Here is a 72,089-nt window from a genome sequence, read left to right on the forward strand (position 1 = left end):
CTTTACTTTATTACTGTCAAAATTTGATATTCCCCTCAGCATGTTTCCCTTTTCCGTCTTTATCTGTTCAATTTTGTTATTAGTGTTCCTCGTATATGATTTAACTACACAGGTTTATATGGTTGTCGTGTCCTAGCCTCGTCACTACTTCATCGAGGTTAGGCTCGGCACTTACCAGTACATGGGGTCGGTTGTATTGATACTGTCCTCTACATTTTCTGTGCAGATTTCGGTGACGGGCCTCGTGAGTAGATCTTGGGTTGCTACCTTCAGTCCACAGGAGACCCGAGGTAGATATGCCGGTGTTCGCAGACTTCGGAGTCCCCTTCCTTGTGTTTTAGATATACTGTCTCGTTTCATGTCGAGAACAATTGAATTTTTCTTTCTAAACCAGTATTTGTAGAAATTCGTAGATGTTCCACTACTACAAAAAAAGACCTTTAACGGCAATTATTTAGCGGCAATAATGAAATTATTGCTAATAAATTCTTCAAGCTGAAAAATTAGAGGCACATGAATATTTGCCAGTAAAAGATATCTTTTTACTGGCAATAAAAACAAAATTGCCACTAAAAATTACTAATTGAATTAATTTTTTATTGCTTTAATCTATTACCTCCGCACAAATAAGAGAATATATTTCCCTCCAAAATTTTGGACGAGAATCATCGTTCCCTCCAATTAGAAAAGGTTTAGGAAAACATATTTCCCTAAATCGAAAGATACCGTCGAACTTCTGCCATAAAAAAGCCCTAAACACTGTTGCATCAAACTTCTGCCTAGTCTCCGTCGATTCTTTTCCAGGTAAGTTCTCTCGTCCCTATTAACTTCTCTTCTTCCCCTGTTAAAGCTGTTGCTTGCAATCGTTTTGCAATAGATTTTGAATCGTTTTGCAATGGATTGATTTACAGTGGATTGACGTGATGCTGCTCGATTGATTATATGAATTGTTTTACAGTGAATTAATGCTGCTTGATTGTTTATATGAATTAATTTACAATGGATTGTTGCTGCTTGATTGTTTATATTGATATATTACAATGGATTGATGCTCCTCAGTTGTTTATTTTGTTGCACCTTTCTTGTTAAAAGTCAGAAGCTTTTCTTTATGAACCAGTGATTAATACTCAATCTAAAATAAATTTTTTGCCCTTTAATTTGCCTCATGAGTTCACATATGATTTTTGGCATAGAATCTAAATGTGTAGAAATACACAGTAGTAACAAATAGCTCGATGTATGCAATGGAAACATCGATTATTAGCATTGTCTAGTACAGCAACTTGGGCAGACTTCCTTGCTTTATTACTGTTACAGCAGTATCCAGAATTTTAGTGGTGAATCCTTCCTGTTGGATTTAGTTAGTAGACACGCATAGGAGCAGTTCCATCAATTTGCAGTAATTGTTTGCCTCCTTCTACGTGTAGTATTTGTCATCTAGTTCACACGAGATACACGATCATGCAGTGTATTATGTGATGCCTTGTTGATTTGTTGTAACTGATCTTGAAGTTCCATTGCATCATTTTATGTGTTCTGTTAACTCCCCATGTTTGATAGTCCTTCAAGTGTGAATCCAGCAATCCCATAGCATTTGGTATTTCTACATACCTGCCTCATTCTTTGTGTGCATTGGACAATCATTTTTATCACTTATACCATCATATAGCACTGCTCTACTCTCCTAACCAAAGAACAGAGCATGGTCACAGTATATTTCCCTTCCTCTTGTATCCCCTTTGATGCGTGCGATTGGAAACTCCTCCCAGCTCTCTTCCATGATGCCACCATTATGTCCAAAAATCAAACAAAACTTCACTGGGTAGTGGCAGTTTTGAGAAGTATTTCCTTTTCTTTGTTCTTTTCCTATCTATTTCGACAGTTGTAGGAAGGTGCTACTTGTTCCTTTTGGACAGTGCTGCCCAGATAGCCATAGTCTGCACGATAAAATTTCTGCCTAAACATCTGACCATCATTCTCATCTCCAAATTTGTTATGATCAGAACTGTGCAGTATGCATGAAAACCATTGCTCGTTATGTTGTGATTCTATTCCTTAACCTGATGTAACTAGGTAGCTTGGTAGTTATAGTCAAAATGTCCAGCCTTAAAAGTTTGTATATTTATAAGTTTAATAATTCCATTTTTAAAGAGTTTATGAACCAATATGGTGAAAATTGGAAAGTTGTCTTTGTCTAGATTTCTTTATCATTTACATGTTTGTTCTATGATGACAATGATCTGTTTATAAATAGCAAAATATTCCATATCGATTCAGCCCCCATGTAGTAGGCCCATGTCACTGCAATCATCATTTTATTGTTAAAAAAACTCCACATCATTTTAGGCTTTGCATAATCTGTTGAATTTTTCAAGTTTATTTACTATGTCTCTATCTCCTTCTTGTCTTGTTTGATTTAGGTAGTTTTAACTGAAACTTTAGATGGATGATTTCATCGTTGTTATATTAGCTTTTTTAAATTATAATTTATATATATAAAAAAAACTTACTACTCTTATTTACTACTCTTATTTACTAATTTGGCTTTTTACTCTTTTGTTCATTGAATGTCAGTTTAAATGTAAGTTTTGAAAATTTTAAAATATATGATATATGGTTCTTCTATAAAATATAAGTTTAATAATTCTATTCTTAAAAAATTTATGAACCAATATATGAAAACCATAGAAGAAGTGTAATTTATAAGTTTAATAATTCTATTCTAAAAAAATTGAACCAATATGTGAAAATTATAAAAGAAATTAAAGATAGTTTAACTGTTTAATTGTTAAAATGAGAGTTTTAATATATTTATGTTTGATAGTTTCAATTGTTAAAATGATATCTTTGAACTATGAAATTACCTACTAATAGGATGGGTTTTTTATTTTGAACTACCTTTTTTTATTAATTTCTCCTTTTTACTAACAAATTTGTAGCTCTTGCAGTAATTATGGAAAAGAAAGGAATATCTTGAGCGTCATGGACAATCCTAGAAATAAAAGATACATGTATTGTGATAGAGTTAGTAAAAAATATTTGGAGGGAGTAGAGGATTTTTTAAATCATGTCTTTTCTGAAAAACAACGGGGAGAAAAAATTGCATGTCCTTGTACGGAGTGTGTGCTGATCCATCAAGTAAATCGGGCTATAGCATATGATCATCTTGTAGTTAATGGTATTATACCATCATATGATACTTGGTTTTTTCATGGGGAGTCTCTAAAGGGATCAAACAATGCTGGAGAAAATAACCAAAGCAGTTCAACTCTAAGGGGCGATGATATGCGAGGAATGATACATGATGCATTTGTAGATGTTACACAGTTCATGGATACTGACATTAGTGAAAGTGGTGGTATGGATCAAAACGTACAAGAGAATACTGCTTATCCATCTGGAAATCAACCTCATCCAAACGTGGATAAGTTTGAACGGCTCATGAAGGAGGCAAATGAAGAACTATATCCTGGATGTAAGAAGTTTAGCAAACTGTCCTTTTGCTGCATATGTGTCGCATAAAATGCACGGTGAAATGGTCAAATGAATCTTTTAATTCTTTGCTTGTACTATTAAAATATGCGCTTCCTGAAGGAGAAAAATTGCCTCCTTCTTTCTATGAGACCAAAAAGATAGTTGAAGGCTTGGGCTTAAAGTATGAAAAAATCCATGCTTGTCCCAACGATTGGATTCTTTTTAGGAAAGAGTTTGCTAATAAGAATGTTAATGAATGCAAAGTTTGTGGGGCTTCTAGATGGAAAAATGATGCTAGAAAAACTCCAGCCAAGGTTCTAAGGTATTTTCCTTTAAAACCAAGGCTACAGAGATTGTTTATGTTTTCAGAAACTTCTAAAGCAATGTGATGGCATCATGAAGAGCGCAACAAAGATGGAGTTCTACGGCATCCTGTAGATTATGAAGCTTGAAAAATTTTTGATAGTAAATATCCCGAGTTTGCTGGAGATTCTCGCAATGTGTGCCTTGGATTAGCTTCCGATGGGTTTAATCCATTTGGCACAATGCGAACTGTACACAGTACATGGCCAGTGATTTTAATGCCATATAATCCTCCACCATGGATGTGCATGAAACAAGAGTTCTTCATTTTGTCCTTACTTATTCCTGGACCAAAAGCTCCTAGCAATAATATTGATGTCTTTTTATAACCTTTAATAGAAGAGTTAAATGAATTATGGGATGTTGGGATAGAAACATACGATGCCTCTGCTAAGGAGATATTTCAAATGCGAGCAGCTCTCATGTGGACTATTAATGATTTTCCAGCATATGTTACTCTCTCTGGATGGTGCACTTATGGTCGGTTTGCATGCCCTTCTTGTAACATAAACACTCAATCTAGAAGGCTCAGACATGGCAGAAAGTTTTGTTACATGAGGCATCGGCGCTTCTTGAAGTTAGGACACAAATATTGGAATGTTGCAAAATCGTTTGATGGTACTAAAGAAACAAGACTTGCACTTTGTCCAGTATCTGGGTCACTAATGTTGAATCAAGTTAAAGATATAAAATTTACTCTCGGCCAGTCGAGTGAAAGGGTAAGTGGAGTGATGAAAAACACATGGAAAAAGAGGAGTATTTTTTTAGATCTTCCTTATTGGAAGTCTAACTTGGCGAGCCATAATCTTGATGTGATGCACATAGAAAATAATGTGTGTGATAACTTAATTTATATATTATTGGATCTTGGTAAAAAGTCTAAAGATAACTTAGAAGCTCGATTGGACTTGAAGGAGATGAAAATAAGACCAAGTTTATGGCCTCAATATCGAGCTAGTGGGAAAGCATATTATCTTCCTACTTTTTTCACAATGTCTCAAAAGGAAAAGGAGTTGTTTTATGAAGTACAACAAAATGCCAAGTTTCCAGATGGCTATGCGTCTAATATCTCATGCTGCATTCGCAAACGAAAGATATCGGGGTTAAAAACTCATGATTGTCATGTTATAATGCAAGAACTTCTTCCTCTTTCCTTGCGGAGATCAGTAGATAAAAGAGTTAGTTCCATTTTAATTGAACTATGTACATTCTTTCGTGCTCTGCTTAGCAAAGAACTAAAAGTAGAAGAGTTAAAGTTACTTGAAGAAAAAATTCCAGAAACATTGTCTACTATGGAGAAACTTTTCCTCCCAGGATTCTTTACTATTATGATACATTTGGTAATTTACTTGGCAACTGAGGCTAAACATGCGGGGCCAGTACATTATTGCTGGATGTACCCAATTGAGAGGTATGAAGAATATTACTGAATCTTTGTTATATATCTTTAGTTGTTAAATATTATAATATCAAACTAATACCATTATTTTATTCCATAGGTATTTGGGTACTTTAAAATCATATGTTTGTAATTGTGCATGTCCAGAAGGTTTGATAGCAGAAGCATATATAGCAAATGAGTGTATGGCATTTTGCCCACAATATTTGGAGGGTGGAGATTCAAGGTCTTATTGTTCAAGAAAATGCAGTGATGAGATTGAGCATGAGACTAGTAAAGAAGAATGTCTTTTTTCAACTGTCGGGGAGTCGTACAGTAGAGTAGATATATTTGAGTTGGATGAGAAAACAAGGTTGCAAGCACATCGACATGTGCTTTTCAATTGCGAGTCAGAAGTGGTTGAAAAGTAAAAAAAAGTAAGTGTTATATCTATTATTTAATATATGTATATTACTTAATTGATAACAAAATTAATATATGTGAGTTACATGAATAGGGAACATATTGCAGAAATCAAGAGATCACATCGCAAGTGTCGTTTGACTCAACATCAACTTGATTGTGTGCATTTCGATACATTTCATGAGTGGTTCAAGGAGCAAGTAAGTAGTAGGACTAAGTCATTGGTTACGTTAAATTATTTTTCTTGCACAGATATCCACATTTATAGTTGTATCTTTTATTTGGTTAGGTAAAGGAGCTTGAAGCCACATCTAACATCTTAAAGGATGTTAAAGTCCTTGCACAAGGGACGAGTTACATTGCGAAAAGATTTAATGTGTTCGATGTAAATAATGGGTATCGGTTTCGAATGAAGCAAAGTGAAGAATTTCTGACACAAAATAGTGGTGTTATGGTCGTTTCAAAAACTGAAAGTTATGTAAGTACAAGTGACAATACTCCAAAGTCTGCAAATATCACATATTATGGCAGATTAAATGATATTGTGGAGTTAAACTACTATGAAGAATTTAAGGTTGTCTTATTTAAACGTGATTGGGTTGATGTAAACAAAGGTAGAGGAGTTAAGGAAGATGATTTGGGTTTCACACTTGTGAATTTCTCATGCCTTACAAACTCTGGCGATCGAGAACATTATGAACCCTTTATTTTTGCAGAACAGGCTCAAAAAGTAATATTTATACAAGATCCTGAAGATCATGAATGGTTTGTCCCTAGGTTAATTAAACCTCGAGATATTTTTAATATGGGAGAGGAAAATAGTTTGCAGTTTGAGTCATCAATGCAGAGTGATGCCACTGACTTGGCTCTCTTAGAAAATACTCGTGTTCCAGAATATGAGTATAATGATTGGGTAAGAAGTAGTGATGAGATAGAAATTGATACAAAAGTACATTCTCAAGCTTCTCCAAATGATGGTAAAGCTAGCATTGAGGGAGGAAATGACAGGGAAAATGAATATGATTCTGAATAAGATAGGTGGAACTTATAGAATATTTTTCTTGCAAGTATTATTTAATAACTTCTTGTGATTTTTTTACTGCAGAAATTTGAATAAATATACTTTTTTGCTTTCAATTTGAGTCATTTACAGAAGATGCATGTTAGTCAGCTATGGATTTTCTATGTTTGTATTGGTTGATTATTGGTTGATTTGAGTCAATTCTTTATGCTTTCTTTTGCTTATATTTTGATGATTGTAGCCATTGTATTGCAATTTGCTAATGTGTTATTATCGCTAGACAATAGTTTTTGTTGGTGCATCAATACTTTTTATTTCTTTAACTATATCTATCGCAAGGCTTTATTCGTGTGCACAAATTGTTATTCATTTGTTTCACAACTTGAGATGAGGACGATGTTTCCTCCTATTTTGCGTGTGACCTGCTGATTGGTTGGAGTTAATTTGGTACTAATATAACTTAATGCATCTAGATAATTTCTTTATTATGGAAAAGGAACTATGCAAATTAGAGGTCGCAATCGACTGGTAATTGAACAAGATTATGATGAAGATGTGAGACCTTATATTGAGCACTTGATGGATGGTCAAAACTACTCTAGAGCCCAGCCATATATTGAGCAGTTGATGGATTGTCAGAATTACTCTAACGCTCAAGCACATGATGGTCAATCTAATGAGTTGAATTTTTCTAATGGTGGCACTGAAATTCCAAATGATGACGATTCAGGTAATGTTTCTATTGTATTGCAATCTGATAATGTATAATATTAGATTATGGCTTTCAACACTGTTTATCTTTGTTTTCTTGTAATGGTTGCACATCATAAATGCTTATTGCATAGTGATATTTGATTTAATTTGTGCTTTCTTTGACCTTTAGGGGTGTTTTTGATTTTGAAGTACTGAGATTCGAGTTGCCTTCTTGTTGTTGCTGTTCAAGTTTAGTTATTGCAATTACTGCAATTATTTGGTTCATTTTTTATGCCGAAATTATGTTCACGGGTTGTTTATTTGGACTTACAATTTCCTTAAAATCTCGACACTTTACGAACTGGTTAGCTTCTTATCTATGCAATTTCATTTTCATTGTTGTTATCATTTTCACTGAACTTGTTTCCTTGTTGAAGTAGGAGAATTCCCAGCCTCCTTTTGCACTGCCCTGGAGTCTTCCACCATTGTCACCTGTTGATTCTGAGTTGTGTCTTCCACATCCTTGTCAAGTACTGCAAATTTATTTGCAACTGGCACAATAGCATTAGTTGTTGCTGTCACTGCTGTACTATTTGTCACTCTCCATCTCTTCTCCAGTAGTAATTGCCTTAGGTCTGTTATCCTTGACTTGGTTCCATGTAGGTCTAGGATTACCAACTACCTTTCCCCTGCTCAGAATCATTATAGATTGATCACCTTGCTTCGTTTTCCCTTGATTTCGATCAGCCACCTCCTCCTTGACCTATTACACTAGAACTAACTCAGGATGTAACTTTCTGCACTCCTCCTCATTATGTCCTTGTAGCTTGCATACACAATCTTAGAATCTATAACACCAAAGTTTCACCCACTGGCTACTCAGAAGCAAACAATTGTTACTTGAACACCCAATGTGCTCTATATCATTGAGACTACCAAGATAATATTTGTGCAATCACATAGGACCACGATGCTATCTTGCATTTAATTAGACATCAAACTTTTTAAAGAAGCTATATATTTTAATAACTTGTGTGATTCCTACTCTTAGAACTATTTGATTATAGACCATCCTTTCTTCAGCTTACAAGTAGTCTTGAATTCTCTAGTTAACAACAAATTAGTTAAGTTTGAGTATAACATGCTGATAACAGTATGGATGAAGCTTAAAGTACTCCATCGTCAACACATCTAGAAATGGTTAGTCGAAACCTTATACACCAAACGTGACTCTATGATACATAAACTATTCACATTTCCTATCCAAACCCACTTTCGTTTCTATTTGCTGGATTGCTAAATCTTTGAGGCTAGAACAGCTCCTCCATCAGTTCTTGTTGTAGCCAGCATCTTATTTAGACCAACAACATGAAATTTTACACCTTTGTCTTCTGTTAATTCCAAGCCTTTTTCCAATAGCATGATCCACAAAAGAATTAGCTACAGTCATCAGATTCAATATAGCAACATTTTTATGATTCCGAGGTTGCAAATTCAGAGTCTGTTGCTGCTTACAAACCTGCATAACACCAGCTTTATTCTCCACTCGATCAGTGATAGCCTTAGGGACAACTTTAATATTTTGACCAGCTCATTTACCATCTGCAGCAGCTTCACTATGCATTGCATTAGCTGGAGATATGCTATTCAGAACTCACTAAATAACTATTATACTATCTAACTTTTTGTTCTCTTTTTCATTCTACGTAATTCAGAAGCAAAAAAGGTTCGTGGGCCTACTTTATAAAAAGATATTTGGAAACTTCCGCCGGAGAAGACAATTGATGCGCCCTTTAATAATCGTAACCAAGCTATTGGGAAAGAGGGTCAAAAGCTTGCTAGCTTTCTAGGAATTATTACCAGAACTCCAGAACTAACACCTCTACATATAGATGATTTGAGAAATTTTGACAACGAAGAAAAGAAAAAACTGGTGGATTTTGCGAGGGTATGGAATAGTTGTTGTTGTTGTTATTATTATTTTTTATATATATATTTTATGAACATGCTCTATCTTTTATACATGATGTTATCTTATAAATATTGGCTTTTATTTTTTCAGAAGAAGTTCTCTATCCCAAAACGTGGAGAGGCGTGGGTCTTAAAGTCACTAGGAAAAAAATGGAAAGATTACAAGTGCAGTTTGAAGCGTAAGTATGCGCAAAAATATAAGACTAAAGACGCTTTACTAAAAAATAGACCAAGTCGTATACCGAGGGATCAATGGAGTAGTCTTGTCTCGTATTGGCTTTCTGATAAAGCTAAGGTATCAACCTTGAAAATTCTCCTAGTCTGCTCATATTCATAGCGTTTTGATTTTAGGTATGCTCAATTTTTGTTTAAATTTATAAGAGATCATTTTAATATTTCAATGACAGAGACGTACCCTAGCAAATAGAAACAATAGGGGCAAGCAAACGATGCCTCACACAGGAGGATCAAAAAGCATTGCCACCTTGATGAATGAGCAGGTAAACCTGTGAATACTACAAACTATAATATTTTAAACTTTTTTGTCATGCATACAACATATATGATATCATTTTTGTTGTATTAGGCTGTAAATAGGATAGAGCCTACACAAGCAGAAATTTTCCTATTAACTCATAAAAAACATAAGGATGGTAGGCCACTGGATGATGATTATGTCAAGACAATCGTAAGATTTATTTTTTTTTGGTTTGAAGACTCCGTCAAACAATATGCATTTTTTCCTATTCGTGAATTCCAAAGTGGATTTATTGTTTATTCTATGGTCAAAAAATGATAAATGAAAGAATGAGCAATAGTGAGAGATCTACTGAGCAAACTCCTCGTAGTGTTGCTTGGGAAGGAGATGTGTATTCCCAGGTGTTGGGAAATGGAAAAAGTGGGTATGTTCGTTGTTTAGGACTTGGTCCCACTCCTTCTGTTCCATGGGGTAGTAGGTCTTCCTTAGGAAATATTGTTGCAGATGATTCTTCTGATGAGGTTATACAAAGGTTAGAACAGCAGATAATCGAGTTAAAGGAGAAACAAAATGAAGAAATGAATATTATGAAACAAAATCAGGAGAATATGCAATCAGAATTACTCCAAATGAGACAATTAATGCGCAAATATGCTCCTAATGCATCTATGCCTCAAAGTAGCAATGGCACCTTAGGTGAACAGGTAACTCCATTTCATAAACTTTAGCTATTTTAAATGAAATTCTAATCATATAAAAGTATTGTTATTTAACATGTTAATATGTATTAGATCCCCGACGCCAATAGTAGATATGAACGAGTACCACAAACATCAAGAATGCCTAGTGTTACTGAAAATGCTCAACTTTCTCATGGTACTACTCATCTTTGTCCTTCATCGCTACTGTTTGAGTTTTCCTCCTTCGATTTTTACTAATTTGTTGTTGTATTTGGGCTTACCTTGGATTCTTCTTGCTTTTATATATTTACTTTTCTCACTGATGTTGATGTCGCAAAGGTTGTGATAATTTTTGATAGTTCTCTTTGCTCTCTTTATGTAATTTTCCTCACATAAGCCTTTGATCATGAGTAGTGTTCTATCATTTGGGAAACTGATGATAAGAAGAGTCAGTGACTGGAGTCTAAATAGACCCTTGTGGTTAGTCTTGTGATATTATAGCTGCTTCTCCCTAGTTAAGTTGGTGGAGCATGCACTAGAACCTTAGTAGATCTGAGTGTTCGGAGTTTTGGAAGCTGGACCATGAAAAATGGATTCTGGAAGTGGCCAAAGTGTCGAGTGTCTAGTATCTGCAGGATGGTAAGTTCATATATTTGTATGTCAAGGGGGAAGAATCAAGGCTCTAGGAATGGATGGATGTTGAACCATTGAGAAATATGAAAAGGAGATTTCTGAAATAGTAGCATAGATAGTAACAGTAAGGCATCAAACAACAACGCTTTACTGTAGCAGAGTTACAAACCTTAGTGAACTAGAAGCTGGCTTTACATTTTCGACCAGTTTCTGTCGCTGAACTATCTGCGTTAAAGATTCCCCAAATCTAGCTTATACGTGAAGTTCTAAAAGAGAGTGTCTGTTGATGAAAGTATGAGGTCTATTAATCTGACTGGCTTTACACCAGTAATTATGTTGCACATACTTAGCATCAATGATGTTCTTCCATAGTCCAGATTGCCTAGTTTTATAACTTTCTTGGCTTTCCATCAGTGATTTTATAACTTTCTTGGACTGTTGCTACTGATCGCGCACTAGGATTCTTGGACTGTTGCTACTGATCACGCACTAGAATTCTTGCACTATTGCTACTATTTTACACTGCCTGGAGAATACTTAGTTTTATAACTTTCATCCCGATCAATCTGTTGCCCTTTCTTCATAATATCCTCTAGGACTTGTTCATTCATCAAAGTCTCAAACGAGTTAGAGATAGTGACATTCTTTGTTGCACTAAGTTCCCTTTCTTTTTGTATATCCCCTGCACTATTTGTTCCTCCAGCATCATTTTCATTGTTGTTATCATTTTCATTGAACTTCTCCCTTGTACCTTTCTTACCCTCTGAAGTTGTAGCACCATTAGGACTTCCTTCAGTTTCTGGAATGCAATCAAGTGTAGGGTTGTTCACCCTATTGTTCAGATCACTTTTCTTGGCTTCTTTTCTTGTTGCACTCTATTAAGCTTCTTGGTCAGAGACTTAGTTACTTGTTTCCTTACTGAAGTAGGAGAATTCCCAGATATACTGTTAATCATGACTGTTAAGTATACTGTTAATCATAACTGTTAATAGCAGTATTAGTGAAACACCATCTGTAATTGATTCTCTGGAGCTTTTGCAACAGAAAACATCAATTACAGATGGCTGTAATTGATGTTTTCTGTTGCAAAAGCTCCAGAGAATCATGACTTTGGCTAGATTGCTTTGGGAAAGTGATGTGATATCTTTGTTGCAACTCATTCTACTTTATTTCTTTATGTTAGGTCCTTCCCCTTTGTTTGTGGATTTCTTCACGTTTTTTTTGTTTTATTTTTCTGTCTTTTTTTTTTCAAAATAATAGCTAATCTGCACAGAATTTCTGGGTTGGTTCAAGAATTTCTCTAATAGATTGTATAAGGCTCTTAGCTTACTGTTAGGCATTCTACTTTCTCACTAGTTTTACCTTCCCTTGCTATAGATGTAGAAGCAACATTGATAAGAAGTTTATATATTATAAAAGTATGGATATATTTTAGCTTAAGTCGATGGGAAAAAGATTTCGACTGTTGACTTTAAGTTTGATAGAAAGCCAAAGTTATAAGTGTATAGATGCATTAATTTTGGGGCTCATTCTATATTCCTATAAAGCCTATATTACTGTTATGTGGTACCAATGGGTTTTTGGAGCATTTCCTGACCAAATGGTAACCTGCAGTTTCTTCCAAACAAAGGTCCTCGCTTGTTCACTAGCTGAAGATGACATCTCAATGTAGTGACTTTGTCTCACGACCCCAAATGCCTGGTCGTGATGGCGCCTATCACATTACTAGGCAAGCCGACCCAAAATCATTAACCATAACAAATTTCTTTTATAAAATCATTTTCTAACACGTATTTAAATCCCAATTTTTCATAAGAAATGTTTAAGACAGCTAAAAATGTGCGGAATCAATAAAATATTAAACCAACACTGCACAAACATCTGGTGTCACGAGTCTAGAGTCTCTAAATATACAAATCTGACTGTCTAATATATAACAAGTCTAAAATGTGGGAAAACAAGGATAAGAGGAAGAAAGCAGGGCTGCGAACGCCATGCAGCTACCTTGCAGTCTCCGACAAACTCTAACAATGCTGAGGACCCTCATTCTGCCGCTCGGGCACCTAGATCTACAAACAAGGTGCAGAGAGTAACGTGAGTACGCCAACTCAGTAAGTAACTAAAGTAAATAAGGTCTAAAAGCAGTGACGAGCAGTTTAAAATCATATAGAAGAGCAAATGACAGAATATCAAGTCAAACTCGTCAGTTTTAAAACTAGTTTCTTCATAAAGCTTCAGTCTCATTTGAAATACTTTGAATTCATTTAATTAGCAGATTTCATCAGTGGCTTATGTTGAAAGAAGAGTGAAATCAGCAAAATATTATAAATGGACCCCTCGGGCAAGGCATCACTAATAAATATAGCCCCCCGGGCAAGCCTCTCAGTCACTCGTGACTCAGCTCTCGTCACTCGGTACTCACACTCAGCACTCAGTCTCTACAATATTTCATAATAGTAATAATCATAATAATCATTGCGGCGTGCAGCCCGATCCATAGTTTATAGTCGACTACGCTCATTGGGGGTATACAGACTCCGGAGGGGCTCCTACAGCCCAAGCATCATATCGCTGCGGCACGTAGCCCGATCCATAATATATACTTATAATATTGCCGCGGCGTGTAGCCAATCCATATAAGTATTATTGCGGTGTGCAACCCGATCCATAATATACATTTATAATATTGTTGCGGCGTCCAACCCGATCCATAATATTATAGTCCTCACCATTAGGTCCTCAACCTCTCTCAGTCATTAACCTCACAACCACTCGGGCGTAACAATAGAAATTAGGGAACTCAGTTCGAACAGTTCTCACATTTAAGAAGTAGAGTGATAAAACCAGTTTTAAACAATAAACAGGTAAAACATGACTGATGATATGCTTTTAATCAAATAGAGTGAGGAAAAACCGTAAAAATGTCTCTAAGGGTCTCAACAGGTCGGCACAAGGCCCCAAACATGGGATACAACCCATAATATAGTCTAAATGTCTAAATCATGAAATATTATAAGATTTCAAATGAAGTACGTGGCTTAATAGTCGTTAAGGGACAGACCAAGTCACAATCCCTACCGTTGCACACCCACACGCTCGTCACCTAGCATGTGTGTCACCTTATTTATCAAAACAATTCGAAATACCGGGGTTTTGTACCCTCAGTTCCAGATTTACAATGGTTACTTACCTCAAACCTAACAAAAAAATCCTACTCCGCAATGTCTTTGCCTCTCAAGTCGGCCTCCAAACGTCTCGAATCTAGCCATAATTAACTCGATTCATTCAATACATATTATAGAAATTAATTCCATATGAAAATAATAATTTTCCAACAAAATATGAAATTAACCCAAAAATTGCCCGTGGGGCCCATGTCTTAGAACCTGACAAAAGTTACGAAATATGAAATTCCATCCAACCACGAGTCCAACCATACATATTTCACCAAATTCCGACATCAATTCGACCTCCAAATTCTCAAATCAAATTTTCAAATCTCTAGGCCTAAACTTTCGGATTTCACTCCAAAAACAAGTAATCTAGTAGGGATATTCAATGATAATCTCATATTATTGACTAGCAATGACTACAAGTGACTTATTTCAAGTTTTCCCATGAATTCTTGCTCAACAATCAACCAAAACCGAAATTGAAGACTAGGGTATAGAACCTTACCTCTTTGATGAAGAACTTGAAGGATTTCTTGTTGGATTTCAGGGCTTGAACGAGATTTTTTATGAACAAGGCACTTGAGTTCTTCCTCTCTCTTGATATGCTCTCCCCTCTCTCTAAAAGCTCCAAAAATCCCCAAAATAATGAACCTCAAACGAGTTAAATGAAATGGGGTTCGGGTCTTAAAAACCCATTTTAGTACAGCTGCGGTGCGTGGGGCGCCGCAGGGCACTGGGCGGCTGTGCAAAATGTGTCTAGAAATGAAATTTCGGATCATTTAGGAATTCCCTAGTGGCGCGGCGTGGCGGGCGCCGCGTGGGGCGGTGCGGTAGTACAATTTCCGGCAGTGTTTGGTAATTTGGCCATAACTTCTTGTAGGAGTGTCCAAATGACGAACGGTTTGAAGCGTTAGAAACTAGACTCGAAGATCTTTCATTTTATAGGTTATCCATCACATAACCCCTTATATAAATATAAATCTGCCCGTCCAGAGTTTGGTCTTGTGCGTACTCATTTGGAATTTTGTGCTCATTCGAAACTTTCGTCTATAATGAAAATTTTCAAATGGGCTTGGACTTAGGCCTCTCCTTAGACCCCCAAATCACTTATAATATGCCTCATACACTTATTATCATATCTAATTAATAGCCATCATTTGCAGACAAAATTATATAAGTAATGCACGTCAACTTTCTTAATAGCACTTAAGTACTTCGAAAATATTTTTCCGGGGTGTTACATTCTCCCCCATTTAGGATCATTCGTCCTCGAATGAGAAGTAAAGTTCGCCCCCCAAACACATAACATAATATAACTCTTTTCTCACACACCTCCAGCTCCCAAATTTTTCAGAAATTTCGACAGAGTCTCCTTTGTAAGAGGGCATATCCACCTGCTAGAGAATCACCAAAACCATACTAACAACATATCTAAAACTCGACAAAGCTTCACAATGTATATCAACAACATAAATCTCAACATTTCATGTATTGTATTATCAAAATTGATACATAGACATGAGCTGCACCTATTTAAATCATAACCCTAGAAAATAACTTTCGATCCAACAGTGAGAACATTTTTTTAACACTTTCGGCCTTCGAGGTGTGCTTCTCGACTCACAAACTTTGCCATAACACATTCACGGTAGCAATCTCAACTATTAGACTTATCTAACAAGGATGACAATTAAGTACCTCTCATTGGACAATTATCCATTAACTTTACCTTCAGTAGTATCCTCCATAATAATACACAAAGGATTTCCAACTACCTCCATTAGATATAGACACATGAAAGCATAGAATATATAAAGGACACTAATAGAGAGACATCATACTTATAGTTTGGCATATTCCCTTCGGGATTTCATAAGGCATGATGTAACTGCACATACGTTACCCGTATTAGAAATTCACATATCATCCCCATGAAGACAATATTGATAATAACCCGTTCACTCTCTTCAACTCTAAATCTCTACGCCGGACACCAGAACTAAAACTTTGGCGACCTGCAACAATTACTCTAAGATGTTCTAGTACAAAAATGATGATAAGATTTCATATCCCATATATTTAATCACGGGGTAATGCTTCTTCTTTGATATGTTTGAACCTTCAAATCACTAATTCACCTATCATGTATCTATACTCAAGGGTGATCCCACATTACCCTATTCCATATTGGCCTGACGACACCACAAAAATAGAAAATCACTAATTCAGTGTTAGCCTATAAACCTTGGAATCCAATCCCCAACATCCAAGAATTTCTTTTCAAGACTCGATTTTTTTTTACATATACGCACTGCATGTGCGTTAACAAGCTATATTAAGACTTAGACATAACTCCAAATGCAATCATATGTTATACCACACAACTCGCATACTCGCAACAGTTCCTAATCACTCTAGCTACTTAAATACAAACCCGGTACCAGTATTAAACCCCATATTAAGTAACACCTCATTGCAAAACCTTCATACACTGTCAAATGAAAGAAAAAAATGGAATTACCTTACCACCAATCAGATCAACAATTCATGGAGCTCTTTCGTTTCCACCAGGACCTCTATCACTTTATAGGCCAACATTCGATATCATCCTCCCAAATACACCATAATCAAATCTGATAGTGCACATTCTAAGTCCAATGGCATTATATTATAAAACACAACTATTACACACACATGCCACACCAATATAACTCAATATTGCACCATCCGGGTACCCAAAAGGAAAAATATCTCAAAGAAGAGAATTGTTTCGCATGTTCAACAAGCACCACCACAATCAAAATGCTATAAGCTCATCATTCATAGTGGAACCAAGACACACGAATCGAATAACAATAGCCAGCTCTTCTAGAGCTCACCTTAACAACAACCACAAGAGCGACTCAGTTGCCGATAACATAATGCACCTGGCATGGTCACAGACCTCCAGTCCACGTATATCATATAGGATCAATCCAACAAGTACACCCATATATACTAAATTAAATAAGATTCTCGTGCTTCTGGACTGGCATAAATAACACATTATACTCTAGACGCGAACAAATTGTGCTATCATAACTCAAATCGAAAATCTTTCATCACTAAGGCATTTATTAAGTTTGTTTAGGGATTTATTTTTTTTAACCCTTATGTATCCTCAAACACAACCCAAATAGCTCACATAATGTTACATGTGAGAAACATCATAGCTTAAAACTCAACAGTCAATTCTAGGCATATCATAGCCTAAACATATTCCCGAGCACGAATAATTTCTCCGGTGCTCACACATGGGTTTAAACCTCACATATATGCGCACTCGCAGTATGTAGTTATCACAATCAATTAGTGCAACTAGTGCTTTCATTGAGTTTAAATAAAATACTCACATCAAACATGCCGCAATTCCCGAAATAGTATACTTCTAAGAACTCTTAGTCTCCAAATTCATAGATCGCATAAACCGTCCTAACTAATAACAACCCCAACACTCAGATGACTAACACATACATCAAGTACAACCATCCCACGATAAATATTTTCATAATTCTTTCGTGCTACATAGCAAAATCTGAATATTATTAGTCGATCAACCAAGTGAGTGTCGTAATATCAATGAACATCCGTTAGTCAAACATAATGCGCCCTTTTTTTTAATATACGTACCCTTCTTAGGGATTACCGAGCAGATATAACATTAATCTAACTATCCAAAACTGACTATTCTAACCAGAATTCGTGACCTTCCCTTTAAGAATAATCTGCCACCCTATACATGCAAATCTTAATCCCGTACAACACGCCATCTCTATCATGCCATCATGTGACAAACACAAGAATCTCATTATAAATTCTAAATTACCAGTAAATTATATACCAGTTAGTTAGAAACCTTCTAATTGCTCCCATTGAGGGACAAATCATAATACACAACATGTTCCTCACGCCGGTAGAAAGTATCTGGCTCAAACCCTGGTAGAAACCATAAAGAATACCTTACAATTCATTTGCACATAACCAAGCTGCCAGAACTATATTCCTGTAACTTTAACAAATCACGTGGGTCGCAAAACACATGAATATTGCCACCAAAACCTCTGTAGATCCTCATCACATTATCAATACACCAAGAACCGATCATATTCATTATTGTGTTGATCCAACTCACTACCAAGCTATTCTTTTTCTTTGATTCCTTTTCGAATTACCCTCAAGTTATCGCTCTTACTTGACATACACCATGAATGTTACCCAAAGTTCACTACTAGAGATTCCAGCATAAAACCATACGGCCCTAAGGCCCATAAGCCACTATATTATCCTTAAGTATCCCCGTAAGTACCACAACTGAAACACCCCTTCTAAATGTACCTTAAGTGGATTTAAAATCATTCGTTTTTCTCCCTTATACTGGAGTACAGAATCCGTAATTATACAGAATTACCGCAAGTCTCGGTACCATCCAATATAAATAATTGATTCTAGCAGCATACAAATTCGATTTTTTTCAATTGCTACATATACATTTCTGAATCCATAAGACTTCTTTCAAGAGTCGTCTATTCTACTCAAATCTAAATTGCACCGCCTAAACAAGCCAAATAACACATGTCCCATTAGCACAACAACACTCAAGGGAGTAACCATGTCTTAACACCACTGGTCGTATTCACGTTCCATGAAAATTACATTCTTCAGAATTAATAACTTAATCATCCCATGATCTTAATATACTCATAAAGCACAATATAACCCGTATTCAGGAATTTCATTATTCTAGTCTTCCCTGATCTCAACCTCTGCAGGTCATAACTGACCCATGAGCATGTTACGAACCAAAACCTAAATTTAACATATAATAATGAAATCAAATAGCCGATAGCGGACTCCCCCACTTGGCTCAAAGCCATAAATCAGAACATTCAATAATTTACAATACATATATCCAGTTACCGCCATAACACCATAGTGTGATTTGACTAAATTCTTTCTCAGCTCATGCAACACAACTTATATAGTTCCTCAATTCATCTACTAAGCTCGTCTTCACTCTCGTGATGGTCAGGTCAACCTTTTTTTTGACAAATTCAAATTTAAATCTCAATACATCTGCCATACGGGTAGAAAAGAAAGTTCTCCACACAACATTGTAAAGATCACACCTCTGTAGTTTATTTCGCAAATGATAACTAGCATGCTTAGCCTTAAGCTGGAATTTTTTTATACTCTTTTCGCAAACACAATTAAAATGCAATCATTTAATGTCCCTGAGTCTGAACTCATATCGCAACGTGAAATCTACTTCACCTCCTAACTAAACAACATGAAAAGATCCTTCATCACACCCACAACTGGGGGCTATACATCAGATCACGATGGAAATCAAGCACCAGATAGTTCTTGCTGCCCCAAAGCAGACCCTTCTCGTCTCATTCAATTCATATGAACATATCTCGCAGTCACATCACACTCATCACGTAACTATCCAGTCATCACTTCCCTTAATAGGGACACAATCTAACATATTGATCCAGAAACACACACTCGTGCAATCAACAGCTCAGGGATCAAGCTATAGGCAAAATCTGACCTCAAGTCTTCTAGACTGGCCCAATATCAACACACAGAGATCACATCTCGCCCTCGATTAGGGAATCACAAGCCATCGATGCATAGCTGATATCGAGCACTCATGTGCGCATACGAACGCGTGGAAGGAATTCAAAGAGTTACATTTCAAGTTGAATCAATGATGCACGATAAGAATTCAAGAGTGTGGAATTTCCTAAAGGTTCTGTAGCTTCTCAAAGATAAGTACAGACGTATCTATACCGATCTGCAAGACTCTACTAAACCGGCTCATGACTCGCGAGACCTATATAATGTAGGCTCTGATACTAACTTGTCACGACCCCAAATACCCGGTCGTGATGGCGCCTATCATATTACTAGGCAAGCCAACCCAAAACCATTAACCATAACAAATTTCTTTTATAAAACCATTTTCTAACACGGATTTAAATCCCAATTTTTCATAAGAAATGTTTAAGACAGTTGAAAATGTGCGTAATCAATAAAATATTAAACCAACATAGCCCAAACATCTGGTGTCACGAGTCTAGAGCCTCTAAATATACAAATCTGACTGTCTAATAAATAACAAGTCTAAAATACGGGAAAACAAAGATAAGAGGAAGAAAGCAGGGTTGCGGACGCTATGCAGCTACCTTGCAGTCTCCAGCAAACTCTAACAATGCTGAGGACCCTCACTCTACCGCTCCGGTACATGGATCTACACACAAGGTGCAGGGAGTAACGTGAGTACGCCCAACTCAGTAAGTAACTAAAGTAAATAAGGTCTGAAAGCAGTGACGAGCAGTTTAAATCATATAGAAGAGCAAACGACAGAATATCAAGTCAAACTCATCAATTTTAAAACTAGTTTCTTCATAAAGCTTCAGTTTCATTTGAAATACTTTGAATTCATTTACTTAGTAGATTTCATTAGAGGCTTATGTTGAAAGAAGAGTGAAATCAGCAAAATATTATAAATGGGCCCCTCGGACAAGGTATCACTCATAAATATAGCCCTTCGGGCAAGCCTCTCAGTCACTCGTGACTCAGCTCTCTTCACTCGGTACTCACACTCAGCCTTCAGGCTCCACAATATTTCATAATAGTAATAATCATAATAATCGATGCAGCGTGCAGCCCGATCCATAGTTTATAGTCGACTACGCTCACTGGGGGTGTATAGACTCCGGAGGGGCTCCTACAGCCCAAGCGTCATATCGCTGCGGCGCGCAGCCCGATCCAATATATATATATATATATATATATATATATATATATATATATATATATATATATATATATATATATATATATATCGCTGCAGCGTGCAGCCCGATCTATAAAAGTATTGTTGCGGCGTGCAGCCCGATCCATAATATATACTTATAATATTGTTGCAGCGTGCAGCCCGATCCATATAAGTATTGTTGCGGTGTGCAGCCTGATCCATAATATATACTTATAATATTGCTGCGGCGTCCAACCCGATCCATAATATTTATATTCCTCACCATTAGGTCCTCAACCTCTCTCAGTCATTAACCTCACAGCCACTCGGGTGTAATAGTAGGAATCAGGGAACTCAGTCCGAACAATTCTCACATTTAAGAAGTAGAGTGACAAAACCAGTTTTAAACAGTAAACAGGTAAAACATGACTAATGATATGCTTTTAATCAAATAGAGTGAGAAAAAATAGTAAAAATGTCTCTAAGGGTCTCAACAGGTCGGCACAAGGCCCCAACATGGCATACAACCCATAATACAACCTAAATGTCTAAATCATGAGATATCATAAGATTTCAAATCAAGTACGTGGTTTAATAGTCGCTACGGGACGGACCAAGTCACAATCCCTACCGGTGCACGCTCGTCACCTAGCATGTGTGTCACCTCATTTATCAAAACAATTCGAAATACCGGGATTTGTACCCTCAGTTCCAGATTTACAATGGTTACTTACCGCAAACCTAGCAAAAAATCCTACTCCGCAATGCCTTTGCCTCTCAAGTCGGCCTCCAAACGTCTCGAATCTAGCCATAATTAACTCGATTCATTCAATACATATTATAGAAATTAATTCCATATGAAAATAATAATTTTCCAACAAAATCCGATATTAACCCAAAAATCGCCTATGGGGACCATGTCTCAGAACCTAACAAAAGTTACGAAATATGAAATTCCATCCAACCACGAGTCCAACCATACATATTTCACCAAATTCCGACATCAATTCGACCTCCAAATTCTCAAATCAAATTTTCAAATCTCTAGGCCTAAACTTTCGGATTTCACTCCAAAAACAAGTAATCTAGTAGGGATATTCAATGATAATCTCATATTATTGACTAGCAATGACTACAAGTGACTTATTTCAAGTTTTCCCATGAATTCTTGCTCAACAATCAACCAAAACCGAAATTGAAGACTAGGGTATAGAACCTTACCTCTTTGATGAAGAACTTGAAGGATTTCTTGTTGGATTTCAGGGCTTGAATGAGATTTTTTACGAACAAGGCACTTGAGCTTCTTCCTCTCTCTAGATATGCTCTCCCCTCTCTCTAAAAGCTCCATAAATCCCCAAAATAATGAACCTCAAAAGAGTTAAATGAAATGGGGTTCGGGTTTTAAAAACCCATTTTAGTACAGCCGCGGCGCGTGGGGCGCCGTGGGGCACGGGGCAGTTATGCAAAATGTGTCTAAAAATGAAATTTCATATCATTCTGGAATTTCCTAGTGGCGCGGCGCGCCAGGTGCTACGTGGGGCGGCGCGGTAGTACAATTTCCGGTAGTGTTTGGTAATTTAGCCATAACTTCTTGTATGAGTGTCCAAATGATGAACGGTAATCTTCAGAAAATAAGGTGGGAAAAAGGTTCGATTGAGAAGGATTTGGATCATCGTTTGGTTGCAATATTAGTGGAGCTTTATGTTAAATTTGGTAAAAATAGCACGTTATAGCCAGTTTTCCGACTGGTCATTCATAAATAGCCAGCGTTTACGAATTCAATAAAAAATAGTCACTATTTTGCTGCAACAGAGACCGATCCAACATAATATACTGGAGTTCGGTGCACCTGTGTATGAACTCCAGCATATTATGCTGGATCGGTATATTTTGCTGACTTCAGTATAATATACTGGAGACTGGAGCACTGGTGCTCCAAACTCCAGTATATTATATTGGACAATTATACTTGCTGGAACTCCATCATATTATGCTGGAGTTACAGTATACTTATCCTGGAACTCCAGTATAATATGCTGGAATTCAAGCATACTTATGCTGGAACTCCAGTATAATATACTGGCGTATTTTTCGGGTTTTGAACAGTGTTTTCGCTCAGATTTATCTTTACATGAAAAGTGGCTATATTTCGATTACTTTTGAAACTGAGCTATTTTTGAACGACCGGATATAAATCTGGCTATTTTTTAATTTCTCCCTTAAATTTGACGTCTTCATAATTGCACTTTCTCTTTCTGTTATTTTCTTTTTTAGTTTTTTTTTGGGGGTTTTGAAAGCATTTTCTTTTGTACATATGACTAGTATCTTTATTTTTAAAACTCAAATCTTTACAATATATCATAACAAAGGCAGGCCGACAGAACTAGCTATTTACGACTTTATGGCAACATTAACCCACTAGCTAAATCAACCAAAGAACTAGATTAAAAATCAAAGAACAAATATCAGCAAATATAGATGTACTTAAACCCACGTACCCTTTTTAAACCCACGCCTGCACCGCACCCGTATAAATGTTAAATATTTTTATTTTGACCAGCATCATCCCGCATGTATCTAAACCCGCATCACCACGCACCCGCACCGCCCCGTTGCCATCCCTAAATAAAGTGAAGAATTGTATTCTTTTACAAGTTCAAAAGCTTTCAAAGATATACTACTAACAATTTTGGCGACTTTTTGTGAACATTGTTTTAAAGCGTCAAACAAAAAAAATCTAGCTAAAATGACAATTCAAATTTCTTGAATAAATTAATTAAAAAACAACAAACATCCATGAAATAATCAACTAACACATACTTAACAACAATGCGCTGTAATTTTTTTCTTTGGTCCGGTATCCGAAATTCACCGACTTGATTAATCAAGATCTTTTTTTTGTCGATTAATCAAGATTCACGCTATAAAAAGCTGACTATAGGGTTTTAGTGATCCCTGCTGAAAGATAACTTCATTCCAACGGTTGAAAGAACCTTTATAATTCAACCACACCTTGGTATGGGGTAGCCGTGATTTTTCTTTTCTCATAATTCCTATTTTTTTGGTTTCTTTTTCTAGGTTCTACATGAACTATTTGAAGGATGCATTGGCGTAACTGGTAAAGTTGTTGCCATATGGCCAAGAGGTTACGGGTTCGAGCCGTGAAAATAACCTCTTGCAGAAATGCAAAGTAAGGTTGTATACAATAGACTCTTGTGATCCGACCCTTCTCCGAATTTCATACATAATGAAAGTTTAATGCACCGAGCTATCTTTTTTTTTTTTTTTTCCTACATTGACTATCTGAATTCGTGCCTTAAAGTCCTAACAGATAAGTATCTGAGTGAACAGTAGCAGACTTTAGTTGATTCTTTTGCTTCATGTGGCCAAGTCTGCGCTGCCTGCAACCATTTTCTCTCTTTTCTCCTGCACTAATTTCTTTGTCATTTTGATCACTTATTTTCACCTTATTTTCTTCCTCTTTTTCTTCACCCCTCTTTTTCTCCAAACAACCATTATTCAATCCACTACTTTTACAGTCAAAAGAAGGAACCACATATACAAATGGACCAATTGGTATATCTTTTAAGTCCAATACAGGTTCCAAGATCTTGACCACATTGGTCATAGTAGGTCTAGACTTAGGCTTTTGACTTAAGCACTGATAAGCCAATGCAGCCACTTTTTTGGCTCCTTGAGTTGAGTACTGACCTTCAAGTCTAGAGTCCATTATTCTGTCATGCTTGTGTGAATCCTTGAGGAATGGCTTTGCCCATTCTACCAAGTTTTGCTCTCTACTAGGACGTTTCTTGTCAATGGCTTGTCGTCCTGTTAGTAATTCTAATAAGACGACTCCGAAGCTGTACACATCGCTCTTAGTTGTCAAATAACCTGTTAAAAAAAGAGAAAAAAAGGTTAGATAATGTGTCACGTCGGACGGTTAGTAGGCAGCTACGCGTGTTTATTCTTTTTTTCAGTAGTGTTAGCATGCATGATATCTCTTTTTTCTTGGATTGATGGTACTATTTATTGTTTGATTGAATTTTTTCATTTTAGTTTTCTTGTTACCACATGTTGCCAGTAATTCTTTGCATCTTGTTTAGTCGAGGTTCTATTAGAAACGACCTCTCTATCTAGGGTAAAGTTTGTGTCCACACTACCCTCTCCAGACCCCACTTGAGGGAACTCATTGGGTTTGTTATTGTTATTGTTGTTGTTATAATGTGTCACGTCCACACAGAGGCGGAACCAGAATTTCTATTTTATGGGTTCTAAACTTTAGAAAGACGAGTTCAAGTGCTAATAATTTGATTCTAATATACATATTTAATGAATTATTTAGCACAAATACACTGTTTAAAAAAATGCAATTGAGTTCGACTGAACTTCTATCTCCGCCCGTACGTCCACACCCACGTTTTCATGAAAGTTTTGTACTCCATTCAGTTCCAAATATTTCCAGATATTATTCGCTTTGATAAATTAAATTGGTTTCAAAATTTTAGAATTTCATAGAAAAACAAGAGGTATCTATTACCGTTTTTCCCCCTTTCAAATTCACCCTTACTACTCAAACTAGTGCAAATATTAATCAATTAAGACATTTAGAAGAGAGATGGAGTATATTTTTGATAAAATATGATCTTATAATTAAACTTTGAAGGGTGTACAAAAACTTTAATAATGGCGAACCTACATAGCTGGTTGTTCGATCAAACTACTGTTTTTATCCATGCATTACATTTTTATATTGAAACTAGTATCATAACATAAAAATAAATTAATCGGAGTAATCTTTGGTAATTAGCAGCAACTTTAAATTAAAAAATAAATGAGCACATATGACTTAAAACTAAGTCCGTCACTATTGTAAAAGACATTTATATAGACCCAAGTATGAATAAATTTACCTGTCATCATATACTCAGGAGCAGCATAGCCATAAGTGCCCATAACACGAGTTGTGACATGTGTATCACTGCCTTCTGGACCATCCTTTGCTAGTCCAAAGTCAGAAAGTTTAGCCGTATAATCCTGATATATAATTCAAGTCTTAATTTTATAGTCTCTTATAATACCATGATCTAAAAAAGATGTTAAAATAGAGAGTAAATTCTAACGATGATAGATTATTACCGAGTCTAAGAGGATGTTAGAAGCCTTAAAATCTCTGTAGATTACTGGCTTTTCCTCCCCATGCAAGAAAGCTAGCCCCTTTGCTGCGTCTACTGCAATCTTCATTCTGGTCAGCCATGGCAAGCTACTCGAACATCCTGCAGTCAGTCATTAAAAAAAAATGAGGTTTCTACATAAATATGCAGTCGGATTTACTGTTTACTTTTCCTAACCAGTATACATAGATTAACTACATACTATTTATACACGGTTATACACTACATATTATACATGAATTATATGCATATATACATCAGCCGACACTGTTTATACACTAATTTCAGTTTAACCGGTTACGTTGGCGGCTATTTAGGTTAATTCTTTAAAAAAAAGATGTTTAGCTTAAAAGGAGCCAAAAATTTTGTTTCCTCAACTACTGGTGAAATGTCCATACATATATATATAAGTATTAGCAGGTAGAACATGATTATTTTATTTTATTTTATTTTGCTTTTTGGAAGAAAGAAAGTAAAAGCTTTTAAATGAAGAATAAATTATTCACAAAATTGTTGATATTCTACTACTATAAGAATATGAGATACATACTTCTAAATAATTGGTTCTCCAGATTTCCCCTTGCCATGTACTCGTAAACAAGAAGCCTTTGCTCATCCTCCCAGCAATATCCAATCAATTTCACTAGATTAGGATGCCTCAATTGCCCAAGTAACACTACTTCAGTCTGAAAACACAACAAGTATGAAACTAGTATTAGTTATTGGAAAGAACTTAGTAGAAAAGAGACAATATTTCAGTGCTCAAAATGACCAAAAAAAGTTTTATACTTCATGCGTTTCATTCTCTTAGTTTGAGTAAGTAGAGAGTTTAAAAAAAAAGTAAGAAAGACTTTTGAATCTTGTGTTTTACAACTAAAAATGTGTGTAATACCAAAATCCCTTGAATTTTATGGTCTTAAACATATCATGTGAAATGTTAGAGTTAAAAGTTACTTTCTCCGTTCATTTTTACTTGTCCACAGTGGACCTTGCACGCCCCTTTAAAAAATAATAGATGAAGTGCATATTTTACTATAGTACCCATAATAATGATAGTATTTTGAGAAGTCTTCTGAAATAATTTAAAAAATGAGTAATTAAATATAATTAGGGTAAAACAGGAAAAAAATATGTTCTTCTCTTGTTGCTAAAATTAACAAGTAAAAGTGAAAATATATTTTTAGTATAGTGCACAAGTAAAGATGAACGGAGGGAGTAGTAAATATAGAAAGAGACATTCTTTTTTTAAAGAGATTAAAAAGGAAAGTAAAATACATAAATTAAAACAAAGGGAGTAATATATTTGCTCACCAGCCATTCTAAGTGGCCCTGAGAACCTTCCAAATCCAGAAGTTTAACAGCAACAGGTTGAGCTTTTAAACCAGGCTTTATTTTATCATCAATGAACCCCTTATGCACAGGACCAAACCCACCTTCTCCAAGAAAATTAGAGGACGAAAAGTTACTTGTCATAACTTTGAGTTCAGAATGTGTGAAAATATGAAGGTTGGATCCAATGATAGCATTTGATGAGAGATCACTTATAGAAAGTGATGATTCAGGATCACTTATATCTGAAAGAGCTAGCCTTGAATGACCACAATTATTACTATTTTTAGAAACTCGAACAATATTATTCTTGTCCTCAAAAGGAAGTACATCAATCTTAACATTGAAACAACTTGGTATAATAGCTTTCAAGGTAATCTTGAAAGCCATATTATATAGTAGCTGTTTATCTATATTTAGGATATGAAACAAATTAATGAATTGATGAAGAGAAACAGAAGAGATATGGGAGGCTATATATACATAATATTCAGGTGAAACGAACGAGGTGCGAAAGCATTATAAAGTCTTGTGGTCAAATGATAAAATAAAATAAGAAAGCATAGTTGATTATATATTCCATGTTTGCCGCGTATGTACAAACTAGGAAACAGACCAAGGATATTTCTAGTTTAATTTCTGGTGTAAAAAGGTGACGGCAGTACTGTTTTCTGGATTTCCACTCCTTTTTGGGGTTTGTTTGGATTCGAAATATTGTAGTATATAATTAATATGCATAAGAAAATGCCACTAGGAGTTAATATTATATTTATATAATAATTAATATGCAAAAGAAAGTGCGACTAGGAATACTAGCTAGTATATGAAATTAATCTAACAAAAGAATAAAAATGAGGATAAGCAATTGATCTCCGTTAAAAGCATATATAATTTGTACTAAATTACAATTAAATTAATTTTATGAATATCATCAATGATAAACGTGATCAGTTAACAAATTAAATGGGAATAATTATTTTTTTATTAATTAGTTAAATTTGCACTAATAAAACTTCTTGTCTACTACATAATTTAAATCCAATACATGAACACCCACACACACAACTTGAGCTTCTCAGGTTCTTGCATTAAAAAGTTATGATGGAAACATGAGAAAGGTTATCTTATCTTTGAAAAAAAAAAGAGGAAAGAATTAGGAAAAAGGGATGTAGATAGCAGGAAAAAAGAAAGAGGTAGGGTAAAGAAAGAAGTTGTTATACAAATAGCCGGCGAGATTCAATGTTCATTTTTTCAAGCCGTTATTAGATTATATACAGTTATATATAAATTATACATATGTTGGCTATTTTTAATTTAAGAGATTAGGTGAACGGCTATTTGAGTTAATTATTCAAGAAAGAAAAGAAAATTAATCCTAATTCGAGCCGGATAAAGTCCATTAAGGAGGAAAATGCTTTCTATCAAGATTTTATTTTACCATAAAATTTGAATTCAAAACATTTATTAAGGACAGAGGATCCTATCTATTTTACCACAATCATACATAATCAATGTTGACGCTGATAGTTCTCAATTACCATTTTATTAAGAAGGTTTAATTATGAATGTGCTTAGGATTTCTTTTGCAAATAAACTAGTCGAGATATTCCACGAGGCAAAATTTATAGTACTAATTAATTTCCAAGAAAGCTGTATTTGCAATCATTCTCATGAGACCTCTCTTGTCTTTTTTTGTGGGCGACTTCTACTTATGGTCAATTCCTTCTTTTTATCACAGTGCATATAATAAAGAATTAAAGTGAAAACTGAAAATCAAAAAACAAAAGCTCCCTTTATGTCACTGGAGATTGCTTGACTATTTAACATTTGAATAAAGAGAGAGTGAGCAATTCAGCAAAGGTAATAGTACCAACTTGAAAAGACAGACCTGGTCTTGGTCTCCCAACTACAATTCATCGATTCTAATACTCACTCCGTTTCAATTTATGTGAACTCATTTGACTGGGTACGGAGTTTAAGAAAAGAGAAAAGACTTTTGAACTTGTGGTGTAAAATGAGGCACGTATATTTTGTGTGACTATAAATCATTTCATAAAGGTAAATTGTCTCTAAATAAAGAAAGGGGTCATTCTTTTTGGCACGGACCAAAAAAGAAATAGGTTCACATAAATTGAAACGGAAGGAGTAGTTTGTTTGGTCTAGTTTCTTTTTGGTCAAAAATATTTTTTTTTCAAAGTTAAGGTGTTTAGTTAAATTTTGGAAAGGAAAAAGCACTTTTGAATAGAAACAAAATAGTTTTGAGAAGCATAAAAAAATATACTAGTTTCTTTCTAAAAGTACTTTTTGAAAAGCATATTTGAGAAAAATATTCTTAGAAACACTTTTTAAAAGTTCAATCAAACACTTAAAAGTATTTTTAAAATTAGTTAGTCAAATACAAGTTAATTCTGACAAAAAATATTTTTTTAGGAAGCACTTCTGAAAAAAAATACTTTTCAAAATAAGTTTATTTTAGAGGTTCGGCCAAATATGCTATAAAAATTCCAACAACTCTGGAGGGGCATTTCCACATACGCAGCTAGCGAGTACGAGCGAGCCCTGTCCCCATTCTCTCCCATCCTCTATAGTACAATTGAATGTACACCACTACACAGAGAGAAACGCCACCTTTTTAAAATAACCTTGCACAAATATTCATGTTCTTTTTATTCTATAATAAAAAAAATCGTAATAATGTTTATTGAACACATAATTTTAATAAATTTTGTAAGTTCCAATCAAAAATCTGGAATGTCAAAAACTTTTGTGAAGTTGGAAAATGAGAAATTAAAAGATAATTTAGTAATTTTTATATTGTGCCATGTAGGGGTGTTCATAACCGAAAATCCGAACCAAATTGATAATAGGCTATAATTGCGTATTTTAGTCGCTTATTGCACTCTAATGTACTGTACTTTAATTGAGTTTGAGCTTTAGTCGCTAGTGTTTTGCACTAATTGTGTATTTTATGCCTTGTAGGAGTGATTCCGAGCTATGTAGGTATTATGTAATGAATTCAAGTGATTTGGAGCTTTGAAGTATGAGTAAAAGCCGAAAAAATTAAGCCGGGATTGTGTTCGGGGATCAACGGATGATAGTTAAGAACGAAACGAAAAATCGAGCGGGCATACAGTACATTGTCTAGTAAAATGCACATAACTTTTCGCTAAGAACTCCGTTTGGGCTTCACAATATATCGTTGGAAAACTATTTGAAAGGGCAACAACTTTCATGTTTTGCATTTTCGTGAAGTTCCAATAACGCAACACGTAGAGTGGCACGCGGCGCGCCGCGCCTGTAAAAATTTCCTGCAGCCTGTCAGAATCAGCGATCTAAACTTCCCCACTATCGCCCGCATGGCGCGTCGCCCCATGTAGCGCGGTAGTACAAATTTTACAGAGTGATTGTCTTATTTCGCGCGGGAGAAGGTATTTTCGTCTGAGCCCGACCCTACTTGGTATAAATACATGTAAAAATGCTATTTTGAGGAGGTGGACATACTTATTACGCCCCGCATTATTACAATGATATTACCCTCTGTAGTAATATATTACGATGATGTTATCCTCTGCAATAATAATATATTACGATGATGTTACGTCCTACAGTAATATATTACGATGATGTTATGCCTTGCAGTATTATATTACGGTGATATCTAGCTTCGCAATATTCAGTTACGACAATATTGCACCCTGCAGTATTACATTACGGTGATGTTACGCTTCGCAGTAATAAGTTACGCCGATGTTGCACCCTGCAGTATTGTACGTTGAATTTGTCGTAAGGTAATTGACATCGGTCCAAGGAAAAGATTATTTGGAGATTATAAGGATTATAAGTGATGAGTAAATTCATGAAGGTAAAAGGGTAAGTAATATCGAAGAAAATGAATTTTGTCGAAGTTTGGCATTTTGGGGTAAAATACGATCCGAACTAAAATACCTAGTATTTATGGACTAGTGTCATATAAGATACTACATAACCATGCTAGTAAGGCGTATAAGGTATGTGAAAAGTGAGTAATATTTTAAATAAGTGGGAATAATTCTTAATTATACGGGTAATTAATTTATTACCGGGTAACAGAACATTACCTAATTAACTAAGAAATAGATAAAAATCTAATAAATTAACCACCCCACCCACGAGGCACAAGGCCACTAATCGAAAAATATGACTCGTTACATATTGGTATAGGTGTCTAAAGTGATTTAAAGGTTTAGGTCCTGTAATGACTTGTAAGAATCTTATCCAAATCATTTAATGTCTTAGTTGGAAGGGTTGAGGAAATAAACCTCACTGTTCAAGAACGTCCAAGCTTCATTCCAATTTCAGAACAATTCGTCCAAGCTTCATTTCAAATCAAATCAATTCTTCCAAACTTCAACGTTAATCCTTCAAATTCTTAAGGAATTCAAACGTTTTCCTCTCAGTTTCAAGGAAACCAAAAGTGTGATTTCGTTCCAAAATTTTTAGAACCAGAAAATAATTTTCATCCATGAATTTCTAAGGAACAGAGGCAAATTTCGTTCAATCAACAAAGGTTTTCCAACGAAATATTATATGGAGTTTTTCCTACTCCAGGTATGTTAAGGCTAAGCCCTTATTTCATTTTGCATGATCTTGTCATTACACGATTCTGTTAATAAGCAATAAAGAAAAATTCATATACCGGAATTTACGTATATTTTGCTAGTCTCGCAAATTGCGTATATTTTTCTAGTTTTTAAGTTATAATATTTTTCTTATCGGGACTTCATATTCAGTTGAGTATTTTCTTCTTCCAGTCAAGAGAGCAGAGAATTTATATATATACAGTATTAAAAGTATTTTCATTACCATCGAGCTATAATCGATAGGCAGGCCCCTATTGGGCAACCTCTGATCAGATGGTAAGTTATATATACCGAGCCTACTGTGGCTGAGCGCTTATAAGCGAGACCAGTTGGTCGAGATACGGAGCCTAGTATGGCCGAGCGCCTATGAGCGAGTCTACTACGGCAGAGCAGTTACATATATACCGAGCCTACTGTGGCCGAGCGCTTATGAGCGAGCCCAGTTGGTCGAGATATAGAGCCTAGTATGGTCGAGCACCTATAAGCGAGCCTACTACGACAGAGCAGTTATATATATATATATACCGAGCCTTATAGGGCCGGACAGCTATTTTACTTACTATATTGAGGGAGTTGAGTCAGTATCAGCAGGTAAGCATACCTTCAGATTATCTTTGACTTCCAGCTACTTGCAGTTATTATATTATTAGTTCAGTTTTAGCTTTCAGTATATTGCCTTACATACTCAGTACATTATTTCGTACTGACATCCCTTTTTTAGGGGCGTTGCATTTCATGCATGCAGGTCAGATAGACAGACGGGTAGGCCTCTTCAATAAGTATTGCCCGAGTTCAGCTTGATCGGTAAGCTCCATGTCTTTTGAAGTTTTTGGGTCTAGAGCCTTATGTACATCTTGTATATATATGCATATATGTTATGAGTAGGTCGGGGAACTGTTCCGATCATAATATATCCATCAGTAGAGGCTTGTAGACATATCCTGTCAGTTAGTGCAATATGTTGGGCTTCCAGGCCTTGTATGTATATTTGGTTGGTTTGTCAGCTGTAATAGTTATGACGGCTTTGTCGGCCTATATTGACATTTAGTCAGCATTCGCAGTTATCTTGCAACGTGGCCCATGGCCAAAGTATGACATCATATGTTCAGAGTCCCTTAGTTGCAAGTTGGTACATAAGGATAGGTGAGGCACTAGGTGCCGGTCTCGCTCCCCCCCAGGTTCGGGGCGTGACAATACTTTTGACACACTTTAGACCTAAGGAGTCTAAGGATACCGGGGGTTCGACATAAGGAGGCAAGAACACATTAGGAGCAAGGCGGAGAATTCTTCTACGAATTTTTTACTTCCTTCTTCCTATTTTCATTATTGATTATGAATTCTAGTATTGTAGTTTTGCATACTATTATGAATAGCTAATTTGTTATCTAGATGGTTTTGCACTAATTTTGGTTAGATTTGGAGCATCCGGAGGCCGATTCGAGGGGCAAAGGCATCGCGAGCTAGAGATTTGGACCGGGTAGAGGTGAATAATGATTGTAAATGTTGTCCTGAGGGTATGAAACCCCGAATTGCACATTGTTGTGCTATATTGAGGTGACGCACACGCTAGATGACGAGCGTGGGGTCGTGCACCGTTGGGGGATTGTGACTTAATCCATCTCGTATGACTTTTTTACTGCGTATTTGATTAAAAACTATCTGATATCATCAGTTGTCAGGACTTGGAGTGAAATCAGTTCTATTTTCAGGCAACCCCACGTTTTGGGCTGAATGCCATATTTGGGCCTTGTGCCAACTATTTGGACGCTTAGGGGATTTTTATTGATATTTCCTCACTGTTTAGACTTTATACTTGAACTCAGTCATGTTATATTCTACTGTTTTCATAACTCAACCATGTTTACTTTGTTTTAACACATTAAATGATAATTTGGGCTAAGTATCATGTTTTATTGTTGCCCAAGCGACTTATGTGATTCTGATTGAGTAAGGCCGAGGGCCTGTGTTATGAGGATACACTGATTTATGATTATGAGGCCGAGGGCCTGAGATTGTACGCCACGATGTGGCTTGTTGATATGAGGTCGAGAGCCTACTGATTATGCCACGAGATGGCTTGATATTGTGCTTGGGCCGTAAAGGGCCCCTCCCGGAGTCTGTACACCACCAGCGAGCGCGGGTACCCATCATGATATGAGACATAGCCCGAGGGGTTAGTGTTGTTCCATGATATTGCCCGAGGGGCGGATTCTGTTGACATTATGCCCGAGGGGAGGATTTTTATTTGTTTATCTGTTCTAGCTGCTTCTCATTTAATTGTTTAACTATTAAAAAGGTTTTTTAAAGAAGCTTCTTCTGAACTAAGTGTTTTTACATGTTTTCACTGCTTTATTACTTTTACTGGTTTTATACTGCTTCTTTATAGTATGTTGATGTGCTTTTATGTGATTTTTTTCCGCTCAGTCTTCATTTATTATTATTACTCACTGAGTTGGAGTACTCGCTTTACTCCCTGCACCCCGTGTGTAGATTCAGGCGCTTCAGGTCCTGCTTGTGAGGGTTGAGAGCTTCCAGCAGACTTCAGAGATTCACTAGGTAGCTGCTCGGCGTCCGCAGCCCAGTGCTTCTCCCTCTATCTTATTTTCTTCTGTTTGGGTTATGTAATAGTTGTGTAGACTCTTCCAGACTTGTAATTTTTATGATAGATGCTCATGACTGGTGACACCCTGATGTCGGGTTATGTCTATTCCGCAAACTGTATTATTCACCTTATTTTATTATTATTATGTTAAGACTTAGTTTTTATTATTTAATTTCTTAAAAATGAATTGGAAGTGTGTCATCTGGCCTTGTCTTCACGAGAGGTGTCATCATAACCGGGTCCGGGTTAGGGTCGTGACAATAGTAGCCAATATGAGCATGAATTGGCTGCAGAAACTGCCATTATATTGGAGGATTTAAAAAAATACGGGGATGAGCTAGAGGAGAAGGCCAGAGTAGAACACCAACAATCAATTGAGCTAGATTTTGAGGATGCCGATGTCATAGAAGAGATACTAGAGTTAACCAAGGATATTGAGGATACATATTTAGTTGACTCTAGTATCATTGATGCTGAGTATGTTGACAATCCCAATGTTCATGTAGTAGAGCGCATTGGTCTACACTCCAAGCATTTTTCCACATTATTTTTGGATGATGATATAGAAATAGAGTCATCCGAGCCACTTGAGGAGTCAAGGGATGAGGAACAAGGTGCTTACATTCTGGAATTCTTCTTGCCAGAGGGGATTACACACCTCATCTAAAGTCCAAGAAGTGCAGAATACTATATTATTTTATTGGGCCAGTCAGATTCATTCTACCGCACCAGGAGCATGATCACATAGCATAATCAGAACTAGGGGTCCAATTCACAAGTTCAAAGTGGATGCAGAAAGTGATTCGCGACGTGCCGTGACGCTAAATCAAGCACTTGTTGGGAGGCAACCTAGCTTTACTGCTTTCTTTTATTTTATTTTTTTATTTTTTCAATTGTATTATTTTTGTAGTGTCGATCTATGATTTTCTAGGAGCATGGAAAACAAAACTATTGGAAGGATGCAACAACAGACCAGAAGGTTGGAAGTAAGTGTGAGGTACCCGTACGAAAGACCAAGCCTGGGAAAAGTCTGAGTACCCCATAAGCTGCTAGTGCTTTGGCTTTTGGCCTACCAGGGAGTTTCTTTGATCCTCTTATTAGTACGGTGTGCATTGGGGACAATGCACAATTTTAAGTGTGGGGGTGAAGAGATTGTCTGGGTGATTTTCTATGCTACTTTAGCTGTGTTAGTTTAATTGAATAATTTAAAAAAAAGATTAGTCTTTTCCTGACGATGGATCTATTAGACAATTTTCTTGAGGGATTTAAGTCTAAAAAGAAGAAAAAAGGATTGTAGGTAGTGTAGTAATTCCCCCTTGATTTTTCTTTGTACCGCGGTTCTTTTCCAAGGGTTTTATTTGAACTGGGTGTAGTTAGTTTTATTTTTTTAGGAGTAGGAGCTAGTGTGAGATGAATTGAATTGCAACGATATCTCTTAACTTTGTTATTCCTTGAGAATAGTCAGTACTTTGGTTGTGATGCTTAGGCTCAATATTTGAATCTTGTAGAAGTACCTTAAATTGTATAACCTTAACTTTGCTTAACTGCTTTGACTAGACTGTCTTGATGAATCCAATCCTGAGTGAGTTATGTGGCATGTGTGTGTAAGATTTTGTGTTATTCTGTGTATTGCATTTGATGTCTAGAACTTGCCCTGTGTGTGTGCAAAGCGAAATAGTAATTTTGTTTAGTCTTGGAAGTATATAGGCGTTTCTTCGTCGAGCCAGCTATGTATATTTTACCCGCCTAATTGTTATGTATCGTAGTTAACCCCTTTGAGCCTGTAATCTTGTTTCTTTGGCAACCACATTACAAGCCTTACCCTTTTGTTTGAACTAACCTTCTATTTGAACTTTTCAACCTCTCATGAGCACTTGAATTGTATGAACTTTTAAATGTTAAAGTGTGGGGTGGTTGGTTTGTCTTTTGAGTGGAACTACTGAAATTAGGAGAAAAGTGCATTGTTTTGAAAAGGTAAGAGCCACTTGAATTGAAAAAGAAAGAAAAGTAAAAAATAGTTGTGTTGTCGTGAAAAAAAATATTCCTTGATAAGAGGTAACTCTTGATGTAATTGTGCTTAAATAAGTTGGGAGTTAATGCAAATTGATGTGAAGGTGGAGTTATGGTTTGACATAATTGTGGGATTTCAACTATTAAAGTGTATGTATTAAAGTGTGTAGGGAGGTGTAGTCACTCTTATAGCTAAATGTATCCTACCCAGCCCGCAGCCTACATTACAACCAAATAAAGTCTTACTTGATCCTAGACTAAATGAGCTCGATTCGTACAGTAGTACACTACGGACAAGCCTATGGTGCATCTTTTATGGAATATGAATGTTATTTCTGAGAGTGAATGAATTCTTTCTATCTTGAGTTCCTAATTGTTCTTAAAGTTTATGGTGTGTGGAACTACTCTCTTTTGTTGTGTGAGGGCATTTGATTCATGAAGGAAAGGTAATGTTAGTGACCTCTATGTTAGAGTAAGTAAGTAAGTTGTGAATAATATTTGGCACTTGTGAGTCAATTCTTGAGGTGAAGATGTTACGCTTTTGTGCTTAGTCTATTTTAAATATTATTGGTATAATGATTTAGGAGAGTTGTTTAAAAAGGTCGTATCTTTATGAAGTGTATTTTGATTGCTCGAGGACGAGCAATGGTTTAAGTGTGGGGTGTTGATGATCGGCTATAATTGCGTATTTTAGTCGCTTATTGCACTCTAATGTACTGCACTTTAATTAAGTTTGAGCTTTAATCGCTAGTGTTTTGCACTAATTGTGTATTTTATTCCTTGTAGGAGTGATTCTGAGATATGTAGGTATTATGGAATGAATTCAACTGATTTGGAGCTTTGAAGTCTGAGTAAAACTCCAAGAAATTAAGCCGGGATCGTGTTCGGGGATCAACGGATGATAGTTAAGAACGAAACGGAGAATCGAGCGGGCGTACGGTGTATTGACTAGTAAAATACACATAACGTTTTGCTCACGGCTCCACAATATATCGTTGGAAAGCTATTTGAAAGGGCTACAACTTTCATGTTTTGCATTTTTGCGAATTCCTAGTATCGCGACACGTAGAGCGGCACGCGGTGCACCGTGCCTATAAAAATTTCCTGCAGCCTGTTAGAATCAGCAATCTGAACTTTCCCACTACCGCCCCGCATGGCGTTTCGCCCCATGCGGTGCGGTAGTGCAAATTTTACAGAGTGATTGTCTTATTTCACGCGGGAGAAGGTATTTTCGTCTGAGCCTAACCCTACTTGGTATAAATACATGTAAAAATGCTATTTTGAGGAGGTGGACATACTTTTGAGATATTTAGACTTAAGGAGGCTAAGGAGACCAGGGGTTCGACCTAAGGAGGCAAAAACACATTAGGAGCAAGGCAAAGAATTTTTCTACAAGTTTTTCACTTCCTTCTTCCTATTTTCATTATTGGTTATGAATTCTAGTATTGTCGTTTTGCATACTATTATGAATAGCTAATTTGTTATCTAAGTTTTGATGGAACATATTGGAGGATGATTTTCCTACTACGTTAATATAAATTTGCCGTAGTATTTTCTCTATTTGTTCAACTACATTATTATTGCTATTGATTGATGGGACCTCAATCGACTATGCCTATTTAGTATGTATTACTCGGGAGAGAGTGCATATTTAGGTAGTTGTTGAACAATATCATTCCTAACATATATGAGAGATCAATACAAAGGGTTTAAATGTAGGATTAGGGATAACACAACCTTGGATGCGATCCGAGTGAGCTATGCTTAATGCCAACTAGCGTAATTCGGGAGAATGTGTCTAGTAAATTGTGGTAATTACTCGGGAGAGAGTTACGACAGTCAGAGCGCTTATGATTGGTAGAGAATACTTAGGTGAATTTATAGAAAACTAGCGGGAAGGATTCCTACAATAGGGGAAATCATAACTCTAGACTTCCTTAGTCTTTTGTCTAACCCTTAGTATCTTTAGTTATTAATTTACTATTTTAATTTGTTAGTTAATTAGTTAAACACAAGAAACTTAATATCTATAAGTTAAGAATTATTCAAGCTTGTCTTCTTGGTGATAGTGAACAGCTGTAGCTAAGCCTTAGTTCTCCGTGGGATTCGACTCCGGACTTGTATACCAGATTATATTTGCAACGACCGCTTAGTCCTTTTTATAAGGCATAGTTGGGCGTGATCACAAACCGAAAATCAAACCAAGCCGACACAAAATACCGATGATAATTTATTTTGATTTGGTTTTAGTTTTAGTTTTGAATTTTAAAAGCCGATCAAATTTGATTTAATTTTAGTTTTAAGTAAAAAATAACCGAAAAAGCTGAACCAAACCGACTATAAAAAAAGGGAACCAAACCGACTATAAAATTGAAACTTTATTATTATACATATATATGTATATTTTTTTAATAAAAGTTTTAAGAGTTTATGGTAGATATTTAATTGTTTGCTCTCTTAGTTGGTAGTCTAGTTCTTTGCCATTATAATAATCAAGGTTTTTGCATTTATATTCTAGCTTGATGGTAATTTGATTTTGCTAGGCCCGATAATCTATTTCACGTTAAAAATAACTTGTCTTTAATTGAGTCCTTAAATTATTCTTCACTATTTAATTCAATATATAAAGAATAATTTGTTTGATACCGTGTGTTAGAATTCAGTCGGCAGAATATGTGCTTGGCAAATGTCTCATATTTAAAAGAAAAATCCGACAAAAAAATGAAAAGTCGACTGAAACCAATATGAATCGAACTTATAAAAAATTCTGTTAATTGGCTTGGTTCTAATATTTGAATAACCGACTTAATTGGTATGTTTTCTTTTTAGAGGAAAAGTGACCCAAACCGAATAATAAACACCTCAAATGCCATGTTTAAGTTTAAATAATTGTTTATCTTTTATAACATAAAAATAGGACAATTTGATTTTATGGGGTTATTTTTGTCTATAATTGGGTTATGAAACTGGAGGTGACTCGGAGCATTTTTCGGTTGTTATGGGGTTACATTAAGGATTTGCAATCAACCCATTCTTATTTTTCCTGGCAATGGACGTACTGACACACCATATTCAAGGGGAGGTGCCATGTTATATGTTATTCGCTGATGATATAGTTCTTATTGATGAGACGCGAGGCGATGTTAACGAGAGACTGGAGGTTTGGAGACAGGCCCTTGAGTCTAAAAATTTCAAGTTGAGTAAGACTAAGATAGAATACCTGAAGTGTAAGTTTAGTGACGTGACAGGGAAGTGGATATGGACGTGAAGCTTGACTCACAATTCAACCGTAAGAGAGAAAGTTTCAAGTACCTTGGGTTAGTTATCTAGTGGGATGAGGAGATCGACGAGGATGTCACACACAATATAAGAGTGAGGGGGGGTGGATGAAATGGAAGTTAGCATCTAGAGTCCTGTGTGACAAGAATATGCCACTGAAACTTAAAGGTAAGTTCTATAGAGTGGTGATTAGACCAACCATATTGTATGGGGCAGCGTGTTGGCCACTCAAAAATTCATATATCTAAAAGATGAAAGTAGTATAAATGAGAATGTTGAGATGGATATGCGAGCACACTAGGCTAGATAAGATTAGGAATGGAGATATTTAGAAAAAGGTGGGTGTGGCTCCTATGGATGGCAAGATACAGGAAGCGAGACTTAGATGATTCGGGCACGTTTAGAAGAGAAGCCTAGATGCCCCGGTAAGGAGGTGTGAGCGGTTGGCTTTGGTGGGTATGAGAAGAGGTAGAGAGCGGCCTAAGAAGTATTGGGAGATGTGATCAGGCATGACATGACGCGACTTAAGATTTTCGAGGATATGGCCCTTGATAGGAAGGTGTGGAGGTCGAGCATTAGGGCTGGAGTTAGGAGGTAGTTGAGCGTTTTTCTACTTCGTTCCGGGTGTGAGGCTAGTCTGATAGTGTTTTGTCTTAGACTGCTAGTGGTTAATATTGTGTTCACACTATTTTTCGCTTTTCATAATATCATGCTATTATTACTGGTTATTGTTATTGCTTTTCCATCCATTTTCTAGCTCTTACGATGCTGATAGCATTTTTCTACATTCCGTTGTTGTCACTAATCTATTGTCTCTTTTCGTCTTCTTGAGCCGATGGTCTATCGGAAACAACCTCTCTACTCCTCAAGAGTAGAAGTAAAGGTTGTGTACACACTACCTTCCCCAAAACCCACTCGTGGGATTTTGAGTTGTTGTTGTAAATAAGACCTAAATGTCAAATATAGTTATAAATGTGTAATAGACAATTAGTTACTGTTAAGAACAAACAAACGGGGCTGTTATAGAAAGTTGTGTACGGCGTGCTCATTGGCAGTGTGTGTAAAATGCAACAGACACAAAATTGAACAATTTTACAAAATATATTTATATTTTGTGAGTAGTAGCTGTTCATTATTGTAGTCCTAATTAAAAAAAAAAAAAAAAAGGTCGCGGGCCAAAGAATTCACGTGCTAAACAAAACGCTCTAATTTAAAGTTCTAAATCTGTCTATGCTTATTCCAATTTGGAATTTGTTTGTCATAATTACTTATTCAAAAAATCATACCTAAACACCAAAGTTGAAATTTTGTTAAAAGAATACTCTGGCAAATGCCAATTGGCAAGATAAAAATAGCTTTAGAAGATTTCCTATGAATTTAGTGGCAGGGGCAGAGGCGAACTCAGGAATTTAACGCGAGGGAGGCACACTATTATGTTCAATTAGTGCCCCCTAAATGATTGTAGCGTTAAGGAGTGGTAAGTTATTTAAATTAATTATTTTCAAGGTATACATATATACATATATAAAATTTTTGCCGAAGTTTACGGGTCCGTTGACCCAATTAATATAACGCACAGGGGTTCAAGTTTGGTAGATATATATGTTGGTTAAATGTGGGCTAACTTTACTGAATAAATGAAGTCGTCTTTCAAATCCTATACTCATTACAACCAAAAGGCAAAATTTCCAACTTCAGACTTAGAAAATAGCTAAGACCAAAGCACTGAATATCAAGAATGATATATACACGACCAAAATATTCAGATTTTTTTTTTCAATCTTAATGGATCTGTCAACTCACAAAATCGTCTTTTTTCAGTCACATAATTATGAAGTTTTACAACTTGAGAATAAACTACAAGGCACTTGAAATGTTCTAAGTCGGCAACGTTATTTAGAACCGAAAAAGTTGAAAAATGTAGAGATAATAATCTACCAAAAACAGATATATATTCGCTAAAGTTTTCCTTTGTAAGATAGGTCTCCCTTACAGACAAATTAATGGAAGTAATGATATGTAAACATTAAAAAATTGATGGATCCGACCAAACAAAATATTTTTTATTCATTTCTTAACGTGGAGTTGTATCATTACGCAAATATTTATCAGAAAGTTAAAGTCAACAGTCATAACATATCGAGATATGTATAGTGGCAACAAAAAATAAATCCTCTTGATTTTGAGGTAGAACCATTCAAATTTAATGAAATTGCTTCATAAAATACGCATTTCCTCTATAGAGAATTAAGTTGATTTCGATATGAAAGTGAATTGCTCAGGATTTTAACCCAAAATTAGTTAGATGGAGAAGATAAGTATCTTTATGCTGGTGGAAAGTATAATCAAGATTAATGCAAATTAGTCCGAACACCATTGAATTGTAAAAAGAGAACGAATTCAGGAAAAGATTGTAATATAATCTTACATAACAAGGGAGAATTCTCGTTATCATTATTGTTATATTTCCTTTTTTTTAATTGCCATTTATTAGGAGTGGAAGATAATATTAAATTTTTTTGGCACAACTTGTTGCTTTGGTAATCAAAGTAATGTTACTAATCAACACGACATATTAATTTCCACTAAGGCCAAAAAAAAAAGTTGATTTTGACTTATGACCCACATATGAAAAAAGATTTTGCAATGTCCCAACTTTTCCAACCACGAGTCTGACAAGGAATTTGTGGCCTGGACCATGATTCGCTATCTCCAATATGAATAAGAAGACCTATATAGAAAAAACTTAGAAAATATGACAAAGGAATGTGGCTGTGACTTCCCTTTTAATAATGTGTGAAATACAAGGTGGTTAATTTTTGTCGAGTTTACAGGAAAAAATTTAAAAACCTTTTTCCTACTCATTTCATTTCGCTGTTTCCCTCTTTCCATTAAAACCCCTTTATTGCTATCATTTCTAAAACATCATTCAAGGAATGTGTTATTGTCGTTGTCCTATGTATTCATACTGAATTACTATACCAAAAATAAATAAATATTACATCCAACACATTTTAGGATGCCAAATTTATTATACACTATATTTGTGGTAGTACAATGAATAAATATAATGACTACTTTATAGAGAAATTAATTCATCAGAACTATAGAGCATACCAAGTGGAATGTACGTCTGGAAAATACAATCGTCTCGTCAAATGCTTAAGTTCTTTCAGAAAATAAGGTCAATATTTTTGGATGTGATGCGATAAAAATATCACTCCCTCCGTTTTAATTTAGATGAGGTAATTTGACTTGACACAATGTTTAAGAGAAAAGAGGGAGATTTTTTAACTTGTGATCTTAAAAGCTTAAGGGGTAAAAGCTTTGGTGGCTCATGACATTTGTGTGATTATAAAAGTTTCTCATTAAGGATAAAATGGGTAAAATGAAAACTTTAAAGTTGAATTATTTTCAATTATAGACATGTGTCATTCTTTTTGGAACGGACTAATAAGAAAATTGTGTCATCTAAATTGAAACGGAGGAAGTATATAATAGGAGCGATGGAATAAGACACAGAGATAAGGAGAAGCCTGGTACCATGGCCAGAGGCAAGAAAAGATGTGAAGCCAACTCTTCGAAATGAAGTATGTCTCATTTGCAAGGGAAGAGGATGATGTAAATGACTCAGACTTGTGGTGGGTGGTAAATACCCTCCATCTTAATCAGATATCTGAGTTCGAGTCCTTATGTAACAACTCAGCCCACTAGTCATGTTGCACGCTCTAGGCCTGCCCTCACGGGTTTAAAATGCGTCACTAGGGTCTAAGACTTGTTAACTTATATACCTAGCATCCCTTTTGTGTTTTGCCGATTTGGGACTCTGTGTAAAGTCTGGGGTATTACATACACCCCCCTTATGGACTCAGCATCCTTGCTGAGGTTTGCCCCGCCGCATGGGATTCACCTAGACTCAACATTGAGGTTTGCCCCGCTAGTGATATTGCCCCATGTTGATACATATTTACTTTTGGCGAGGCGGTACCTCGGAAGTGCCCCTATTGATGCATATTTACTTTTGGGACTACCAGGTGGTACCTCGGGAATGCCCCTGTTGATTTCCTCTATTTGCTGTATTGTTGTTGTTGCAGTTATTTTTACACCTTGCGTAACTTGCTTTGTTGTTTCGATAAGCTATCTGATAAACTTGATAATTATTTGATCCATGTTGAAATTATGAGCCTATGGCTATTGCCGGGCAGATTATGTTATTGGCACTTGACCTGTCAGTGGAGATATGATATGAAATATAGGCACGAGGTGCCCTGAAAATATGAAAATGGGTTGAGACCTTTTGGGAAAAATCATGTTGCTAGGCCCAGACGGACAATATCACTAGCGGACTGGGCTGTTACACCTTAGAATGGTAAATGTAATCGCCTTTTATAGAGAACACGTTAACCCTCTAAATTGGGACTTCTCAGCGCAAAGCCAAATTTAGTCGGCCCAAAGTAGTTACTGGGCACTGAATAACAATCCAAAAAAAGGACATTATATTCTTGCGGAAACAACACAAAGTAAATATGTCACATTGAATCTATTAATAGCCTCTTAATCACAGTTGAATTCTTCTATTTAAGTTCTAACTATGTCACCATGTAACGATCCGGACGGTCATTTTAAGAGTTGTAGCCCCGTTCCCTTAATTACTTCTCATTTTGTGATTTACAGTTGTTATATGACTTACCGGGTTAGTCGGTTTGGGTCCGGAGGATTTTCGGAATGAATTGAGACACTTAGTCTCAAAGTTAGAAGCTTAAGTTGAAAAGGTTGACCGGATGTTGACTTATGTGTAAACAACTCTGGAATGGAGTTTGATGGTTTCGTTAGCTCCTTTGAGTGATTTTGGACTTAAGAGCATGTTCGGATTGTGATTTGGAGGTCCGTAGTTGAATTAGGATTGAAATGGCGAAAGTTAATTTTTTAAGAAGTTTAACCGGGAGTGGACTTTTTGATATCAGGTTCGGATTTCGATTCCATAAGTTGGAGTAGGTCCGTGGTATCATTTGTGACTTGTGTTCTAAATTTGAGGTCAATCGGACGTAATTTGATATGTTTCGGCATCGTTTGTGAAAGTTGGAATTTCATTAGTTCGTTAAGCTTGAATTGGGGTGCGATTCATGTTTTTGGTGTTGTTTGATGTGATTTGAGGGCTCGACTAAGTTCGTATCGAGTTTTAGGACTTGTTGGTATGTTTGGTTGAGGTCCCGGGGACCTCGAGTGAGTTTCGGATGGTTATCGGATTGAAAATTTGACTTAGAAGGTTGCTGAAGTTTTCTGGTGTCTCTGACCTGGTTTCCTTATACGCGAACACATAGGATGGTCCGCGATCGCTTAGGCTTAGCTGAGTAGTGGAGGAATTCGTTCTACGCGTTCACAAGGAGGAGGCTGCGATCACGTAGTTGTGGGAGGCTGTGAAATGCAAACGCGTGGCCAGGGTCATGTTCGCTTAGTGTTTTTTAGGCAGAAGCTGGGGCACGCATTTTGTTCATCGCGAACGCGTGGGGTCGTTCGCGGTCACGTAAGTCTGAGGGCCAGTGCATCGCGTTTGCATGAAGTTTTCTGCGTTCGCGTAACGTTAATTCATGGGGAAGCATATTTTTGCTTCGCGATCGTGAGGAATGTTCCGCGATCGCGATGAAGGCTTAATTGGGCAGATTATAAGTTTCAAAAAACGAGGGTTTTGAGTTCGTAACACAAAATTGATTTGGGAGCTCGGTAGAAGGGATTTTTAGAGAGATTTTCACGTGGGTGTTTGGGGTAAATGATTCCTATCTAGTTTTTGTTAATTTTCATGATTATGCCTTTGATTCCATCATTTAATTTGTGATTTGGGGTGAAAAATTAGAAAAAGTGAAGAAGAGTTCTTAGGCTAGATTTTTTAGGTTTTGGATGGGATTTTGATATCAGATTTGAATATTGTTGGTATGGGTGGACTCGTAGTCAACTGTGTGTTCGGATTTTGTGACTTTTGTCGGATTTCGAGACGTGGGCCCGGGGGCTGGCTTTGAACCTATTTCAGATTTTTGATTAATAAGTCTGTATTTTCTTGTAGAATTGATTCCTAGCCCGTATTGATTGTATTGTACTGTTTGTGGCAAGATTCGAGATATTTGGAGGCCGATTTGTGAGGCAAAGGTGTGTCGGAGTAGAGTTGTGCTCGGATTGAGGTAAGCAACACTTCTAAACTTGGCTCTAAGGGTTCGAAATCCCGAATTATGTGTTATATGATTGGTGTTAAGGTGACGCACATGTCAAGTGACGGGCGTGCGGGCGTGCACCGTGAGAATTGTGACCTGGTCGATTCCATGGCACTGTATAGTGAATTTTTCTTGTTGATATCCGTGTTTTCATCATGTGATAACGTAATTGAGCTGTCAATCATGTTAGAGATCATGTTTAGGCCATATGTTGCTACTGTTGGGACCCATAGTGGCCGTTTCTTGCTGTTGACTTATTGATTTCATTAAAATTTCGTACTTAGTCATATTCATTCATTACATATCATATCTCAGTCGCTGTTGTTATTTATTGATACATCATATTAGGGTTGCTTATCAGACATATCGAGCGGTTATTTACTCTTAACGGTTTGACTTATCAATTATTGTCTTTTAAATGTATTAATCCGCTAGCCATTCGATAAGTTATCGGATGGATTGGATCGTTTTAGCGATTACCGGGCGATTTATCGACCTAGTTATCCTGTTGTATCTATATCAACAGCCTGCCCAAGAATCTCATTTTCAAAGGCATGCTGGTTATGAGTCCAATCATGGAATATTCTACCTTCACCTAAAAGTTTGCATTCTTCACAATTTATCTCATTTTTTTCCAGCAGCTTAGGCAGTACCCAACTGTTGAGCAAATGACACCGCCTTATTTGCCATCTCCAGTAACTATCACCAATTGACCAATTACAATTGAACATTTATAAGCTAAGACACTTGAGCGACAAGCTAGAGTTTGAAATGTATTAAGTGACTGACAATGAATTAGTTCCTGGTGAAGCAAGGCACAAATGCGCACAGAGTATACAAGTACATACACACAAATGCCCATAGTATATATCAGTAAGCATCAAGAGACAGAAACGAGCTATCTCCATCATAATTCAATTGCCAGTAAGAGACGAGGTTTCCAAATCAATAATTCGTTGATAGGAAAAGAACTGTGGAAGGGATTTTTATTATTTAATATACATATGGATAAAATATATAATCCGATAAGAGACGAGGTTTTCGATAAGAAAATTGAATAATCCGCCCCAAACCGATAAGCCGTTAATAATAAAATTTTAATTTGTTCCCCATCCTTTAAACCGATAACCCGATACCAATAAGCCATGAAGCCACTTTTGCAGTTTGGTTTTCGGTTTCGGTTCGGTTTTCAATACCCCCACATCATATCATCATTTTCGGGCTAGTTTCATGATATTTTGAGCTCGCGAGAGAGAGGCTAGAGAGATTGGTGACTGAGTGAAGCCGAGGGCCTGATTATGAGTGAAATTTATGAGATCGGGCTGCATGCCGCAACGAGTTTTACTGATTTATGATAGCGCTTGGGCTGAAGGAGCCCCTCCGGAGTCTGCACACACTCCTAGTGAGCGCGGTTGATTTATATTAAGGGATGGATCTTTCCTGGACATGGATCTTGTACGAAACATTTATACCTGGGGATGGATCTTCCCCATGGGTTGGATTGGCCCTACCTAGTATTGAGTGACTGATGGTCAGTTAATGTATATATTCCGGGATGGATCTTCCTTGGGCTGGATCGGCCATATACGGTACTGAGTGATTGAGCATTTCGAGAGTGTGAGCACACGAGGCTTTCAGCATGGTGTATCACATACAACATGTGCATTGACATTTAGAAGTAGAGAAGTTATATTCTTCATATTATTCAGAAATTAATCTACCTTACTGTATTGAGTTTAACTTCTGAACTTGAAAGTATGTCTATATTTTTGCACTGTTATTTCTATATTGAACTGTATCGGTTGAGTTCGTCACTACTTTCAGTCCAAAGGTTGGATTTGTTACTTATTGAATTGGTTGTGCTCACGCTATACCCTGCACCTCGTGTGCAGATCCAGGTGCTTCCAGTCACGGCGGTTGCTGAGTTCTGGAGTCAGGATCTTTGGAGATTATCGAGGTAGCTGCATGGCATTCACAGACCTTGACTCTCCATCCTTATCTTCAGTTATGTTTCAGTTCTTATTCTCTAGACGTAGTATTAGACTGTATCCCTGTGTATATGCTCATGCACTCGATGACACCCCGATTTTGGGAGAGATTTGTATTGAATTGCGAATGTTATTCTACTTTTAAAAGGTTTTCCTTAAATATTAATTGCTTTCGTATTTTTTAAAGCTTTTGTTGTGTTGAAATGGTTGAGTAGTTGGCTTGCCTAGGTCCACGATAGGCGCCATCACGACGGTTTGATTTTATGTCATGACAAGTTGGTATAAGAGCCTAGGTTACATAGATTTCACGAGTCATGATCAGGTTTAGTAGAGTCTTGCGGATCGGTACAGAGACGTCTGTACTTATCTTCGAGAGGCTGCTGAACCCTTAGGAAATTTCACATTCTTATATTATTGCATGTGAATCTGTTGATTACACTAACTGAATTTCTGTTATTCTATTCTCTCACAAATGTGAGGACATGTGCTACTGGACAGGATGGGCAACCACCAGTACTACCAGCTAGGGCCGTGAGATGCCGAGGTCGCAGTATGGGCCGCGGTAGGGGAAGAGGTACAACTCGTACAACAGCTAAGGCAGCACTTGTTGACCCACTAGTCGCTCTAACTCAGGAGCAAGTACCAGATACGGTTGAGCTAGTGGGGCTAGCTCAGGCACCAGTTGTGCACATTGTGATTCTAGGCCTTCAGGAGGCCTTGGCTCAGATTCTTACCATGTACACCAATCTTTCTCAGGCAGTCTCTGCTCCAACCGCAACAACCATTTCTCAAGCCGGGGGAGGTGCTTAGACTCCCGCCTCCCATACACCAAAGCAGGTGATACAGGGACTCCAGACACCGGGGGCACTACCGGCTCAACCGGTTACAACTGCTTAGGCCTATGTGGTTCTTGCTGTGACTGATGATGAACAGAGGAGACTAGAGAGGTTTGGGAGGCTCCATCCTCCAACTTTCAGTTGGGCAGAGTCGGAGGATGCCTAGGGTTTCTTGGACAAGTGTCATTGTATCCTTCATACAACAGGTATTCTGGAGACCAGTGGGGTCTCGTTCACTACTTTTCAATTTTCTGGGGCTGCTTTCAGTTGGTGGGAGGCTTATGAGAGGTGCAGGCCGGTCGGTGTAGCAGCACTTACATGGTAGGAGTTCTTCGTTCTATTCTTGGAGAAGTTCGTGTCGTAGTCTCGCAGGGAGGAGCTACGCAGACAGTTTGAGCAGTTTCATTAGGATGGTATATCCGTGATGCAGTACAAGATGAGGTTTTCTGAGTTGGCTCGTCACACAATTTGGTTGGTTCCCACTGATAAGGAAAAGATTAGGAGGTTTATTTATGGCCTCATATATCAGATGCAGTTGCTTATGACTCGTAAGAGGGTATCGGGTGCTACCTTTGATGAGGTTGTTGATATTGCTCGCTAGATAGAGATGGTACATATCCAGGAGCATGGGGAGAGGGAGGCCAAGCGGCCTTATGGATCAGGTGGTTTCAGCGGTGTCCCTTCTGGGGGCCAGTTCTACCACGGTAGAGGACGTCCTTATAGGCACGTCCAGACAGTTTGTCCAGTTCACCATGGTAAATCATCCGGCCACGGTTCATACAGTTCTCATCAGGGTCACTCATTTCTCAGTGCCCTTCCAGCTCAGAGTTCATCTCGTGCACCATTAGCTTAGGTTTCATCTATACCGGGTCCTTCTGATAGTTATTCTGGTTCTCGGGGTCTGCCTCAGTATTCACCGCCATTCACAGGGAGAGGCTGCTTTGAGTGTGGAGATTTTGGTCACATCAAGAGGCATTGTCCCCGCCTTTCGGGAGGTCCAGCTCAGTAGAGGAGTCAAGCTACAACTTCAGCACCAGTTATTTTACCACCCACCCAGTCAGCTCGGGGTGGAGCTTAGAGAGCTAGGGGTCACCCTAGAGGTGGAGGCCGATCAGGTGGAAGCCATGCCTGATTCTATGCTCTTCCTGCCAGACCAGATACCATGGCTTCAAACACAGTGATCATATATTGTCTCAGTATGCCACAAGGATGCATCTGTATTATTTGACCCTAGTTCCACTTATTCATATGTATTATCATAGTTTGCTCATTATCTGGATATACCTCGTGAGACCTTAGTTTCATCTGTTTATGTATCTACACTGGTGGGTGATACTACTGTTGTGGACCATGTATACTGCTCGTGTGTAGTGACTATTGGGGGATTGGAGACTAGGGTTGATATCTTGCTGCTTTGTATGGTCGATTTTGACGTGATCTTGGGTATAGATTGGTTGTCTCCGTGTCATGCTATTTTATGCTAAGACCATGACGTTGGTGCTGCTAGGGTTGCCAAGGATTGAGTGGAGAGGTTCTCTAGACTATATTCCCAGCAGAGTGATTTAATATTTGAAGGCCCAGCGGATGGTTGGGAAGGGTTGTTTGGTGTTGATACCCTTACTATTGATTCTATTTCGGTGGTGCATGTTTTTCTGGATGTGTTTCCTGCAGACTTGTTGGGCATGCCGCCTGATAAGGATATTGACTTTGGTATTGACTTGGTGTCGGGCACTCAACCCATTTCTGTTACACTGTATCGTATGGCACCCAGCGAGTTGAAGGAATTGAAAGAGCAGCTTTAGGAACTTCTTGATAAGGGGTTTACTAGGCCTATTGTGTCGCCTTGGGGGTGCACCAGTGTTGTTTGTGAAGAAGAAGGATGGCACTATGAGAATGTGCATCGATTATAGGTAGTTGAACAAAGTCACAATCAAGAACAAGTATCCTTTGCCACGTATTGATGACTTGTTTCACCAGCTTCAGGAAGCGAGGGTGTTCTTTAAGATTGATTTGAGGTCTGGGTATTACCAGTTGAAAATTCAGGACTCGGATATTCTAAAGACAGTGTTCAGGACCCGTTATGGTCATTATGAGTTCCTTTTGATGTCTTTTCCGCTGACCAACGACCCAGCACATTCATGCATATGATGAACAGTGTATTTCAGCCTTACCTCGACTCGTTTGTCAACGTATTCATTGATGATATCTTGGTGTACTCTCGTAGCCAGGAACAACATGTCCAACATTTGAGGATTGTGTTGCAGCGGTTGAGGGAGGAGAAGCTTTATGACAATTTCTCCAAGTATAAATTTTGGCTCAGTTCAGTGGCGTTCTTGGGGCACATGATGTCTAGTGAGGGGATTCAGGTGGATCCGAAGAAGATAGAGGCAGTTCAGAGTTGGCCCAGACCATCCTCAACTACGGAGATTCGAAGCTTTCTTGGGTTGGCCAATTATTATCGTCACTTCGTGGAGGGTTTCTCGTCTATTACATCGCCCTTGACCAAATTGACCCAAAAGGGTGCTCCTTTCAAGTGGTCGGATGAGTGTGAGGAGAGCTTTCAAAAGCTCAAGACTGCCTTGACCATAGCTCTAGTTTTAGTTTTGGGTCCAGGTATGTTTACCCAAAATATTGATCGAAGTCAACTAAAATTATCTTTTTAAGCCAAAAACCATTATTCTCAAATATTTCATACAAAAGCTTTCTGGTATCGCGTCCGGACTGCGCATGCAAATTAAGGAGAGATAAAGGAGTTTATTTTAAGGCCTTGGAACATAGATTTGACTTCTAAAAGAAGAGATGACCTTTTGGGTCATCACATTCTCCACCTCTAAAACAACCGTTCGTCCTCGAATAGACATAGAAAAGTACCTGAGTCGGTGAAAAGATGGGGATATCAGCTCCGAATATCGGACTCCCAATAGCTGCCTCAAAAGGATGACTTCTCCACTACACACGAACTGAAGGATAACTCTTTGATCTCAACTGACGAACCTGTCAGTCGAGAATAGCTACCGGCTCCTTCTCGTAGGTCAAATCCTTGTCCAACTGGACAGTGCTGAAGTCCAATACATGGGATGGATCGCTGTGATACTTCTGAAGCATGGACACATGAAACACTGGATGCACTGCCGACAAACCTGGTGGCAACGCAAGTTCGTAAGCCACCTCTCCCACTCTCTAAAGAATCTCAAAAGGCCCAATGAACCTAGGGCTTAACTTGCCCTTCTTCCTAAATCTCATCACCCCCTTTATGAGTGACACTCGAAGCAACACTCGCTCTCCGACCATGAATGCTACATCACAAACCTTACGGTTGGCATAACTCTTTTGCCTGGACTGAGCTGTACGAAGCCTATCCTGAATGATCTTAACCTTATCCAAGGCATCCTGTACCAAATCCATACCCAACAAATGAGCCTCCCCCGGCTCAAACCACCCAACCGGCGATCGACACCGTCTTCCATATAATGCCTCATAAAGAGCCATCTGGATGCATGACTGTTAGTTGTTGTTATAGGCAAACTCCGCTAATGGCAAGAACTGATCCCAAGAACCTCCAAAGTTAATAACACAGGCGTAGAGCATATCCTCCAAGATCTGAATAGTACGCTCGGACTGTCCGTCTGTATAAGGATGAAATGCTGTGCTCAATTTGACCCGTGTACCCAACTCACGTTGTACTTCCCTCTAGAAATGTGAGGTAAACTGCGTACCCCGATCAGAAATGATAGACATAGGCACACCATGAAGACGAACAATCTCCCGGATGTAGATCTCAGCTAACCACTCCGAAGAATAGAAAACTGCCACAGGAATGAAATGCGCTAACTTCGTCAGCCTATCCATAATAACCCATACTGCATCGAACTTCCTCTGAGTCCGTGGGAGCCCAACAACAAAATCCATAATGATACGCTCCCATTTCCACTCAGGAATCTCAATCTTCTAAAGCAAACCACCAGGTCTCTGATGCTCGTACTTTATCTACTGACAATTCAAACATCGAGCCACATATGCAACAATATCCTTCTTTATCCTCCTCCACCAATAATGCTACTGCAAGTCCTGATACATCTTAGCGGCATCCGGATGAATAGAATACCGTATGGGCCTCCTCTAGAATAAACTCACGAAGCCCATCCACATTAGGCACACAAACACGACCCTGCATCCTCAAAACCCCATCATCTCCAATCGTAACCTACTTGGCACCACCATGCAGTACCGTGTCCCTAAGGACAAAAAAATGAGGGTCATCATAGTACCGATCCCTGATACGCTCAAATAATGAAGACCGGGCGACTGTATAAGCTAGAACACGACTAGGATCGGAAACACCCAACCTCACACACTGATTGGCCAATGCCTGAACATCCAAAGCAAGGAGTCTCTCACCGACCGGAATATATGCAAGATTTCCCTACTAGCTGACTTCATACTCAAAGCATCGGCCACCACATGGGACTTCCTGGGATGATACAAGATGGTGATATCATAGTCTTTCAATAGTTCCAACCACTTCCTCTGCCTCAAATTTAGCTCTTTCTTCTTGAACAAATACTGCAAACTCTTATGATCCGTGAACAATTCACACGACACACCATATAAATAATGCCTCCAAATCTTCAGTGTGTGAATAATGACTGCTAGCTCCAAATCATGAACTGGATAATTCTTCTCGTGGATCTTCAACTGACGTGACGCATATGAAATAACCTTGCCATTCTGCACCAACACCGCACCAAGTCCAATACGAGATGTATCACAATATACTATATATGGCCCTGAACCTGTGGGCAATACCAACACCTGCGCCATAGTCAAAGCTGTCTTGAGCTTCTAAAAGCTCGCCTCACACTCGTCCGACCAACTAAACTGGGCACCCTTCTGGGTTAACCTGGTCAGAGATGCATGTGAATATTTTGGGAAGTTTAACCGGGAGTGGACTTTTTGATATCGGGGTCGGATTTCGATTCCAGTAGTTGAAGTAGGTCCGTGGTTCCATTTGTGACTTGTGTGCAAAATTTGAGGTCAATCGGACGTGATTTGATAGTTTCAGCATCGTTTGTGAAAATTGGAATTTCCTTAGTTCATTAAGCTTGAATTGGGGTGTGATTCATGTTTTGTATGTTGTTTGATGTGATTTGAGGGCTCGAATAAGTTCGTATCGAGTTTTTGGACTTGTTGGTATGTTTGGTTGAGGTCCCGGGGACCTCAGGTTAGTTTCGGATGGTTATCGGATTGAAAATTTGACTTAGGAGGTTGCTGAAATTTCCTGGTGTCTCTGACCTGGTTTCCTTATACGCGATCGCGTAGGATGGTCCGCGATCACGTAGGCTTAGCTAAGCAGTGGAGGAATTCGTTTTATGCGTTCGCAAGGAGGAGGCTGTGATCACATAGTTGTGGGAGGCTGTGAAATGCGAACGCGTAGCCAGGGTCGTATTCGCATAGTGTTTTTGAGGCAGAAGCTGGGGCACACATTTACACATCACGAACGCGTAGGGTCGTTCGTGATCGCGTAAGTCTGACGGCCAGTACATCATGTTCACGTGGAGGTTTCCACGTTCGCGTAAGGTTAATTCGTAGGGCAACATATTTGTGCTTCACGATCGCAAGGAATGTTCTGCGATCGTGATGAAGGCTTAACTGGGCAGATTATAAGTTTCAAAAACGAGGGTTTTGAGTTCATAACACAAAGTTGATTTGGGAGCTCGGTAGAAGGTGATTTTTGGAGAGAGTTTCATGTAGGTGTTTAGGGTAAGTGATTCCTATCTAGTTTTGGTTAGTTTCCATGATTATGCCTTTGATTCCATCATTTAATGTGTGATTTGGGGTGGAAAATTCGGAAAAATGAAGAAGAGTTCTTAGGCAAGATTTTTTAGATTTTGAATGGGATTTTGATATCGGATTTAAGTAATACTGGTATGAGTGGACTCGTGGTCGAATGGGTGTTCAAATTTTATGACTTTTGTTAGATATCGAGACATGGGCCTAGGGGCTGGCTTTGAGCCGATTTTGAATTTTTGATTCATAACTCCATATTTTCTTGTAGAATTGATTCGTTTAGCCCATGTTGATTGTATTGTACTGTTTATGGATAGATCCATGACATTTGGAGGCCGATTTGTGAGGAAAAGGTGTGTTGGAGTAGAGTTGTGCTGGGATTGAGGTAAGCAACACTTTCAAACTTGGCTCTGAGGGTTTGAAACGCCAAATTATGTGTTATATAATTGGTGTTGAGGTGACGCACATGCCAAGCGATGGGCGTGCGGATGTGCTGTCATGACCCAAATTTTCCACTGTCGGGACCATGATGACGCATAACATTAAACCCGCTAGGCAAGCCAACATTACAGAATATCTTACCTTTTTCCTTTATCTTTCAAATATTTAAGACTTAACAAAATAAACCAGCGGAAATAAATGCGGAAGAAAACAGTTTAAAAGCTTAACTTTATACAATAACGAAAATCGAAATGAAATCCACCCAGAACTGGTGTCACAACTCACGAACTGTCTACGAATACTACAAATAATGGTCTGAATGAAATGTTTACATATATCTCGAAAGTAGATAAAACAGAAATGAAATAGGATAGAAGGGGACACCAGGGCCTGCAGACGCCTACAGGACTACCTTGGGTCTCCGGGAAACAGTTATAGAAACCAACCTCATGATCAGCCACTAGCTCCAAAATCTACACAGAAAGTGCAGAGTGTAGTATCAGTACAATCGACCCTCATGTACTGGTAAGTGCCGAACCTAACCTCGACGAAGTAGTGACGAGGCTACGGCAGGGCATACAACATATACAACCTGTAACAGTTTATATTAAACGAAAAGGCGATAAAAAATATAATAAAGCAATAACTGGTATTAAATAAATCCGGAACTCAACTATTCTACTAGTATCAACTATAACCATTCCTTAAGGGTGTTTCAACATCACAATAATGGACCTCAACAGATATGAATACATAACAACAACTGATGCAGCGCGCATCCCGATCCTTTCATATAAACAACGATATTAATATTCACCCTTATTCCTCTTTGTTGCGGCATGCAACCCGATCCCACCCGTCCACCCTTATTACTCCTCGTTGTGGCGTGCAACCCGATCCCACCAGACAATCACATTTCACCTTTATTCCTCCTGTTGCGGCGTGCAACCCGATCCCAATATATATATCAGCACCAATCACAAATGAATAAACATAAGTGTTTCACAGGTTAATTCAAATCCTCCCTTATACTTAAGCCACAATCCACACACTGGAATATCACTACGATTAAGAAACTTCACCAGCGTAAACTACTCAGCGAGACCAGCCAAAGTGTACCAAAAGGCACCAACAAGCCAATATAAGCCAACAGTGTAATGAAATGAAACCATAAAATAATTAAATACTTCAATAAATGGAACAATAGTTAATATGAAGCGATTAGACATGGAAACATATATGAGCAAGTAGCAATTAGGACATGGAAGCAATTATGAGCAAGTAGCAATTAAGGCAAGAAATAGTATAATAAGAAACGGGGAAGGGAACAAGCTAAAAATGGAAATTTGGTGGAGCATAGGTACTCGTCACCACACCTATGTGCCACACACATGGAATTTATCATAGAAAATAAGTCAGAGATTCCTATTCCCTCAAGTCAAAGTTAGACCAAACACTTACCTCAAGCCAACGGGTAATTCAACACTCAACCACCGCTTACCTCTCGATTCCACCACCAATTCACTCGTATCTAGTCATAATCAACTTAACAACATCAATAAATGCTAAATAACTCAACTCCAATGCACAATTATAGGTTTTATAACATTTTCCCAAAAAGTCAAAACCCGACCTCGGACCCGCTTGGTCCAGACTCAAAATTCGGACCAAAACTTGATTACCCATTTACCTCCGAGCCCAGATATACAATTGATTTTGGAATCCGACCCCAAATCAAGGTCTAAATCCCCAATTTATAAAAATCTCCAATTCTACCCAAACCCCCAATTTTCACCATAGAAATCTTAGATTTTTGGTTGGAAATTCATGAAATGTGATGGGAAAGTGAAAGAAAATGGGTTAGGATCACTTACCAAAGTTTTGGGGAAGATTTGGTCTTGGGAGAATCGCCACTAAGGTTTTAGGATTTGAGAGATGTGAGAAATGAGTGAAAATCCCGTTCAAGTTTCATTTTGAACAGTTGCAGATATCGCATTTGCGATCACAGGTTCGCAATTGCGAACTCGCAAATGCGACCAATGCTTTGCAATTGCGAAGCCTGGCCTGACCTGTTGCCTTCGCAAATGCAAACAAATGTTCGCAATTGCAGCCACTGTTCATGTCACATTTGCGACGTTGAGCTTTGCAAATGCGAAGGTCCCCTGCCCAGCCCAATCATCGCAAATGCAATGATTCTTCGCATTTGCGAGCCAGACTTTGCAAATGCGAAGTCTGCAGACCTGCAATACCAACAAATTTTCCTTAAGGTCCAAAACACTCCGTGGCCTATCCAAACTCATCCGAGCCCTCGGGGCTCCAAACCAAACTTGCACACAAGTCTAAAAACATCACGCAGACTTACTCGTGCGATCAAATCACCAAAATAACATCTTAAACAATGAATTTAGCACCAAAACTTATGAAATTTTCAAGATAGTTTAAAATTTCTAACTTTTCAACCAAAGGTCCGAATCACGTCAAATCACCTCCGTTTTCCCTCCAAATTTCATAGATAGGGTCTAAATACCATAATGAACCTGTACCGGGCTCCAAAACCAAAATACAGGCCCGATACCAACAATGCCAAATCTATTTAAATTTCCAAAAACCATTATATTTTCAGTCAAATAATTTTCTTCAAAAATTCATTTCTCGGGCTAGGGACCTCGGAATTCAATTTCGGACATATGCCGAAGTCCCATATTTTACTACGGACACTCCAGGACTGTCGGAACACGGGTCCAGGTATGTTTACCCAAAATATTGATCGAAGTCAACTAAAATTATCTTTTTAAGCCAAAAACCATTATTCTCAAATATTTCATACAAAAGCTTTCTGGTATCGCGTCCGGACTGCGCACGCAAATTAAGGAGAGATAAAGGAGTTTATTGGCCTTGGAACATAGATTTGACTTCTAAAAGAAGAGATGACCTTTTGGGTCATCACATTCTCCACCTCTAAAACAACCGTTCGTCCTCGAACAGACATAGAAAAGTACCTGAGTCGGTGAAAAGATGGGGATATCAGCTCCGAATATCGGACTCCCAATAGCTGCCTCAACAGGATGACTTCTCCACTACACACGAACCGAAGGATAACTCTTTGATCTCAACTGACGAACCTGTCAGTCGAGAATAGCTACCGGCTCCTTCTCGTAGGTCAAATCCTTGTCCAACTGGACAGTGCTGAAGTCCAATACATGGGATGGATCGCCGTGATACTTCTGAAGCATGGACACATGAAACACTGGATGCACTGCCGACAAACCTGGTGGCAACGCAAGTTCGTAAGCCACCTCTCCCACTCTCTAAAGAATCTCAAAAGGCCCAATGAACCTAGGGCTTAACTTGCCCTTCTTCCTAAATCTCATCACCCCCTTCATGAGTGACACTCGAAGCAACACTCGCTCTCCGACCATGAATGCTACATCACGAACCTTACGGTTGGCATAACTCTTTTGCCTGGACTGAGCTGTACGAAGCCTATCCTGAATGATCTTAACCTTATCCAAGGCATCCTGTACCAAATCCGTACCCAACAAATGAGCCTCCCCCGGCTCAAACCACCCAACCGGCGATCGACACCGTCTTCCATATAATGCCTCATAAAGAGCCATCTGGATGCATGACTGTTAGCTGTTGTTATATGCAAACTCCGCTAATGGCAAGAACTGATCCCAAGAACCTCCAAAGTTAATAACACAGGCGTAGAGCATATCCTCCAAGATCTGAATAGTACGCTCGGACTGTCCGTCTGTATAAGGATGAAATGCTGTGCTCAATTTGACCCGTGTACCCAACTCACGTTGTACTTCCCTCTAGAAATGTGAGGTAAACTGCGTACCCCGATCAGAAATGATAGACATAGGCACACCATGAAGACGAACAATCTCCCGGATGTAGATCTCAGCTAACCACTCCGAAGAATAGAAAACTGCCACAGGAATGAAATGCGCTAACTTCGTCAGCCTATCCATAATAACCCATACTGCATCGAACTTCCTCTGAGTCCGTGGGAGCCCAACAACAAAATCCATAATGATACGCTCCCATTTCCACTCAGGAATCTCAATCTTCTAAAGCAAACCACCAGGTCTCTGATGCTCGTACTTTATCTGCTGACAATTCAAACATCGAGCCACATATGCAACAATATCCTTCTTTATCCTCCTCCACCAATAATGCTACTGCAAGTCCTGATACATCTTAGCGGCATCCGGATGAATAGAATACCGTATGGGCCTCCTCTAGAATCAACTCACGAAGCCCATCCACATCAGGCACACAAACACGACCCTGCATCCTCAAAACCCCATCATCTCCAACCGTAACCTACTTGGCACCACCATGCAGTACCGTGTCCCTAAGGACAAAAAAATGAGGGTCATCATAGTACCGATCCCTGATACGCTCAAATAATGAAGACCGGGCGACTGTATAAGCTAGAACACGACTAGGCTCGGAAACACCCAACCTTACACACTGATTGGCCAATGCCTGAACATCCAAAGCAAGGAGTCTCTCACCGACCGGAATATATGCAAGATTTCCCTACTAGCTGACTTCATACTCAAAGCATCGGCCACCACATGGGACTTCCTGGGATGATACAAGATGGTGATATCATAGTCTTTCAATAGTTCCAACCACTTCCTCTGCCTCAAATTTAGCTCTTTCTGCTTGAACAAATACTGCAAACTCTTATGATCCGTGAACAATTCACACGACACACCATATAAATAATGCCTCCAAATCTTCAGTGTGTGAATAATGACTGCTAGCTCCAAATCATGAACTGGATAATTCTTCTCGTGGATCTTCAACTGACGTGACGCATATGAAATAACCTTGCCATTCTGCACCAACACCGCACCAAGTCCAATACGAGATGTATCACAATATACTATATATGGCCCTGAACCTGTGGGCAATACCAACACCTGCGCCATAGTCAAAGTTGTCTTGAGCTTCTAAAAGCTCGCCTCACACTCGTCCGGCCAACTAAACGACACACCATATAGAGATGCATGTGCATGTGCAACAAAAATGCACAGCAAGTGTAGTATGAGTACGAAAACAATGTGTACCCAATGAGTATCCCGTCTAATCTTGAAGAAGTAGAGACGAGATGTCGACTTCGACACTTACTAGTGGTCCAATGATAATATAGTAAATGTGTGAGAAATTCATGGATTTCATAAGCAAAATTAAAATCATAAAGCCGGAAAACAAGTAAACAACTTTTCAAATAATAAGGATTTCCAAAGATTTACTTTTCATTATCTTTATCAATTTATCTCTGGCTAGGAAAGGCAATTATCAATATTTAAAATTCTCAGGCAAACAATACAAGCATGCACATATCATGCCGAGGTCGTACAACCCGATCCAATAGAAATGTAAAATGTGTACTGCCGAGGGCCGAAAGGCCCGAACCATAGATGCTTCTATTACCCCGCCGCGAATCATACTTGCGACGCGGTCAAATTTAAATAAACAATCACCCTACTCGCGAATCATTCATACGACGCAGGTACACATAGAAATACATGCTCAAACAGCCAATTAAGAATTTATGGAGGAATGCTTATCCAAATAAAAGCCAATTCTCTTTTAATGATTCAAGAAAAATGAAGTTTAATCCTTTGAGAAATTCATTTAACAATTCGATAGGATTTAAGCAATTCAACTATCAATAAGATTATAATTATTCCAAGTATAGCATGTTTTTGGGTCCTAGACTACCCGGACTTAAACATAATAGTAGTTACGCACAGACTCTCGTCACCTTGTTCGTACGCAGCCCCCACAAATAGAAGCACATAACCAATTATTTCACCTATGGGGACAATTCCCTCTTACAAGGTTAGAAAGGAGACTCACCTCGCTCCGAAATTTCCATAACCGGCTTCCAAGCCCTTCCAACGACTCCAATTAATGCACAATGCCCCAAAACCATTCAAACAACGGGCAAACCAATAAAAATTCACTCTAATACTTGTAACAATTCAAATTATATAAGTTCCCAACTTCGCTCGAAAAGTTGACAAAAATGCCCTCTGGGCCACGTGCCCGGATTCTAAAATTTCTTAAAGATAAATTCTACCCATAGCTTTACTAACTCAAATATACAATTTGCTCTAATTTTCATACTCAATTCAAGGTAAAAGTCCAAAATTCCAAATTTTAGGTCTTCCCCAAAAATTCAAATTTATACTAATTTTCCATATTTAAATCCATGTAAGATCACATATTTAACTCAAAAATAGGAAGAAATCACTTACCTAGTGTTGCTTGGTGAAAATCCCTCCTTGAGCTCTCTAAAATCGTTCAAGCCAAATGAAAGAAATGAATGAAATGGGCCAAAACTCGTGTTTAAAACAATCAGTCAGGTTTCATTGAGTTGTACCTTGCACTGTGCAGGTTTTACATCCTATTACAATTTTCCCTTGTTGTACACCTTCTTTTAAAACGCTCATAACTCCTTGTGAAAATATCTAAATGACAAACGATTTAAATATTTAGAAACTAGACTCGAAGATCTTTTATTTTATAGGTTGTACACCATATAACTCTTTATATATTCCGAGATATGAGCTTCTAAAGTTGGCCCCATGCATCAGAAAATTCTGTCGAAACTGCTCCACCAGCCATCTTCAATCAATCATAACTTTCTGATATAATGTCCAAATCATGAATCGTTTAACATTCTGGAAACTAGAATGCAATATCAACAACCTTTATGTTTTGCAAATTTTCAGATTCCTTATAGATTTCGAGATATAAGCTTCCATATTTAGCCCCGCGATTGCACTAGTTGCTGTCAAAACAGCTTTCTGCAGAAAATTTCAGCAACTCTTTGGACCGAAATTCATTACGTTAACCTTCCGAAATCCACTCGAGGCCTCGGGAATTATACCAGCATGTCCCAAAACATGATACGAACTCGCTCGAGGCCTCAAATCACATCATACAACGTCGAAATCATGAATCGTACTCCAATCCAAACTTTATGAACGTTAAAATTTCAAACTTTTACATTCGATGTCGAACCCCGTCAAATCACGTCCGATTGACCTCAAATTTTGCACACAAGTCATATTTGACACGGACCTGATCCAACTTTCGGAATTGGAATCCGACCTCGATATCAAAAAGTCAAACTCTCGGTCAAACTTCTCAAAAACCTTCAAATTTCTATCTTTAGCCAAATGACTTCAAAATGACCTACGGACCTCCGAATTCACTTCCGATCACGCTCCCAACTCCAGAATCACCATACGGAGCTATTCCCAGACCCGGAATCCCAAACGGACATCAGTATCACTGAAATGCATTTCAACCCAAACTTATGAAATTCCTCAAAAATGCTAACTTCCACAATAGGTGCCAAAACGTTCTTGGGTTTTTCAAAACCCGATCCGGATATATGCCCAAGTCCGAAATCACCATACGAACCTGCTGGAACCTTCAGATCCCGATTCCGAGGTCGTTTACTCTGAAATCCAATCTTAGTCGATTCTTCCAACTTCAGGCTTCTGAAATGAGAATTGTCTTTCCAATTTTATTCCGAACTTCCCGGAATTCAACTCCGACCACGCCTACAAGTCATAACACCTGAAATGAAGTTGCTCATGACTTCAAACCGCTGAACGGCGCGCTAGAGCTCAAAACGACCGGTCGGGTCGTTACATTCTCTCCCACTTAAACATATGTTTGTCCTCGAACGTGCTAAGAACTGTGCTGGAGTTGTCCGAAATCACTGTTTAACACCTCATGCCCCTGCCCATGCTACCACAACTTAGCTAGTCACCCTAGCTCGATCAATCTGAAGATATCCTTTTTCACTTAAGCAAATAAGCCTTAGAGCCCAATTCCAACATCCGAAATTCTCTGACAGGCCTTCTCCAACATACGCTCAGCGAATCAATAACTACATGCAACACTAAAACATGACTGCATACATTAGCTGAATTCACAAGTTGCACCACTTTACTCACAGGACCACAATAACATTCTCTAATCAAATTAATCGAAATTCCATGAATCTGATTCTCCCATTGAACCTCATGACCTATATAGGTCTTGCTCTAACTGTTACAATACCGCCACGATGGAAGAGATGTGTAGAAATTCATAACCAACTGCCGAATCAACAAATCATTGGGTCTATACTCCTGACAAGAACCATCACCTCATTTTGAACCAAGTAATGGTCTTAGCTCATTAATATACTTCATATAATCAAATTGCACTAACCCTAATTCTAATGATCTCGTCTCACCCAATACAAACTACTCAGGTAACAAGCCACCCCAGACATGGCCAAAAGTCTCATATGATGCCACGATATGCCAATAGGCTGCCAATTCGAACGCGATACAAAAGGAAAACGAACTTTGGAAGGGACTACTCAACTCAAGCAACTAATATGAACTTTCCTCAAAAAATGGGAAACAAACACACACAAGACGAAGTATGAAAACTGTATTCAACATCACACTGTTGCGGCGCGCAACCCGATCCAAAAAACATACCTGTGGCGGCGTGCCACACGGTCCACACATAAAATTTACCTAAGGAGATGTATATCGAGCTAAATTGATCATTACAACAAAATACCGAATATCGGTCACAAGCACGCTAAGTGCATAATACCATCCTTGATGGGACATATAGCGCTATGAGCTACAAAACTCAAGCACAACTGAGGTGCGATATACGATCTGAATCTCAAGAGCCATTTTTGCTCATATAACATCATCTCTACGCGGAACCTCAACACATAAGCAATTCACCAAGCTGTCTCACAACTCACACAGCGCAATATATCATTACATGAAATGACTGACGGCGAAATAACACCCTGACTACTTTTCTGTAAGGAGCGCATTACTGAGATGAACATATCTGGCCTGATATAGAGCCCATATTCACATTTAAATCCATCCACAGACCTCAAGCTGATTTTGATCGCACTAAACTAGGCTAATAACCTTTCCAAAGGTCCATAATAACTCCCCTTTTTCTCATAACACATAAGAACAACCATCATAACCGGAGAAATCATCCACAGTCCACAACCCAATAAATCAAGTGCTCTCTAGGCATCAATTCCCAAATTAATAATATCACCACAATCTTCATACTTGGTTTAACTCTTCAATCAATCAAGTGACTACATGCCACACTTATACAATCTTCCCATGAGATACGCTCCCACGACCTTCCGCACTAGATAACGAGTCTGCACATCTATACCACCGGTCACACTAATGTTGTAAAGCATGTCAAGAATCCGTAACCAAGATGCAAAGCCTCTGACACAAAATGCCGATCTTAGGTGACACTGAAGACAATAACAGCTTACCCCAAATATCCAAATCCCCTTCTTGCTCATCCGATCTCGTGACATGCTCGTCAAACACTGAACCGCAACCTCGATCCTCACTTTCAAATTTCACACCGCTGACTGCACCTAACAAGCCAATATGCGATAGTACGAGAATTTCATCATAACTCTTGAACCACTATTAGGGTAAACACTTCATCACATAGAAACTTTTTACTTAACTCATTCCAAGAGAACCATAACTACACGCGAGTGAATTCTCATAACCATAGAACATTCAAATCCTCAAGTAGTGGTCTAAACCACCATGACCCTTCCGGGATCCATCTACACATAACAAGGCCATAATACTTGAATACTTCCAAATAAAATCAATTAGGGCGGCCGTCAAGCCTCGCACGTACCGCCACAAATCACATGCCTAACGTAATCACGCTGAAGGAACTGATCACCACCACCATTATGCCAATTCAACCATGGCTAATCAATCTAACTTCTTCTAATTCATCCTTAACTTGCCTTAGAGATAATAATAGCTCCATTCCTTACATCACCAACCTAAATCCGCACTCATCTTTAGTAACCCCATTCCATGAGACCATATTATCTCCAAACCCATGAACCGTTTCACACCCTCCTTTCATGCACATTCGCATCTTCAACTGATACACCCATTTTGATAATTCCTCTACGAATCCGAAGTCTTTTTCTCATTTTCCTCCCAATGCTACACTGCAAGTTGAAAATATCATAGAACATTCCAAGCCTCTTATCATAATCTTCTACAAAAGTTTGATTCTTAACCATACTTATGGACTCAAAATCCTTAAGCACCACACTTTAACCTTTGAATCCCCTAGGACTATTATTCACATGAACACCCATCTCCACGAAGCACCCGACTGAATCACTTCCCTTGTAAATCACCTCTGTATGAAGCATAAATCCCGAATCTTCCCAAAGCCCGAACATGAGCCAATAAGGCCAAATATAGCACACCTTTAACAATTCCTTCACTCAAATTACTACTTATGTTCTTTCCCTTAGCTGAAATAACTCACCAATATGCTGGTAATCCTAAACCTTACAAATAGACGACCATGCAATCCAACCGTAGGCGGTGGGACTCTCCCACTTAGCTTGAAGACACTATTACACATCTCTGAAACCCACCAAGATTCTTTATCTCTTATTGACATAACCTTGCGCAATCAACCGCCAAAATTCTTGGAATCTTTCTATAAAACCCCTTTTTATACTCAAAATCATCAACCACATTCGCACGACGGATCTCTTTTCTATATAACCAATAGAATTCTTCATAGAATCTTCGCCAACCATGCGACCGCCGATCTGCTCACTAGAGATAACCCACCTGTGGAATTTACGTGCCGACATCTTCCAACGCTACTGCACGAGGTACAATCACTACGACATCAATAACCTATCCTGAGTTCGAGCTCACTCCCTAGCTGCACAAGCCCATTCACCCCTCATGGACATCAATTAAATGTGCAACAACATCCTTCCAATTCAAATTTAGGTTGTATCCTTCTTCATTTCAAGCAGCTTCTTCCCATTATATCAAATCTCCTGCCGCGTAATAGCCCATACTTCAAATTAAATCCATGGACCCCAATCATCAATCGCTAAAATTCCCATATCATTCCGAACTCTCCTTAAGGTGTATAGTCATCCTACCATAAAGCCCATATGCAACTCCGCCACTCTCCCACTTTGGTGGAACTCACTCTTTTAATCGACTACTCGACCTTTGCTTCTTATACATGGCGTTCTAGAAATTTTAACCACCGTCTGGCACTCCCCACATGTCCTTCCTCATCCTTTGCTGCTCAGTTGTTGCCTTAAATAAAATCTACCTTTGTAGCACTTGAACCCACAAATCGCTACTAACTTTAAACCTTTCCGAAGATCATCGATCTCGAGCCGTCAACATTAGAAACACCGATTCAATCCTGATCCACCGCACCCCACGATATATAACAGCCGTTTCTCTAATATTATTTCACAATATCTTGCCCCAAAGACAAATTGCAGAAGACCATAACACCGGCGAACATAACATATTCCATCGAGGATGACGACACCGCGTCGCAGATAAAAATTTCCACCACACATGAAAACACCAAGTCTCGTTACTCCATCAATCCAAATCTGGACATTCATAGTCCAATTGCTTTTCTCCGCCGGAAATGAAATACTGAATCTCGGAATCATGCACTGAGTAGACCTCTTTTCAAGTCATACACTGCTTCCACACATGGACAAACATCCCACCATCACATCAAATACCATGCGATAACCATTCATGAGCATCATAGCAAACTGTGCATAGCCTCAACGCTTTAAGAAGTACAACTGCGGAGCTAAAATGACAGAATACCCTTCCGCAAGGCGATGACAATAGCCTAAACAATTACGCGGGGAGAAACATCCCGCACCACATCTGTAGTACCATTAAAATTCCTCAATTCCTGATTGATAATAAGTGCTTCGCATCGCATAAGATCGAATAGGAAGGAAACAAAGGATTAAGCCTCAAAGGAACCAAATCGCATGATGAGGAATCAAGAAGGGAAGTGCTCCTAACAGCCCTGTAGCCTCTCGAAGATAAGTACAGACGTCTCAGTACCGATCCACAAGACTCTACTAGACTCGCTCATGACTTGTGATACCTAAGGGAACCTAGTGCTCTGAAACCATGTTGTCACGATCCAACATCCACTAAGGGTCGTGATGGCGCCAGACACCACTGTCAGGCAAGACAACCATTACTAAATAATAAAAATGCATATGCATGTGCAACAAAAATGCACAGCAAGTATAGTATGAGTACGAAAATAATGTGTACCCAATGAGTATCCCGTCCAATCTCGAAGAAGTAAAGACGAGAGGTCGACTTCGACACTTACTAGTGGTCCAATGATAATATAGTAAAAGTGTGAGAAATTCATGGATTTCATAAGCAAAATTAAAATCATAAAGCCGGAAAACAGGTAAACAACTTTTCAAATAATAAGGATTTCCAAAGATTTGCTTTTCATTATCTTTATCAATTTATCTCTGGCCAGGAAAAGCAATTATCAACATTTAAAATTCTCAGGCAAGCAATATAATCATGCGCATATCATGTCGAGGTCGTACGACCCGATCCAACATAAATGTAAAATGTGTACTGCCGAGGGTCGAATGGCCCGAACCATAGATGCATCTATTACCCCGCCGCGAATCATACTTGCGATGCGGTCAAATTTAAATAAACAATCACCCTACTTGCGAATCATTCATGCGACACAGGTACACATAGAAATACATGCTCAAACAACTAATAAAGAATTTATCGGGGAACACTTATCCAAATAAAAGCCAATACTCTTTTAATGATTCAAGAAAAATGAAGTTTAATCCTTTCAGAAATTTATTAAACAATTTGATAGGATTTAAGCAATTCAACTGTCAATAAGATTACAATTATTCCAAGTATAGCATGTTTTTGGGTCCTAGACTACTCGGACTTAAACATAATAGTAACTACGCATGGACTCTCGTCACCTCGTGCATACGTAGCCCCCACAAATAGAAGCATATAACCAATTATTTCACCTATGGGGACAATTCCCTCTTACAAGGTTAGAAAGGAGACTCACCTCGCTCTGAAAATTCCATAACTGGCTTTCAAGCCCTTCCAACGACTCCAATTGATGCACAACGCCCCAAAACTATTCAAACAACGGGAAAACCAATAAAAATTCACTCTAATACTTGTAACAATTCAAATTATATAAGTTCCCAACTCCGCTCGAAAAGTTGACCAAAATACCCTCGGGCCCACGTGCCCGGATTTCGAAATTTCTCGAAGATAAATTCTACCCATAGCTTTACTAACTCAAATATACAATTTACTCTAATTTTCATGCTCAAATTCAAGGTAAAAGTCCAAAATTCCAAATTATAGGTCTTCCCCAAAAATTCCAAATTTATATTAATTTTCCATGTCTAAATCCATGTAAGATCACATATTTAACTCAAAAATAGGAAGAAATCACTTGCCTAGTATTGCTTGGTGAAAATCCCTCCTTGAGCTCTCCAAAATCGTCCAAGCCAAAATGAAATAAGTGAAAGAAATGGACCAAAACTTTTGTTTACAGCAATCCGCCCAGGTTTAATCGAGTTGTACCTTGCGCTATGCAGGTTGTACATCCTATTACAATATTCCTGCTGTAAACCTTTATTTAAAACGCCAATAACTCCTTGTGAAAATATCCAAATGACAAACGGTTTGAAGATTTAGAAACTAGACGCGAAGATCTTTCATTTGATAGGTTGTACACCATATAACTCTTTATATATTCCGAGATATGAGCTTCTAAAGTCGGCTCCATGCATCCGAAAATTCTGTCGAAACTGCTCCACCAGCCATCTTCAATTGATCATAACTTTCTAATATAATATCCAAATCATAAATGGTTTAAATTTTTAGAAACTAGAATGCAAAGGCAACAACCTTTATGTTTGCAAATTTTCAAATTCCTTATAGCTTTCGAGATATGAGCTTCCAAATTCAGCTCCGCGATTGTACTAGTTGTTGTCAAAACAGCTTTCTGCAGAAAATTTCAGCAACTCTTTGGTCTGAAATTCATTCCGTTAACCTTCCGAAATCCACTCGAGGCCCTCGGGACCTTAACAAATTATACCAACATGTCCCAAAACATGATACGAACTCGCTCGAGGCCTCAAATCACATCAAACAACGTCGAAATCATGAATCGTACTCCAATCCTAATTTTATGAACTTCGAAATTTCAAACTTCTACATTCGATGCCGAAGCCCATCAAATCACGTCCAATTGACCTCAAATTTTGTACACAAGTCATATTCGACATTACGGACCTGCTCCAACTTTCAGAATTGGAATCCGACCCCGATATCAAAAAGTCAAACTCTCCATCAAACTTCTCAAAAACCTTTAAATTTCTATCTTTAGCCAAATGACTTCAAAATGACCTACGGACCTCTGAATTCACTTCTGATCGCGTTCCCAACTCCAGAATCACCATACAAAGCTATTCCCAGACTCGAAATCCCAAACGGACATCAATATCACTGAAATGCACTTCAACCCAGACTTAAGAAATTTCTCAAAAATGCTAACTTCCACAATAGGTGCCAAAACGTTCCCGGGTTTCCCAAAACCCGACCCGTACATATGCCCAAGTCCGAAATCACCATACGAACCTTCTGGAACCTTCAGATCCCGATTCTGAGGTCGTTTACTCTGAAATCCAATCTTAATTGATTCTTCCAACATAAGGCTTCTGAAATGAGAATTTTCTTTCCAATTTGACTCCGAACTTCCTGGAATTCAACTCCAACCCGCCTACAAGTCATAACACCTGAAATGAAGCTGCTTATGACTTCAGACCACTGAACAACGCGCTAGAGCTCAAAACGACCAGTCGGGTCGTTACATGCTCCTCTCGACTGTAGGAGTAGATCAAGATATCATCAATGAAAACAATCACAAAGGAATCCAGGTATGGCTTGAACACTCGATTCATCAAATCCATAAATGATGCTGGGGCATTTGTCAATCCAAATGACATCACTAGGAACTCATAATGCCCATATGTAGTCCGAAAAGCTATCTTGGGGACATCGGATGCCCTAATCCTCAACTGATGGTAGCCAGATCTCAAATCAATCTTCGAAAATACCTTGGTACCCTGAAGCTGATCAAATAAATCATCAATCCTCGGCAATGGATACTTGTTCTTGATTGTGACTTTGTTCAACTGCCGATAATCTATACACATCCTCATCGACCCATCCGTCTTCTTAACAAACAACAAAGGCGCACCCCAAGGCAAGACATTAGGTCTAATAAAGCCCTTATCAAGCAAATTTTGCAATTTCTCCTTCAATTCTTTCAACTCTGGCGGGGCCATGCGATACGATAGGATAGAAATGGGCTGAGTGCCTGCAGCCAAATCAATGCAAAAGTTAATATCCTTGTCGGGTGGCATTCCCGCCAGGTCTGCAGAAAACACCTTTGGAAACTCCCGAACAACTGGCACAGAATTCATAGAAGGAACCTCAGCACTAGAATCACGAACATAAGCCAAATAAGCCAAACACCCTTTCTCGACCATATGCCAAGCCTTCATATAAGATATAACCCTACTGGTAGAATAACCAGGAGTCCCCCTCCACTCTAATCGAGGAAACCTCGGTAAGGCTAAGGTCACAATCTTGGTGTGACAATCCAATATAGCATGATAAGATGACAGGAAATCCATCCCCAAAATGACATCAAAATCAACCATATCGAGAAGTAGGAGATCTACACTAGTTTCAAGACCCCCCAATAACAATCACGTACGAACGATAGAAACGATCTACAAAAATAGAATCACCCACCGCCGTAGACACATATACGGGAGCACTCAAAGAATCACGAGACACAACCAAATATGAAGCAAAATGAGAAGACACATAGGAGTATGTAGACCCTGGATCAAACAAAACCAAAGCATCTCTACTACAAACCAAAACAGTACCTGTGGTAATAGCATCGGAGGACTCAGCCTCAGGCCTGGATGGGAAATCATAACATCGGCACTGGGCCCCACCACTCTGAATAATATCTCTAGGACGGCCTCTTACTGGCTGGCCTCCACCTCTACCGGCCTGACCTCCACCTCTAACGGTTGACCTCCACCCTTACCTCTGGCTCCCTGACCCGTACCTAGCTGACTGGGAAGGCGGTGCTAGGATCATGGCATGAGAACTCTGCTGCTGTGACTGAAAACCCACTAATCTCGGACAAGCCCTTAGGATATAACCATACTCACCACACTCAAAACATCTATCTGAATACTGCGATTGAGAAAACTGAGACTGACCCTAACAGGCCGGCTAACCGCAATAATAACTCTGAAGAGGAGGTGCCCTGATAGGAGCTGGTGGTGCACTATAAGTTAGTTGTCCTGAAGGAGGTACATAAGGGCCACAACCACCTAAAGCTCCATGGGATGTCTGGTGTGCTGAATGAAATGGTCTAGGAGGATGACCCCTACCAAAAGTACCTCGACCTCCAGATGAGGTCACACTGAATCCACCGGAATGATGCGACCTCTTTTCAGACCCCTAACCACTCCTCTGTGATTTTTAACCATCTCAACTCGCCTGGCCACATTGGCTGTATCCTGGAAAGAAATCTCACTCCCTGTCTTCTTAGCCATCTTCAATCTAATAGGCTGAGCTAGTCCCTCAATAAACCTCCTCACCGTCTCTCTCTTTCGGTGGGAAGTATAAGAAGAGCATGACGAGCCAAGTCAATAAATCTAGTCTCGTACTGA

The 72,089-nt window shown here is 38.3% G+C and overlaps 1 protein-coding gene across 1 annotated transcript; it reads right to left on the reverse strand.

The window, feature by feature from the left end:
* Positions 1 to 24,278: 24,278 nt before the first annotated feature.
* LOC107790492 (EPD1-interacting receptor-like cytoplasmic serine/threonine-protein kinase) lies at positions 24,279 to 28,050 on the reverse strand. Its single transcript, XM_016612412.2, has 5 exons — positions 27,575 to 28,050; positions 26,814 to 26,949; positions 26,229 to 26,365; positions 26,003 to 26,126; positions 24,279 to 24,983 (listed from the first exon to the last, which is right to left on the reverse strand). The coding sequence occupies exons 1-5, from the start codon at positions 27,980 to 27,982 to the stop codon at positions 24,409 to 24,411; spliced, it is 1,380 nt and encodes a 459-aa protein (XP_016467898.1). The 5' UTR covers positions 27,983 to 28,050; the 3' UTR covers positions 24,279 to 24,408.
* Positions 28,051 to 72,089: the final 44,039 nt, after the last annotated feature.

Source organism: Nicotiana tabacum, chromosome 20 (assembly GCF_000715075.1).
Source record: "Nicotiana tabacum cultivar K326 chromosome 20, ASM71507v2, whole genome shotgun sequence".
Classification (NCBI taxonomy): domain Eukaryota; kingdom Viridiplantae; phylum Streptophyta; class Magnoliopsida; order Solanales; family Solanaceae; genus Nicotiana; species Nicotiana tabacum.

Coding starts and splice junctions, on each gene's coding strand:
- LOC107790492 (XM_016612412.2), bottom strand. CDS start 27,982: ATGGCTTTCAAGATTACCTTGAAAGCTATTATACCAAGTTGTTTCAAT. Junction 26,950..27,574: donor AGGGCCACTTAGAATGGCTG/GTGAGCAAATAT, acceptor TTGTGTTTTCAG/ACTGAAGTAGTGTTACTTGG. Junction 26,127..26,228: donor CTAACATCCTCTTAGACTCG/GTAATAATCTAT, acceptor ATTATATATCAG/GATTATACGGCTAAACTTTC.